Raw genomic sequence first — 71,285 nt, 5'->3', positions numbered from 1 at the left:
GTCTGCCGGTGGGAGTAATTTTTGTCTTTGGTGGAAATGTCTGTGGGATAATATCTGTCTGTACGGAAATGTCTGTGGGGGAAATATCTCTCTATGGGGAAATGTCTCTCTGTGTGGGAAATGTCCATCAGTGGGGAGCTGTTTTTTTGTGGGGAAATGTCTGTGTGTGTGGGACTGACTGAGGAAATATCTGTGGGGGAAATGTCTATCTGTGGGGGAATGTTTCTCTTTGGGGAAAATGTCTCAGGGGGAAATGTCTGTCTGTGAGGAAATGTCTGTCTATGAGGGAAATGTATGTGGGGAAATGTCTGCAGAGGAATGTCTATCAGGGAAATGTCTGTCTGTGAGGAAATGTCTGTCTATGAGGGAAATGTCTGTGGGGAAATGTCTGCAGAGGAATGTCTATCAGGGAAATGTCTGTCTATGAGGGAAATGTCTGTGGGGAAATGTCTGCAGAGGAATGTCTATCAGGGAAATGTCTGTTTGTGGGAAAATGTCTGTTGGGAATTGTCTGTCTGTGGGGAAAATGTCTGTCTCTGGGGGAAACATCCGTCTTTGGAGAAAATGTCAGTGGGGAAATGTCTGCCTATTGTGGAAACGTCTGCCTGATGTGGAAACGTCTGTGGGGAAAAGTTTGTTGGTGGGGAAATATCTATCAGTAGGGGAAATGCCTGGCAGTGGACAAACCATCTATTAGTCAGCATTCTGGGTTTAGTGGCCATAACTATTAGTTTAAAAATAAGTTTTGTTGTCTGGCCCATGGCTTAGGGTCCTGAACAGGGGCAGAGTAAATTTTGGAACCTTTGTACAGGATCTTGCAGTAGTGACTGGGTGTGAGAGTCTGAGAAATAGGAAGCCATTTAAGCAGTTCAGGGCTGCATTTTCCTATACGTGGAAGGGTGCGGCAGGCTGCTTTTCAGGAACCCTGGCTGGCCTGAGGCTCTAGATCAAAGAGGTATGCGTTGTGCATGTGGAACGTCTAAAGTGGTTCACTTGATGACGACAAGTGCAAAATGCACTTTGAGGGCAAAACAAGGAATGTTGGGGATCTGGCAGGCACAGTGATGCAAAATACCAAATGCAAAAGGTTGGTTATCCTAAAAGCAAAGGTCCCCTTGAAGACTGGCACAGGGGCAAGGTATTGGTACCATCTCGAATGCCACTACACACTCCAGGAGTGCCAGCACAGAAGCGCCACCTTCACTAAACTGGATTTAATTCGGGGGGGGGGGGGTTGGTGATGAGAGGGCAGGCTCGGGAGTGAACGGTGGGTGTGGAGTTTCTGGTATAGACGGTAAAGGATTGGTGGGTGAGTGAGGGAGCAGGGTGGGTGGGGGAGCGAGAGTAGACGAGGTGTGAAGTGTGGCTTTCGAGGGTGAAGGGCAGGTGGGTGAGTGAGGGAAGGGTGGGGAATGGAGGGTGGTTGGGCTGGTGAGCAGGGGGCAGCGAGGGAAGTGAAGCGTGGGTGGGTGGGTGAGGGTGAAGGGGTTCAGTAAGGAGTGGGGGGTCAGTCAGCACACCGGTGTGGTGATGAAGTCCTGCTCTGTCAACATTCTGCTTCTCCTCCAGACACAGGAGAGTGCCAGGCCAGGGAGGCCTACCTGTCCGAGTTCCGGGAGCTGCTGCTTTCTGCTGCGCCTCTCCGACTCGCCGGTTTCATCGCTGAGCCCATCCAGGTGACAGGCAGTGTGGGAGTGGGCAGGGGCTGGCGGAGGGGGAGCGGGTTAGATGGTGGAGGAGGGTAGGTGATTGAGGATGAGGAGAGAGGTAGGGAGGATGAACGGAGTATGGAGTGATGAGGTAGAGGGGAATGGGGTCAGAAGGTTCAGAGAGATGCAGGTGACGGAGAGGGAGGGGTGGTGGGGATAAGGGTGGGAAGGATGATTATGACAGGAATCGAGAGGGGATTACGGAGAGGGAGGGGAAGGATGATGGGGAGTGGGTCAGTGAGGGTGAGAATTGGGGTGGGGGCACCTGGGTCTACTGTGAAAGGAAGGGGAGGACACAGAACCCCCAATTTACAGAAATCCACCAGCGTTTGTGGCCATTCCGTCCACTGTGGTTGTGCTAACCATCTCACGACTCAGGCCCATCTATAAAGCCGGTGGGGCTTGCACCCCTACCTTCCTCCCACAGCTCCATACCTTCTTTCTCACACATTCCCCATCCTCGCCCCACAGGAGCAGAAACCCTCGCACAGCCAATCTTCTAGCTGCAGCAACCTGAGTTGGGATCGCTGCTGCCAGCTTGCTCCCCAGTGTAACAGGCAAAATTCAGAAAGGCCGGAGTCCGTGGGGAATGGAGGTACAGGGAACGGGTGGTAAGGTCTTCTGGCTCTCTGTGCTCACCCCATCCTTGGTCCCCACAGGGAGTGAACGGTGTGGTGCAGTATCCGCGGGGCTTCCTTAGCGAGGCCGCCAACATCGTCCGCGCCAGAGGAGGCCTCTATATCTCTGACGAGGTGGGCAGCGGCGGGCCACGTGGTCATCCCACATGATCACGAGTACACGTGTTGGGCGTCTTGGTTTCCACGTGTCCGGTCACCACAGGAGGGACGGTTTCACGTTATGCGCCGTGCATGACGTTTTGTCCCACGCGTTCTGGCGTAGGTGGGGTCTTTACCACGTGGTTGGACGTCACGTGGGTCTTTAATCCCATGTGTTCAGGCGCAGCTGGGGTGGGGTCACGATGGTTGTCACGTGACCTGGGGTCCCGCGTGATTGAGCATGGCGCAGTGTCCCACGTGATCAGGGTTACGCGGGCTGGGGTTATCCCACGTGGTCGGTGTCCGTTCCCACGCCCTCCCGCGGGATGAACTTTGACCACCCACTGACCCCCCCCTAACCTTTTGCCTCAGGTGCAGACGGGTTTCGGACGCTTGGGGAGCCACTTCTGGGGCTTCCAGAGCCTCGGGGTAACCCCCGACATCATCACCACGGCAAAGGGCATAGCCAACGGCTTCCCCATGGGGGCCGTGGTCACCACACCAGGTGAGAGGAAGGTCGCCCCGGGCTCCGCTGCATTGACCCACTGGCCTACAGACATACCCTGACCACGCTCACCCCCAGGCCCCTACCCCGCACACAGACTCTTAACTGGTCCCTCGTTGTCTGGGATGTGGGTTTACTGGAAGAATTTCCACTGTCGAGACAGTTCGCCGGTGGTTCCCAGGGCTGGGGGTTGGAATACAGGAAGAGTGCCCCGGGGTAGGAGTCGGGAGAGGGGAAGGGGGAAGGAACTTCGTCGGGGGAGAGGGGAGGGATGAATGGGTACCGCCTCTCCTCCTCTACTGCCGTTTTACAGATATCGCCGCCTGCATGGGTGAAGCCCTCAGCTTCAACACGTTCGGCGGGGGCCCGCTGGCCTGTGCGATCGGATCCGCCGTCCTCCAGGTGACCGCCGGGGAGAGGGCGGGGGCCGGGCGGAATGAGAGTGGACGGGCTGACGGGGGGGGGGGGGGGGCGCTCACGGAAACTGTACTGCCTCAATATACACGGAACGTGTGCATCCTCGGCGCTGGGTCGAGTACGCAAAGTGCGAGAGCGTGTGCCAGCGCTGTGATGGGTCTTTGTGCCCGGTCAGTGGGCTGTCGCCAGCGGGGTCCTTGTGCCCGGTCAGTGGGCTGTCGCCAGCGGGGTCCTTGTGCCCAGTCAGTGGGCTGTCGCCAGCGGGGTCCTTGTGCCCGGTCGGTGGGATGACCCTCTGCTGGCCCGTGGGCTGAGGCTCTGCGGGTCCATGACATGTGCTCGTTCCGTGGGCTGGCGCTCTGCGGGTCCGTGGGCTGACGCTCTGCAGGATCCTCGCACACGGTCCGTGGGCTGACGCTCTGCGGGTCCACAGGTGATCGACGAGGAGGGACTGATGCAGAACGCCGAGGCCCGAGGCACCGATCTGATGCTACAGCTCAGCGACCTGCGGAAGGAGTTCGAGGTGGTGGGAGACGTGCGCGGCAAGGGGCTGATGGTCGGCCTGGAGCTGGTGCGCAGTAAGGTGAGCGCGGCCAGCGCAGTCGATGTGCATGGTTGGACTGGCGGGCGGGGACAGAACCAAGTGACGATGGCGCGGGGAAGTGGGAGATGTTCCCATCCCACACCCGTCCCTAACAATACCCATTTCCGGCTGTACCCCGGCCGACAGCCCGGAAACCTTTCTCCCCGTGCGGCACACACACCCAGCTCGCAGTCTGGACCCCACGAACACACGGGGGCTGGTGCAGGTATACCGAGTGGCCGGTCAGTCTCTATGACCTCCTCTGTCCTGGGGGAGTATTAAACCTTTGAAAGCCCCCGTGACCCGTGACTTCCAGCCTCGGCGTGATGTTGACTGTTGTCTCCTCCGCCAGGAGAGTCGCGAGCCGCTGCCGCCGACGGACATGCGCCGGATCTGGGAGGACTGCAAGGAGATGGGACTGCTACTGGGCATCGGCGGCATTTTCGGACAGGTGACCGGCCCCCGACCCCTGTCCCTCCCCCGTCCGCCCGGCCACCACCCGTCAAACCTTGCCCCAGCTGACCGTTCTGTCGGACTTTTTCCATCCCCGTCCTAAACAAGAGAAAATCTGCAGATGCTGGAGATCCAAGGAACACACACAAAATGCTGGAGGAACTCAGCAGGACAGGCAGCATCTATTGACAAAAGTACAGTCGACATTTCGGCAGGACTGGAGAACGAAGCTGAGGAGTAGATTTAAAAAGGTGGGGTGAGGCGAGGGGGCAACACGAGGTGATAGGTGAAACTTGGTGGGGGGGAGAGATGAAGTGAAGAGCTGGGAAATTTATTGGTGAAAGAGATTCAGGGCTGGAGAGGAGGGAGTCTGATAGGAGAGGACAGAAGGCTCTGGGGGAAACAGAAGTGGGGAGGAGCTCCGGGGGAGGCGATGGGCAGGCCAGAAGATCAGGTCCCCGTCCTGTCTGAGTCTGCCCCTCTTGTCTGACCTTCTCACCTGCCATTTAATCCCTGACCCTCGCCCATCCGTCTTTCTGACCCGTCTGCCTCCCGCCGACCGTCTGTCTGACCGGGGTCTGCTCTCTCCCACAGACGTTCCGTCTCAAACCCCCGATGTGCATCTCCCAGGAGGATGTGGACTTCGCCGTCGCCGTTCTGAGACTAGCGTTGCAGAGACACACTCTGCGCAAATCTGGGGAGGTGTAGCCCCGCTCCCTGTACCGGGCCCCAAACCTGACCTTCACCCTTCCCCGCTTCTTTAACCACCCCCAGCCCCAGGACCACGGACTTATGAGTGGGAAGGCCTCCACTGCATCTCCTTTGTCTGAAAGAATTCTAACAAGCAATCTCTCCCCGTAACGAGACTGATTGTCCTCAACACTGGACGCAGATGTTTGAACTGAAGTCAGGCTAACTGAGGTCAAGCCTCCCCTCCTCATATTTGTGATTTACCCTCCGGGGCTCCTGTATTCTTGAAAGATCACAACGAACGCCTCGCCTCGCCTCGCCTCGCCAGTCTCTTCAGCTGCCCCTTTCAGAACCCTGGGGTGTAGTCCATTGATCCAGCTGAGTTACCGGGTCCAAACACCCCCTCTTTGACAATGGCCACTGCACTGACTTCTGCCCCCTCCCCTGAATTTCTGACACATTCCCGGTGTTTTCCACTGTCGTCCTTATTGGACCCTCCGCCATTTCCCTGTTTCTCATTACTCATTTTAAAGTGTTCCAAAGTCCAAACCTTACACCCCCTCCCCACTCTGTTCCCCTGAACCTCCCCGTCTCCGTAACCCCTCCCACTCCTATACCTCACCCTGTCTCTGTAACCCCTCCCTCTCCTACACCTCCCCGTGTTTCTGTAACCCTCTCCCACTCCTACACCTCCCCGTGTCTCTGTAACCCCGCCTCTCCCCTACACCCCTCCCCGTCTCTGTAACCCTTCCGCTCCCCTGTACCCTACCGTGTCTCTTTAACCCTCTCCCTCTCCTACATCCCTCCCTGTCTCTACAACGCCACCTCTCCCCGTCCCTGCGACCCTCCACTCCCCTATATCCCACCCCTCTCTGTAGCCCATCCCTCTCCGACACCCCTTCCCATTTCTCTAACACCCCCCCGTCTCTGTGACCTCCCCCTCCCCATCCTTGTGATCCCCTTGCTGTCCCCTCTCACCTCCTCATCTCTGTAACCCGTCTCTCCTACACCCCTCTCCATTTCCCTGCCCCTCCTCACTCTCCTACACAACACCCCTCCCCTCCCTGTGGTCCCTTCTCTCCCCCACACCCCTTCCCGTCAATGTAAACGCCTCAGCTGCTGGGACCTGCGCTGGGACCTTCCCCCGTTCTCCATCTCCACCCCGCGCTAATGCTGGGCTTTTCACCGCGACTCACTGCCGCAGAACCGCTTCACCCGTCACACATTCAACACAATAAACAGAGCAACAGTGACTGCCGATTCGCCTGGGTATGTGTTCTGGCTGTAGCGCGTCTGCTTCACAGTCAGAGTTCAACACAGACACCTCACTGTGGAGGGGCGGTACTGAGGGAGGGTCAATAGACAATAGACAATAGGTGCAGGAGTAGGCCATTCAGCCCTTCGAGCCAGCACCGCCATTCACTGTGATCATGGCTGATCATCCACTATCAGTATCCAGTTTCTGCCTTATCTCCATAACCTTTGATTCCGCTATCTTTAAGAGCTCTATCTAATCCAAAGACTTGGCCTCCACTGCCTTCTGAGGCAGAGCATTCCACAGATCCACAAACCTCTGGATGAAAAAGTTTTTCTTCAACTCCGTTCTAAATGGCCTACCCCTTATTCTTAAACTGTGGCCTCTGGTTCTGGACTCCCCCAACATCGGGAACATGCTTCCTGCCTCCAGCGTGTCCAATCCCTTAATAATCTTATATGTTTCAATCAGATCCCCTCTCATTCTTCTAAATTCCAGTATATACAACCCCAGTCACTCCAATCTTTCTACATATGACAGTCCCTCCATCCCGGGAATTAACTTCGTGAACCTACGCTGCACTCCCTCAATAGCAAGAATGTCCTTCCTCAAATTTGGAGACCAAAACTGTACACAGTACTCCAGGTGTGGCCTCACCAGGGCCCTGTACAACTGCAGAAGGACCTCTTTGCTCCTATACTCAACTCCCCTTGTTATGAAGGCCAGGATGCCATTAGCTTTCTTCACTGCCTGCTGTACCTGCATGCTTGCTTTCAGTGACTGAGGAACAAGGACACCTAGATCTCGTTGTACTTCTTCTTTTCCTAACTTGACACCATTCAGATAGTAATCTGCCTTCCTGTTCTTGCCACAAAAGTGGATAACCTCACATTTATCCACATTAAACTGCATCTGTGCATTCTCAACCTGTCCAAGTCACCCTGCATTCTCATAACATCCTCCTCACATTTGACACTGCCACCCAGCTTTGTGTCATCTGCAAATTTGCTAATGTTACTTTTAATTCCTTCATCTTGTCACATACCCCGTGACAGGAATAAAGAACCAGCAGAGATGGAAAACACTTTGGAGTCCAGTATTGCTATAAACTAATAATATTTATTAGTAACGACACAATACAGTAATATAAATGTAGATAAATCAGAAAGGTTAGCAATGATTACATAAAAGTAAGTATATCAGTCAGTGTGGAAATATATATGTTTGAAAAAAAACAAGCTTCGTTAAGTCTAGGGATAAAATACAGACTTACGATGTTGAGTAAAGTTCAGTTCAGTTCAGTTCGTGGTGTTTAGTTGAGTAGTGATGGAGAGAGAGTGAGAGAGAGTTGAGTCTTCAGGTGAGCTGATGCCGTCGATCTTCTCGTCATCCTCCGAAATCCTTTACAAGTCACCGACTGTGACTTTAACCAGGGCGACCGGTTTTCCTGTGGTGGAGCTATCACCCCGGTGAGGGTGGACACATAGACAACTCCCCACCAGTCAACCCCTTCTCCTCCTTCCACTGCAAGAGCGATGGATCGATCCGGCTGATCGATCCTCCAAAACCCACCTTCTCTGTAGGCACAACAATGCTCATTCAGTGTCCAGATCATGTGTCTGAGGTCTGTATCATCTGACCTCCCATTTACCTCACTGTACTGAGCATCAACTGTCATTCAAATAATCCCTCCTTCCTTTGTCTGTGAAGAAATGCAAGCAGGCAACCAGACCTTGAAAGTAACATCAATAATCTGCCTTTGGTCACCATAGCAACTTTCAAGCTGCTCGGTACTGTCTCCAAACCCAATTCAGTAAAAATCCAAAGTTACTTCCAGTGCCATAAAGTGACAGTCCAACTGTTAATCTTTGTCTCTCTCTCTCTTTTCAAAACAAACCATCGGTGGTGAATAACTCTCTTTCTCTCTCTTCGAAAACACAGTTAATAGGGGCACTTCAGGATCCCCTCACAACCTAAATTATTAATGTATATTGTAAATAGCTGCGGTCCCAGCACCGAGCCTTGCGGTACTCCACTGGTCACCACCTGCCATTCTGAAAGGGACCCGTTAATCCCTACTCTTTGTTTCTTGTCTGCCAACTAATTTTCTATCCATGTCGGTACCCTACCCCCAATACCATGTGCTGTAATTTTGCCCACTAATCTCCTATGTGGGACTTTATCAAAGGCTTTCTGAAAGTCCTGGTACACTACATCCACTGGCTTTCCCATGTCCATTTTCATAGTTACATCCTCAAAAAATTCCAGAAGATTAGTCAAGCACGATTTCCCCTTCGTAAATCCATGCTGACTCGGACTGATCCTGTTACTGCTATCCAGATGTATTGTAATCTCATCTTTTATAATTGACTCCAACATCTTCCCCACCACTGATGTCAGACTAACTGGTCTATAATTCCCTGTTTTCTCTCTCCCTCCTTTCTTAAAAAGTGGGATAACATTAGCTACCCTCCAATCCTCAGGAACTGATCCTGTATCTATAGAACATTGGAAAATAATTACCAATGCATCCACGATTTCTAGAGCCACCTCCTTAAGTACCCTGGGGTGCAGACCATCAGGCCCTGGGGATTTATCAGCCTTCAGTCCCATCAGTCTACCCAACACCATTTTCTGTCTAATGTGAATCTCCTTCAGTTCATCTATTACCCTAGGTCATTTGGCCACTATTACATCTAGGAGATTGTTTGTGTCTTCCCTAGTGAAGACGGATCCAGAGTACCTGTTCAACTCATCTGCCATTTCCTTGTTCCCCATAATAAGTTCACCCGTTTCTGTCTTCAAGGGCCCAACTTTGGTCTTAACTAATTTTTTCCTCTTCACATACCTAAAGAAGCTTTTACTATCCTCCTTTATATTCTTGGCTAGCTTGCCTTCGTATCTCATCTTTTCTCCCCGTATTGCCTTTTTAGTTATCCTCTATAGCTCTTTAAAAGTCTCCCAATCCTCTGGCTTCCCACTCATCCTTGCTATGTTATACTTCTTCTCTTTTATTTTCATACTGTCCTTGACTTCCCTTGTCATCCACAGTCGCCCCTTACTCCCCTTAGAATCTTTCTTCCTCTTTGGGTCAATCTATGAGGGGTGGTACTGAGGGAGGGTCAGTCTATGGGGGGCGGTACTGAGGGAGGGTCAGTCTATGGGGTGGCGTTCCTGAGGGAGGGTCACTATGAGGGGTGGTACAGAGGGAGGATCAGTCTATGGGGGGGGCGGTAGTGAGGGAGGGTCAGTCTATGGGGGGGCGGTACTGGGGGAGGGTCACACTGTGGGAGGGGTGGTACTGAGGGAGGGTACACTGAGGAGGGATGTTACTGAGGAAGGGTCACACTGTGGGAGGGGTGGTACTGAGGGAGGGTCACACTGTGGGGTGTGGTACTGAGGGAGGGTCACACTGTGGGAGGGGTGGTACTGAGGGAGAGTCAGACTGTGGGAGGGGTAATACTGAGGGAGGGTCACACTGTGGGAGGGTGGTACTGAGGGAGAGTCACACTGTGGGAGGGGTGGTACTGAGGGAGGGTCACACTGAGGGAGGGTCACACTGTGGGAGGGGTGGTACCGAGGGAGGGTCACACTGTGGGAGGGGTGGTACTGAAGGAGGGTCGGTACTGAGGGGTGGTACTGAGCGAGGGTCACACTGTGGGAGGGGTGGTACTGAGGGAGGGTCACACTGTGGGAGGGGTTGTAATGAGGGAGGGGCACACTGTGGGAGGGGTGGTACCGAGGGAGGGTCACGCTGTAGGAGGGGTGGTACTGAGGGAGGGTACACTGAGGAGGGATGTTACTGAGGAAGGGTCACACTGTGGGAGGGGTGGTACTGAGGGAGGGTCACACTGTGGAGGGTGGTACTGAGGGAGGGTCACACTGTGGGAGGGGTGGTACTGAGGGAGAGTCAGACTGTGGGAGGGGTAATACTGAGGGAGGGTCACACTGTGGGAGGGTGGTACTGAGGGAGGGTCACACTGTGGGGGGTGGTACTGAGGGAGGGTCACACTGTGGGAGGGGTGGTACTGAGAGAGGATACCACTGTGGGATTATTTTGGGAATGAACATTCAAGAACGGTGACGAGGGTGGATGAAGGTGTTGGAGACAGTTGTTTCATCTTTAGCAGAGGACTGCAGCTGTTCTCTTCTTGGAGGAATCAGAATCAGGTTTATTTTCACTGGCATGTGTCGGGAAATCTGTTAACTTTGCAACAGCAGTTCAATGCAATACATAATATAGGAGAAAAAAAGTAAAAATAAATAAGTCAGTCAATTACAGTATGTGTATATTGAATAGATTAAAGAATTGTGCAAAAACAGAAATAATAATATACATTGTAAAAGTGCGATAGTGTCCAAAACTTCAATGTCCATTTAGGAATCAAATGGAAAAGTGGAAGAATCTGTTCCTGAATCACTGAGTGTGTGCCTTAAGGCTTCTGTATCTCCTAAACACAAAATAATCTACAGATGCTGGGGTGAAAGCAACACTCACAACACGCTGGAGGAATTCAGCGAGTCAGGCAGCATCCATGGAAAATATCGGTCGACGTTTCGGGCCGGAACCCTTTGTCAGGACCCTTCGTCTGTATCTCCTACCTGATGGTAACACTGAGAAAAGGACATGCCCTGGATGCTGGAGGTCCTTAATAATGGACGCTGCCTTTCTGAGACACCGCTCCCTGAAGATAGAAACCATAGAAACCACAGCACAGAAACAGGCCTTTTGGCCCTTCTTGGCTGTGCCAAACCATTTTCTGCCTAGTCCCACTGACCTGCACACGGACCATATCCCTCCATACACCTCCCATCCATGTATCTGTCCAATTTATTCTTAAATGTTAAAAAAGAACCTGCATTTACCACCTCATCTGGCAGCTCATTCCATACTCCCACCACTCTCTGTGTGAAGAAGCCCCCCCCCTAATGTTCCCTTTAAACTTTCCCCCTCACCCTTAACCCATGTCCTCTCGTTTTTTTCTCCCCTTGCCTCAGTGGAAAAAGCCTCTTTTCATTCACTCTATCTATTCCCATCATAACTTTATATATCTCTATCAAATCTCCCCTCATTCTTCTACGCTCCAGGGAATAAAACCCTAACCTATTCAACCTTTCTCTGTAACTGAGTTTCTCAAGTCCTGGCAACATCCTTGTAAACCTTCTCTGCACTCTTTCAACCTTATTTATATCCTTCCTGTATTTTGGTGACCAAAACTGAACACAATCCTCCAGATTCGGCCTCACCAATGCTTTATACAGCCCCATCATAACATTACAGCTCTTATACTCAATACTTTGATTAATAAAGGCCAATGTACCAAAAGCTCTCTTTACAACCCTATCTACCCATGACGCCACTTTTAGGGAATTTTGTATCTGTACTCCCAGATCACTCTATTCTACTGCACTCCTCAGTGCCTTACCATTAACCCTGTGTGTTCTACCTTGGTTTGTCCTTCCAACGTGCAATACCTCACACTTGTCTGTATTAATCTCCATCTGCCATTTTTCAGCCCATTTTTTCCAGCTGGTCCAAGTCCCACTGCAAGCTCTGAAAACCTTCCTCACTGTCTACTACACCTCCAATCTTTGTATCATCAGCAAATTTGCTGATCCAATTTACCACATTATCATCCAGATCATTGATATAGATGACAAATAACAATGGACCCAGCACTGATCCCTGTGGCACACCACTAGTCACAGGCCTCCACTCAGAGAAGCAATTCTCTACCACCACTCTCCGGCTTCTTCCATCGAGCCAATGTCTAATCCAATTTACCACCTCTCCATGTATACCCAGCGACTGAATTTTCCTAACTAACCTCCCATGCAGGACCTTGTTAAAGGCCTTACTGAAGTCTATGTAGACAATATCCACTGCCTTCCGTTCATCCACTTTCCTGGTAACCTCCTCGAAAAACTCCAACAGATTGGTCAAACATGACCTACCACGCACAAAGCCATGTTGACTCTCCCTATAAGTCCCTGTCTATCCAAATGCTTGTAGGTTCTGTCTCTTAGTACTCTCTCTAATAACTTACCCACTACCGACGTTAAACTCACCGGCCTATAATTTCCCGGATTACTTTTCGATCCTTTTTTAAACAACGGAACAACATGAGCCACTCTCCAATCCTCCAGCACCTCACCAGTAGACAGATGTCCTGGGTACTTTGTAGGCTAGTACCCGAGATGGAGCAGACTAGATTTACGACCATCTGCAGCTTCTTTCGGTCCTGTGTGGTAGCCCCCACCGTACCAGACAGTGATGCAGCCTGTCAGAATGCTCTCCATAGTGCATCTATAGAAATTTTTGAGTGTTTTTGTTGACATACCAAATCTCTTCAAACTCCTAATGAAGTATAGCCGCTGTCTTGCCTTCTTTATAACTACATCGACATGTTGGGACCAGGTTAGGTCCTCAGATCTTGACACCCAGGAATTTGAAACTGCTCACTCTCTCCATTTTTGATCCCTCTATGAGGATTGGTATGTGTTCCTTCATCTTACCCTTTCTGAAGCCCACAGTCAGCTCTTTCATCATACTGACATTGAGTGCCAGGTTGTTGCTGTGACACCACTCCACTAGTTGGCATATCCACTCCTGTACGCCCTCTTGTCACCACCTGAGATTCTAACAACAATGGCTGTATCATCGGTAAATTTATAGAAGGTATTTGAGCTATGCCTAGCCACACAGTCATGGGTATATAGTATAGAGAATAGCACATTGGGCAAAGCACACACCCCTGAGATGTACCAGTCTTGATCATCAGTGAGGAAGAATGATTATCAGCAATCCACACAGACTGTGGTCTTCTGGTTAGGAAGTCGAGGATTCAATTGCAGAGGGAGGTACAGAGGCCCAGGTTCTGTAGCTCATCAATCAGGATTGTGGGAATGATGGTGTTAAATGCTGAGCTATACTCGATGAACAGCATCCTGACATAGGTGTTTGTATTGCCCAGGCCGCTTGAAGAATTATTGAGGTTGCATCCGCCGTTGACCTATTGTGGCGATAGGCAAATTGCAGTGGGTCCAGATCCTTGCTGAGGCAGGAGTTCAGTCTAGTCATGACCAACCTCTCAAAGCATTTCATCACTGTCGATGTGAGTGCGACCGGGCGATAGTCATTAAGGCAGCTCACATTATTCTTCTTTTGCAGTGGTATAATTATTGCCTTTTTGAAGCAAGTGAGAACTTCCACCTGTAGCAGTGAGAGGTTGAAAATGTCCTTGAGTTGGTTGACACAGGCTTTCAGAGCCTTACTAGGTACTTCTGCCCTGTGAGGGTTCACTCTCTTTAAAGAAAGCCTAACATCTGCCCCTGAGACAGAGATCATAGGGTCACCGGGTGCTACAGGGATCTCCACAGCTGCAGTTATCTTCTGCCTTTCAAAGCGGGCATAGAAGGCATTTTGTTCATCTGGGAGTGAATCATCGCTTTGCTTCGCTTTGTAGGAAGTAATATCCTGCAAACCCCACCTCCAACCTCGTTCGAAACTGTCTCTTCGCCCTTGAAATATCCCTCTGCAAATCATACCTGGTTTTCTGGGACAGGCCTGTGGGGTCGCCAGATTTGAATGCGGCAGGAAGGCAGTTTTGCTGCGTGTTGTTGAGTGTCTGCTTGGGCTGCAGTAGCGACAGTGGCTGACGGCTTGCCAAGGTTCCTATCTGCAACTTCTACTGGGAGCTGGGAGCTGTTGGTTAAAAAATGAAATCAAACCATTTGAAAGAGGCAACAGAAGATCAAAAGGTGTAGAATCATTGTGGATAGAGCTAAGGAACTGCAAGTGAAAAAAGATCCTGATGGGTGTTGTATACAGACCCCCAAATGGTAATAAAGGCGTGGTCTACAAATTACAACGAGAGATAGAAATTGCTTGCCAAAAGGCCAGTGTTACAATAGTCACGGGGGATGTCAATGTGTAGGTAGATTGGGAAAATCAGGTTAGTGCTGAATTGCAAGGGAGGGAATTTCTGGAATGCCTACAATATGGTTTTTAAGATCATCTCATGATTGAGCCCACGAGGGGATCAGCTTTTTTGGACTGGGTGGTGTTGAACCAGAATTGATTAGAGAGCTTAAGGTACAGGAAACCTTAGAAAAAAGTGGTCATAATATCATAAAATCTACCCTGAAATTTGAGAGGCATGAGAGAGAAGCTGGCCAAATTGATTGGAAAACAACACTGCCAGGGTTGACGGCAGAGCAGCAAATACTGGAATTTCTGTGACCAGTTCAGGTGGTGTGGAATACATACAGCACGGCCCAAAGAGGGATGACTATTCCTAAGGCAGGATGACACAACTGTGGCCGACAAGGGAAGTCAAGGCCAACATAATAGCCAAAGACAGGGCATGTAATAAAGCAAAAAGTAATGGGAAGTCAGGGGATTGGGAAGCTTTTTAAAAACCAACAGAAGACAACTAAAAATGTCTCAAAGAATGAATGGATGGAATACGAAGGTAAGTTAGCCAATAATATTAAAGAGGATACCAGAAGTTTCTTTAGATATATAAAGTGTAAGAGAGAGGCGAGGGTGGATATCAGATCGCTGGAAAATGATGGTGGCGAGGTAGCAATGGGAAACAAGAAAATGGTGGATGATCTGAATATGTATTTTACCCAGTCCTCACTGTGGAAGACACTAGAAATATGGTGGAAGTTTGAGAATGTCGGGACAGAAGTGTGTGAAGTTGCCATTACTAGGGAGACTGTTCTTGGGAAACTGAAAGGTCTGAAAGTAGATACATCACCTGGAGCTGATGATATACACACCAGGGTTCTGAAAGAGGTGGCTGAGAGACGGTGGAGGCATCTTTAAAGAACCAATTGCTTCTGATATGGTTACTGAGAAATGGGACACTGCAAACGTCGTTCCACTCTTTAAGAAGCGAGAGAGACACAAGAAATGAAATTATAGACCAGTTAGTCTAACCTCAGTGAATGGGAAGATGTTAAGGATATGGTTTTGGGTACTTGGAGGCACATGATAAAACAGGCCATAGTCAGCATGGTTTCCTCAAGTGAAAAATTTGCCTGACAAATCTGTTGGAATTATTTGGAGAAATAACAAGCAGGATAGATTTAGGAGAATCGGTAGATGTTGTGTACTTGGATTTTCAGAAGGCCTTTGACAAGGGGCCACACATGAGGCTGCTTAACAAGAGCCCATGCAATTACAGGAAAGATGCTAGCATGGATAGAACATTGGCAGGTTGGCAGAAGGCAAAGAGTGGGAATAAAGGGAGCCTTGTAAACAACAGGAATTCTGCAGATTCTGTAAATTTAAGCAACACACATCAAAGTTGCTGGTGAACGCAGCAGGCCAGGCAGCATCTCTAGGAAGAGGTACAGTCGACGTTTCAGGCCTGAAACGTCGACTGTACCTCTTCCTAGAGATGCTGCCTGGCCTGCTGCGTTCACCAGCATCTTTGATAAAGGGAGCCTTTTCTGGTTGGTTGCCGGTGACTAGAGGTGTTTCACAGAGCTCTGTGTTGGGACCGATTCTTTTTACGTTATATGTCAATGATCTGGATGATGGAACTGATGCCAAGTTTGTGGACGATACGAAGACAGATGGAGGGGCTGATAGCTTTGAGGAAGTAGAGAGGCTACGTGATTTTTGTGTTTAGGTCATTTACATTTAACAAACGGCTTTGGCTACCAGTCTTCTGTTCCTTGAAAATGTATTGTGGATTTAGTTGGAACAATGCGTTCCTGAAAGCTGTGAATACCAGTCCACAGGCGTCTGTGGGATGGATGTGAATCAGAAGGTGTGAGGTTTGTATGTAGCTTCAAAAGAAAGCATTGTCTATACTTGGTAAATATGGAATTGCCCTTCATGTTTTGCAAATAAATATGGAGCTCCACGTTGGGCCAGGAGACCTTTCCACCGAAAGCGTCTCGGTACGATGCCTGCCGCACCTTCTTTTGACCAATAAAGAAGCCGCTCTGTATCTACCAGTAACTCCCTCTCCGGTGACTTCATTCACGCAACAACATTTGGTGTCAGGAGCGGGATACCTTCGTGACCCATCGTGTGGCCAGCGACCTTAGCAGTCTAAGTGGGTGTGTATTTTCTAAAATAACACTCACACTTGGATCTGTTCGGGTCGGTGGTACACGGGCACACGAAGTATCATGAACGCGGAGAGCTGAGCTGGTAGATGTAAAAGTGGTGTGCGTGCGTGCGTGTGTGATTATCTAAGTGAGGAAACTGCGTGTTAATTTGCTGGGACGGAGCCACCAGTTGCGAGGGGTGGTGACCGACGCTTCGGGACGCCCGCGTGTACACTCGCTCAGAGAGCTGTATTTTAGCGTATACGTTTTGCGAGTGTGATGCAAAGGAATACAACAGGCATCGTGAGTTCCGGTGCTCGAGAGTGGCGGATTGCCGAGTACATACTCTGCGGTGTTAAGTGCCTACTGTTTAACGGGTAGTGGTACACGTCTTTTACATTCTGCGTAGTGTGGGAATTAATGTGGGGATATCTCAGGGAGAGGTTTTACCCAGAGAGATCTACCAGAATGGTACCTATTGAGGGCAGACAACGTCGGGTCGAGAACCCTGATGATCCGAGCCAGCCCTTGACCTTGATTACGACCATTCATAAGCCCTTCACCCCCGGGGAGGAACAGAGCATCTTGTCTGAGTTGCCCTCACTTAAAGTCGCCTGTGGGAATTCAGAATTCTGGCGTAAGCTCGAGGAGATGGTTGAAATTCACCCTAAAGATATACACGTGTTGGTGAAAGCCAAGTGCCCGAGGAATATGTGGGACAGGATGGCCCAGGGGGTGCGGGATGGTACATGGGCAACTACCGGGAGCGCCAGTAATGAAGAAAGATATCGCTCCTTTAAAGGGGAAGTGAGGCAGCGACTGAGGGCAGGTGAGAGTAACTGGGGAGCGATAATGGCAGTCATTCAAAAAGCTGACGAGACGGCCATGGATTACGCAGAACGTAAATACCGAGTGTCCGAAGAGTACTCAGGTTTGGATAATTCAGGGAGGGATGACCCAGTCTTCCTGAAAATGCTGAAGGAAGGCCTGAGCTCAGCCCACCAGGAAGTTTTGGAATTAGGCATAACGGTGGGGTCGACCTACTCTGCGATAGTTTCCTGGGCCAGTGAGATAGACAGAAGAAAGTTCAAGAGAGATCGTAAAGTGGCTATAGTGGATGCAGCTGCTGTGATGTCCCAGAGAGTTTGTTTTGTTTGTCGGCAGCCAGGGCATGAAGCAAGGAATTGCTGGAATAGACGTGGGAGGGTAAAGGAGTTGATATGCTACAGGTGCGGCCTATTGGGACATGGTTGGGGGCAGTGTCCAAAAAAAGGGGGAAAAATACTGGTGAACGTCACAGCAGACACACAATCTCTCACCCCATCGGTGCCCAGTCTGACCAATCTGACTGTTGATCAGACCAAAGAGCTGGTAAACTCGGCTCGTAGGTCAGAAAAGGATGTGGCGGCGGGCCCCACTGCCAGTGCTGGTGGGCCGCGGATGCGCACAACAGCAACGTTAGGGGGTTCGGCAATGCAGTATGTTAGTGGACGCGGGGGCATCGGTATCGATAACAGACCTACCCTTGCCAACAACCGGACAGGCCGTTTATTTTCGGGGTGTAGGAGGGAAAACAGTGAAAGCAGAAAGAAGCGAGTCGCAAATACTAGAGTTTAGGGGTAAGATGAGGGGGAACTTCTTTACTCAGAGAGTGGTAGCGGTGTGGAACAAGCTTCCAGTAGAAGTGGTTGAGGCAGGTTCAATTTTGTCATTTAAAAAAAAAAATTGGATTGTTATATGGACAGGAAAGGAATGGAGGGTTACGGGCTGAGTGTAGGTCGGTGGGACGAGGTGTGAGTAGCGTTCGGCACAGACTAGAAGGGCCGAGATGGCCTGTTTTCGTCCTGTAATTGTTATATGGTTATAAATCGGAGGATTCCAGCTTCCAGTGTATTTCTGGGTATGTCCAAATAATGAGGACACTATCCTTGGAATAGACATCTTAAGGGAAGCAGGAGCTGTTATAGATTGGGGAAAGGGAGAAATAATACGGACAAGTCAGGGGCAGCGAACGCGTACAACCAACAGAATACACAACACAACCTGGCTCGCATAGTCGCAGCTGCCCCGATCACCAGAGACTGGAGTCAGGATGGTGTCTATGGGTGACTTTGTCAGCGGTTCCCAGCAGTGTGGGCTAGACACAAGCAAAACTGTGGTCGAGTAAAGATAAACCCAGTTAAAATAGAGGAGGATCTTTATAAACCCCAGAAGCAGGACCCTATAAACGCTGACGCACTGACAGCTGTCCAGGGTGTAGTGAGGGAACAAAAACACCAGAGGATACTCAGAGAGACTGCGGCCACTACTAACTCGCCTACACAAAATAATCTGCAGATGCTGTGATCAAAGCAACACTTTCAGTACTCTGGATGAACTCAGCAGGTCGGGCAGCATCAGTCAGAAACAATGAGTCGATGTTTCGGGCCGGAACCCTTCGAACCCTTATTTGGACGTACCCAGAAATACACTGGAAGCTGTATTCCCCCGATTTCTAACCATACAACAATTACAGCACGGAAACAGGCCATCTCGGCCCTTCTAGTCCGTGCCGAACGCTTACTCTCACCTAGTCCCACCCACCTGCACTCAGCCCATAACCCATTCAGTCCTGACGAAGGGTTCCGGCCCGAAACGTCGACTCATCGTTTCTAACTGATGCTGCCCGACCTGCTGAGTTCATCCAGCCTACTAACTCGCCTAGATGGCCAGTAAAGCCCAGTGGGCCATATCCATTGACAACAGGCTATACCGCCTTTAAGAGGCCGAGATTTCATTTCACAGTGGCGGGCACTGCAACAATCCTGAATGGCTTGTCCCCAGAACGGAAAGCTTTTCCAGTCTCTCCGAGGCAGACATCGCTGCGAATAAGGCAGCAGAGGAAGAAGAGGCAATTGAAATTGCAAGTGCGCAGGAACGGCAGAAGCCAGTTTAGTGAAATTATATGAAGAGATGGAGGCAGAAGAGAAAGAGAGACGGCGGCGAAAGGGAGCAGAGGAGGGACCAGACGGGAGCCGGGCACACGAGGAGGGAAGAGTCGCGGTGGCCCCACCATGTATTAGGCAGATATTTCTGAAGTTATATCATGGGATAATTACGGGTTGCGGGAAGCCTGGGGCTTACAGGGATAGAATGACACAATACGTGAAAGACCTTTGTAAACAACTTAAAGTGTTGAAGGACCGAGCGAAACAACACAGCACATCGCTGATCAGAGAGAGCCAGAGGGAAAGGGGATAGTTCTTCCACAGCCCGGCGACCAAGTCACGGTGAGGGTGCTGCTGGAAAGGCTGGGTTTGCCCCCAGGTGGATTGGACCGCAGATGGTTCTCTTAACCAATGATACGTGTGTCTGTGTACAGACTCGGCGAGGCAGCCAGTGGAAACACTGAACTCAGGTTAAAGCATACGACTCACCTTCTTGTTGCTCCCACAGACAGAGTGGGGAACCAAGTGTACCCAGTGACCATGTAATTTCAAAGAACCTAAGAGAGGAACACCAGCCGGCTATGCCAGACCTGACCACAGCTGATGAAAACATACCCGGAGAAAACGCAAAGGCAGAAAACGCCGAGAGCGTGGCAGAAGACACTGAGAGCGTGACAGAAAACCATGAATAACCTGCCAAAGTATGATGATGATGGTAATCTGTAATAAAGGCTGGTTGCTGACGGTAGGTGATTAATTTAATAGCATAGAATAGAAAAGATATTGGAAAAGAGATGGGGAGGGATTTTTAAGTTAAAGCAGGGACAGTAAGTTCCACAACTTCGATGGCATTTCAGACTGCACACGACATCTGAAAGCAGTCACCCCGAGTCTGAGGAGCTGGGCCCTTTCAGCAGTTGGGCCAGTGATCGACCGGACGGTTGGGAAGGGGGTGCCACCGGGGAGAATTCCTTGCAGACATTTAAGTAGAGGCCACCCCAACCCCTTCCTGTACATCGATGAGAGAGCTTGTGGGTGCTCCCAGACAGAAAGAGTTTCAGCAACCAGAGAATGAAGGGGTGAAGACAAAGAAATGTGATTAAGCTGCGATCAGCCTGCAGTGAACGAGCCGACAGGCACACGGAAGAAGCCGCATTTTTAAAGCTAGCGATTAGGGAGTGCTAGGGTAGATATCGAGGCACACAGAATTGGGGGGGGGGGAATTCCGAGGCAGGGCGTTTTTGCTGCCCTATTTGAGTAGATCCTCCTAGGCTGGCCTTTCCTGGTACAAATTTATTTTTGCCCAGGAGGGCCAAGAGGAGGGACTGTTAAGAGTGATTTGGGGGCTTAGGTCATTTACATTTAGCAAACGGCTTTGGCTACCAGTCTTCTGTTCCTTGAAAATATATTGTGGATTTAATTTGGAACAATGCATTCCTAAAAGCTGTGAAATCCAATCCACAGGAGCTGCTGGCGTCTGCGGGATGGATGCAAATCAGAAGGTGTGAAATTTGTATCTAGCTTCAAAAGAGAGCATTGTCTATACTTTGTAAATATGGAATTGTCCTTTGCGTTTAGCAAATAAATATCGAGCTCCACGCTGGGCCAGCAGACCTTTCCACAGAAAGCGTCTTGGTACGATGCCTGTTGTACCTTGTTTCGTCGAATAAAGAAGCTACTTTGTATCTACCAGTAACACTCTCTCCGGCGATTTCATTCACGCAACAGCACTACAGAGGGGCAGAGGCTGATAGTTTCTTGATTATTCAGGGCATGAAGAGATTCTGGAAGGATGGGGCCGAGAAGGAAACCGGTCCAGCGATGATGAGATGGCGGAGCAGACTCTAATGGCCCGATGCTCCTATATTTTATGGTCTCATAGATCGCTCGGCCCCTGCCGGAGACTGTTACCATGGAGGATATCCGGGAGCTCTCATTTGACACTTGGCGCTGCCAGTATAAGACCCGACTAGCCGGTGACCGATGGACAGATCTGTCTGGCGTTGTGCGATCCGTCCACACCATCCTTAAAACGAAGGCGAGGGATTTGGAAGTGGTTGGGCGGGTGCGACACTGTTTCAGGAAATTCCTGAAAGCCCTGTTAGGGGTGCATAGACACAGGATAAAGAGGCCGGCTCCCGCTAGCCTGGGTGCTGGCAAGAGAATGTAGCACAATCATAAAGGTCACAGTAGAGAGCCTAATGGCAGCAGGGAGTCTTACTCCAGGTTCCCTCATTTCTCGGTCCTCAGGGAACGGAGGTGTGCAGCGAGCTTCCTGCAGGAAACCCTCGCCCGTCCTGGATTGGCATGGGAGAGTCTATATGAGTCACCTCAGCTCCGGTTCGAGCGAGGTGGCGACACCGTTGGCTCCAAACACCCAGTCGGGGATGCTGAAGGTCCACCAGCTCGAACCAGGCTGCCTACCGCACCTCACCGTGTGCTCGGATGGTGCACCGTTACACTTTAATGAAGCGTACTCCACACCCCACACCCCACACCCCAGCAGCCCGGCCCGACGCCGGTGTACTTCTTTCATAAGATAGCTGTGCTGTTGACAGAGGCAAGGAGTTATTTCAATAGCACCTCCGGGGGGAGAGATCGCTCTGGTCCTCCGAGCAGTCGAGAGCGTCAGGGCAGCTGGTTGGATCTTTCGATTCAGCTGATGTCCAGGACGTGCATCTCCCGCGTGTCTCCTTGCGGTTCTCGGAACACAGCCGGCTGAAGGCGGAGTAAACCCGCTGCCGACGCAGGCGGTGCCCGCACACTGGCATCTCAACGACTGGTTGCTGAAGGATGCCCGAATTACATTCTCGTTCCCGGTAGCAGATGGTTGCCTCTCTTATAAGACGCCTGTAACCAGTGGAGTGTCGGCTGGGTCCGTTTGTCATTTATATCAACGCTCGGCTTGATAACTGGATCAGCAAATCTGCGGATGACGCCAAGATTGGAAGGGTATTCTAGCTTGCAGCGGGATTTAGACCATCTGGAATGCAATGCAGACAAGTGCGAGGCGTTGCCCTTGGGTAGGACCGGTCAGGGGTAAGTCTTAACAGTGAATGGCTGGGCACTGAAGGGTGTGCTAGAACAAAGGGATCTGGGAATACGGATTCATAATTCACTTAAAGTGGCGGCACAGGTAGATAGGGTCGTAAAGAAAGTTTTAGGCACATTGGCCTTCATAAATCAAAGTATTGAGTAAAGGAGATGGGATGTAATGTTGAATTTCTTTAAAACATTGGTGAGGCCTAATTTGGAGTATTGTGTGCAGTTTTGGTCGCCTACCTACAGACAAGATGAAAAGAAGGTTGAAAGAGTACAGAGAAAATTTACAAGGATGCTGCGCGGGGACTGGGAGACCTGAGTTAGGAAAGGTTGAATACGTCTGGACGTTATTCTTTGGAACGCAGAAGATTGAAAGGAGATCTGATAGAAGTTTACAAAATTATGAGGCGTATAGATACTGTAAATGCAAGCAGGCTTTTTCCACTGAGGCTGGATAGAACTACAACCAGAGGTCATGGGTTAAGGGTGAAAGGTGAATAGTTTAACAGGAACACGAGTGTGGAATTCGAGTGATCCATGCGAGCTCGATTTCAATGTACGATTAGTGTGGATAGTAGGGGTATGGATGGCGATGGTCCCGGTGGTGGTGATGGGAGTAGGGTTTAAATGGTTTTGTCATGGACTAGACGGACCGAAGGGCCTGTTTCCGTGCTGTACTTTTCTATGACTAAAGCGTTTAACAGGGTGGAACGTGACAACTGCCTCTCGGGACTCTGCGCAGGTTCGGACTTGGATCGCATTTTGTTGCCCGGGTCCGTCTGTTGTGCGCTGCAGCGGAGTGCTTAATAAAGGGTAACTGGGTCGTTGACGGGGCCCCTTTGTTTCGGGAGGAGCTGCCCGATGTCGGGGCAACTGTACCCTGTCTGCATAGAGCCCTTCTTCGGAAGCAGATGGCAGGGCTGGTTTTGCACAAGCCGGAGATGAAAGCAGTCCTTTGGTCTTATGATCACCGACCCCATTGACCTGCGGAGGATGACAGACTTATCAGCGGGTCTCCTCTGCCAGGGTCAACCGGGGGAAGAGCTCTGGTCTTTTGGTGGGTCAATGGGAGATGGGCTCCCTGGTGGAAGAGCTAAGGAGCGCACCTCCTCTGTGTGGGGGTCTACCTAAGCTCCACTGCGGAGAACTGCTGGGACTCAGAGACGAAGCTCTCTGGCCGGCTGGGACGCTGGTCAGGCCTACTCTGTGCAATCTCGTACCTGGGCAGGGTGTTGGTCAACAACCAACTGTAGCCTCCATTCTTTGGTACCGATTGTCGCTTTAGTTCCCCCCACTGTATTTGTCGTCAGGACCCAGAGGAAGTTGAAGGATTTCCTCGAGGGCAACAGAAGGCATTGGGTCTCTGCTACTGTCTTGAGTCTTCCGATTGCGGACGGCGGTCAGTCACTGGTTTGTGTGGAGACCCAGCTGGCGGCCCTCCGCCGCAGGACCCTTCAGAGATACATACATGCGGAACACCGTCAGAGGCGGCACGCACAATTTCTTCGGCGGGGAAAATGCCTTCAGCAGGGTACGCAGCTCCCGGAGGCGAGCATCCGCCACGCCGCTATGCAGGAGCTGCTAGGTTTTCACCGGGAGCCGCCGCAGGTCTCCTCTGGTCAGAGTGTTCCTGCGCCCGTGTCGTTTCCCATCCCGCCACGGTTGCGCAATGGCTCCGGCCGCTCCTGGAATCCAAAACCCGAGATCTCCTTCGGGAGCTGTCCCACAGTGTGAGCCACCTCGCGAAAATGCCCGCCGTGCCGCTCTGCGAAGCGCCAAGACAGTTTTCACTTCATTACCCCCGCCTGCCGTCCAGACACGCCATGTCGGTCTGTCTTCCCATCAGGGGTTGAGAGAGACCCCAATGGAAGGCCCCCCTAAGCAGGGGTCATTCCCCTGTACACTAGGGACTTGGCAGCAGTACCGGGTAACAGATTCCCCAGTAACTTCACTGATATCCCAGCCACCTGTCTTCTGTGGAAGAGGCGGTGAGCAGGAAACCGCGTGAGATTTTATTTGTGACCATTTCTGCCACCTCATCACCCGTGTGCCCTGCTAACTCAGAACTTGTCTTCTCGTTCCTATTTTGTCCCACTTCCTGCTGAATTGTCCCGCACTCTTCCCATCTCCCGTCCTTAATATCTAGTGATCGTATTCGGTGACCGAGTTGCCATGGCTCCCGGGAGCGGAACGGTTCAGCTGTTGCGAGGTGAGACAGCCCCACACAATCTGGGAAACGCAGGCAGCCCGGCCCAGGTAACATCACACGGGAGCGGCCATCATCGGGAAGTGTTCAGCAGGCTGGTCGGCCCATTGAACTGCTTCACGGTCAGTGCGACAGTGGCTGATGTTTAATACCACTTTCCCTGAACTCTCTGCTCTGAGCGTCACGCCGGGCAGCGGGTTCCGAGATTCAGCCGCGTGTGTGAAAAGTTCCAACACACCGCAATTTTGAATTCCCCTACCCCCTCTTGTAACCACGCCCTCTCCTTTCAGCTTCATTAACCACCCCCCCCCACCCCCACCCCTCATTATCTCATCTCGATCTCAGGGTCACCGCTTTCCCAAAATTACAAGACTTGTTTTTCACACTAAGGCATCCTTGTAAGACCATTGATCTGTGCCTGGAAAGTCTTCACTCTCCAGGGCACAGGCCTGGACAAGGTTGTATGGAAGACCAGCAGTTGCCCATGCTGCAAGTCTCCCCTCTCCACGACACCAATGTTGTCCAAGGGAAGGGCAGTAGGACCCATACAGCTTGGCACCGGTGTCATCGCAGAGCCTCGCTCAAGGACACAACATGTTGCCTCGGCTGAGGCTTGAACTCACAACCTCCAGGTCGCTAGTCCAATGCCTTAACTGCTGGCCATGTGCCCACAAGACCTTTCACACAAGACCTCTTTTTTCCTTCTGTACTTTGAAACGGTCGAGGAAACCACATTCCAAGCCTGAGCCCCGCTCCTCCCCAGCCAGGCGGCCCTTCCTTTGCCAGAATCTCACTTTAGGCGAAACCACAACGAATGTTGCATGTTTTATTCTCCAGGCTGCATATTAACCCCCGCCCCCGAGACCGGGAGCTGCTCCATCTCTCCCAGGACCTGCACTCCACAAGGCCGCAGCCAACTCTCCGTCACCACCTACAGGGAATGGAGATATGGGAGGACTGTCACTGAATGCTACCCTGCCACTGAAACTGCCCTAGTACAGAGCCTGAGGCACACACCTGGCACAGATGTGTGTGCCTCAGCTGTCTGGCTGTCAGACATACGAAGGAAGTGCATATTTCAAAGTGACTTAGCCACTCCATACCGGATCAGGGCGCTGGACCATGGACTTGGCAAACGGACCACCGTGGGGCATCAGGGGGATAGATGTTTCCCAGAGGGCCAGCAGTAGCCACTGAGGTCTGGATTCTGTCAATGCCCAGTCACAGTGGAAGCCTGCCACTGAGCATCCCTCTCTCCCTCCCAGCACACGCAGATTCTTTTTACTACCGTCCTCACCTCCGCCCCGCAGACTGCACGTACACTGGCCGGTTCGCACACTGATTGAGTCTCTCCCCTGTTCAGGGCCGGCTCCTTTATTTATCACTGAGGCTGCCCGTTGTTGGAATTCTGGGAGCAGCTGTGAGGGGCGGGGAACCCAGCAAGGAGGGGACTGTGGGCAGCCGGGGTGTACAGTGTCCAGTGATCCAGTGCAAGAGAGCTCGGGACCTCGCTCCATCAGCGCTGTGGGCGGCAGGCAGCGCCACGACTCCCAATCGCAGCGCTGGCAGTCTCTGCACGCACAGTGGAAGCTCCAACACCCGGCTGGCCCTGCCGCTCACCCCACACTGGGGCCCGGTTGCATTATCGGTTCCTCCGCTTCCCGCCGGAGGCCCGGCTGCCAGTTGCCCTCTGATCTGGCACCACTGCTGCGTGCCCCGTTGCTCGCAGGTGCTCGAACAGCTTGTTTCGGGATGAAAACGGGCAGTTACAGATCACACAGTTCAGCGGGTCCTGCAGGTACACCAAACACACCAAGGGTTAAATCTTGCACCCCACCTAGGGACAGTTCCTAACACACCCCCAGCACACCAGGGGTTAAATCCCACACCCCACCTAGGGACAGTTCCTAACACACCCTCAGCACATCAGGGGTTAAATCCTGCACCCCACAGAGAGAATTCCACCTCCTATCCCCAAAGCCTAGTGAACAGACAGGGCCCCACACCTCCCCGCCATTCGGTGTGACCATACTCCCAGTTTCCCACAACCCTCAACTGCACCCCTCTGCCCGTCTCTTAAATACCCTCCTGATGTCCACAGCCCATTGGAGAGGGCAACTGCAGAGCACCGCATTGGAGAGAAGTTCCTATATACATCAACTAGACATGGTAGCCCTTTGTTCTTTGTTTAACACACTCCCCATACCCTAAGCCAGCCTGCAGCTGGTGCACAGGAACACAGAGACCTCTCTCCAATCTCATCCACCTGCTCCTGAGACCTGACCTCACTTCCCCACCCCAAGCTCCACATGCAGGGTTTTCTGTCCCACTACAGGGTCACAAGGTCCTCATCACAACACACCTTCTCCTCCAGGTCTCTAGCTCAGAACTCAGGGTCAAGAATTGATCTTGGCGCACTCCAAGAGATGTCTCCTCCCAAATCGAAGCCCTATTATTGTGACAATCCATGCTAAGTTCACTTCCCTGCAGAACACACACTGTTACTGGGACAACTTGTCAAATAGAGTCAGAACAGCACAGAGAGAGGCCCTTCGGCCAAACTATTAATCTGCCTAGTCCCACTGACCCGCTCCTGGACCACACTCTCTGTAACGTCCTACTCACAGACCCATTTCCATTTCTCTTACTCTGAAATTGAACCCACATCCATCACTTCTTATGCCTTGTGCAAATCTAAATACAGGACCACTACAGGGTCCCCTCTATCTACTCTGAGCCAGTGTCCGGGAACTCGGGGCAGATGTGTTAGCGAGGATTTTCCTTCCAAGTAACTACTTTGATGGTTTGATTGTATTAATCTCTCTGAGCGATCATTTTGTCCTGTCCTGGGCTGGCAGAGGGACCCCAGATGTGCTGATCACTTTGTCCCAGACGGGACGCCAGTGAGCTTTAACATCACGCCTATGTTACACACCCTCACAGCCCATGTGTGTCTGTGCTACGCTGACACCTCTCTCCCTCAGACCATAAACACAGGAGCAGACTGAAGCCATTCAGCCCATCAAGTCAGCTCTACCATTCCATCATGACTGATCCCAGATCCCAGTCAACCCCATAAACCTGCTTTCTCGCCATATCCTTTGATATCTCGGGATTACTGCCTGTGCCATGCGACAGTGAGAGTAGGAATGCGATGAGGTGGAGGATAAATGCGTGGCTGAGGGATTGGAGCAGGAGGCAGGGATTCAAGTTTTTGGATCATTGGGACCTCTTTTGGCGCAGGCGTGACCTGTACAAAAAGGATGGGTTACACTTGAATCCTAGGGGGACCAATATCCTGGCAGGGAGATTAGCGAGGGCTACTGAGGTGACTTTAAACTAGAATGGTTGGGGGGTGGGAATCAAATTAAAGAGGCTAGGTGTGAGGAGGTTAGTTCACAACAGGGGGATGGGAACCAGTGCAGAGAGACAGAGGGGTGTAAAGTGAGGGTAGAAACAAAAAGTAGTAAGGAGAAAAGTAAAAGTGGCAGGCTGACAAATCCAGGGCAAGCATCAAAAAGGGCCACTTTTCAAAATAAATGTATAAGGGCTAAGAGAGTTGTAAAAGAGCGCCTGAAGGCTTTGTGTGTCAATGCAAGGAGCATTCGTAACAAGGTGGATGAATTGAAAGTGCAGATTGTTATTAATGATTATGATATAGTTGGGATCACAGAGACATGGCTCCAGGGTGACCAAGGATGGGAGCTCAACGTTCAGGGATATTCAATATTCAGGAGGGATAGACATGAAAGAAAAGGAGGTGGGGTGGCATTGCTGGTTAGAGAGGAGGTTAATGCAATAGTAAGGAAGGACATAAGCTGGGAAGATGTGGAATCGATATGGGTAGAGCTGCATAACACTAAGGGGCAGAAAACGCTGGTGGGAGTTGTGTACAGGCCACCTAACAGTAGTAGTGAGGTTGGAGATGGTATTAAACAGGAAATTAGAAATGTGTGCAATAAAGGAACAGCAGTTATAATGGGTGACTTCAATCTACATGTAGATTGGGTGAACCAAATTGGTAAAGGTGCTGAGGAAGAGGTTTCTTGGAATGTATGCGGGATGGTTTTTTGAACCAACATGTCAAGGAACCAACTAGAGAGCAGGCTATTCTAGACTGGGTTTTGAGCAATGAGGAAGGGTTAATTAGCAATCTTGTCGTGAGAGGCCCCTTGGGTAAGAGTGACCATAATATGGTGGAATTCTTCATTAAGATGGAGAGTGACATAGTTAATTCAGAAACAAAGGTTCTGAACTTAAAGAGGGGCAACTTTGAAGGTATGAGACGTGAATTAGCTAAGATAGACTGGCAAATGACACAAAGGATTGACGGTGGATATGCAATGGCAAGCATTTAAGGATTGCATGGATGAACTACAACAATTGTTCATCCCAGTTTGGCAAAATCAAGGAAGGTAGTGCACCCATGGCTCACAAGAGAAATTAGGGATAGTATCAATTCCAAAGAAGCAGCATACAAATTAGCCAGAAAAAGTGGCTCACCTGAGGACTGGGAGAAATTCAGAGTTCAGCAGAGGAGGACAAAGGGCTTAATTGGGAAGGGGAAAAAAGATTATGAGAGAAAACTGGCAGGGAACATAAAAACTGATTGTAAAAGCTTTTATAGATATGTGAAAAGAAAATGATTGGTTAAGACAAATGTAGGTCCCCTACAGACAGAAACAGGTGAATTGATTATGGGGAGCAAGGACATGGCAGATTAATTGAATAATTACTTTGGTTCTGTCTTCACTAAGGAGGACATAAATAATCTTCCAGAAATAGTAAGGGACAGAGGGTCCAGTGAGATGGAGGAACTGAGCGAAATACATGTTAGTAGGGAAGTGGTGTTAGGTAAATTGAAGGGATTAAAGGCAGATAAATCCCCAGGGCCAGATGGTCTGCATCCCAGAGTGCTTAAGGAAGTAGCCCAAGAAATAGTGGATGCATTAGTGATAATTTTTCAAAACTCGTTAGATTCTGGACTAGTTCCTGAGGATTGGAGGGTGGCTAATGTAACTCCACTTTTTAAAAAAGGAGGGAGAGAGAAACCGGGGAATTATAGACCGGTTAGCCTAACGTCGGTGGTGGGGAAACTGCTGGAGTCAGTTATCAAGGATGTGATAACAGCACATTTGGAAAGCGGTGAAATGATCGGACAAAGCCAGCATGGATTTGTGAAAGGAAAATCATGTCTGACGAATCTCATAGAATTTTTTGAGGATGTAACTAGTAGAGTGGATAGGGGAGAACCAGTGGATGTGGTATGTTTGGATTTTCAAAAGGCTTTTGACAAGGTCCCACACAGGAGATTAGTGTGCAAACTTAAAGCACACGGTATTGGGGGTAAGGTATTGGTGTGGGTGGAGAATTGGTTAGCAGACAGGAAGCAAAGAGTGGGAATAAACAGGACCTTTTCAGAATGGCAGGCGGTGACTAGTGGGGTACCGCAAGGCTCAGTGTTGGGACCCCAGTTGTTTACAATATATATTAATGACTTGGATGAGGGAATTAAATGCAGCATCTCCAAGTTTGCAGATGACACGAAGCTGGGTGGCAGTGTTAGCTGTGAGGAGGATGCTCAGAGGATGCAGGGTGACTTGGATAGGTTGGGTGAGTGGGCAAATTCATGGCAGATGCAATTCAATGTGGATAAATGTGAAGTTATCCACTTTGGTGGCAAAAATAGGAAAACAGATTATTATCTGAATGGTGGCCGATTAGGAAAAGGGGAGGTGCAACGAGACCTGGGTGTCATTATACACCAGTCATTGAAAGTGGGCATGCAGGTACAGCAGGCGGTGAAAAAGGGGAATGGTATGCTGGCATTTATAGCGAGAGAATTCGAATACAGGAGCAGGGAGGTACTACTGCAGTTGTACAAGGCCTTGGTGAGACCACACCTGGAGTATTGTGTGCAGTTTTGGTCCCCTAATCTGAGGAAAGACATCCTTGCCATAGAGGGAGTACAAAGAAGGTTCACCAGATTGATTCTTGGGATGGCAGGACTTTCATATGAAGAAAAACTGGATGAACTAGGCTTGTACTCGTTGGAATTTAGAAGATTGAGGGGGGATCTGATTGAAACGTATAAAATCCTAAAGGGATTGGACAGGCTAGATGCAGGAAGATTGTTCCTGATGTTGAGGAAGTCCAGAACGAGGGGTCATAGTTTGAGGATAAAGGGGAAGCCTTTTAGGACCGAGATTAGGAAAAACTTCTTCAGAGAGTGGTGAATCTGTGGAATTCTCTGCCACAGGAAACAGTTGAGGCCAGTTCATTGGCTATATTTAAGAGGGAGTTAGATATGGCCTTTGTGGCTACGGGGATCAGGGGGTATGGAGGGAAGGCTGGTGCAGGGTTCTGAGTTGGATGATCAGCCATGATTATAATAAATGGCGGTGCAGGCTCGAAGGGCCGAATGGCCTACTCCTGCACCTATTTTCTATGTTTTCTATAACCTGACTGATCAGAAAACAATCAACTTCCACCTTAAATACACCCACAGACTTGGCCTCCACCACAGTCTGAGGCAGAGCATTCCATAGATTTACTACTCTCTAGGTAAAAAAAAATTCCTCCTTACCTCTGTTCTAAAGGGTCACCCCTCAATTTTAAGACTGTGCCCTCTAGTTCTAGATACACCCACCATAGGAAACATTCATCCTATCTGGTCCTTTCAACATTCGGTAGATTTCAATGAGATCCCTCCCCCCCCCACATTGTTCTAAATTCCAGTGAGTACAGACCCAAAGCTACCAAACGCTCCTCATAATTTAACCCTTTTATTCCTGGAATCATCTTCCTCTGGACCCTCTCCAATGACAATGCATCCTTCCAGAGATACAGGGCCCAAAACTGTTGACAGTACTCCAAGTGCGGCCTGACTAGTGTCTTATAAAGGTTCAGCATTATCTCTTTGCTTTCATAGTCTATTCCCCTTGAAATAAATGCCAACATTGCATTTGCTTTCTTTACTACAGACTCAACCTGTAAATCAACTTTCTGGGGATCTTGCACGAGGACTCCCAAGTCCCTCTGAATCTCTGATGTTTGAACCTTCTCCGCATTTCGATAATGGTCAGCACTATTGTTCCTTTTACCAAAACGCAGTACCATACATTTCCCAACACTGTATTCCACTTGCCACATTTTTTGTCCACTCTTCCAATCTAAGTCCTGCTGCAATCGCATTGCTTCCTCAGCAATACCTACCCCTCCACCTATCTTCATATCACCCACAAACTTTGCCACAAAGACAGCAATTCCATTATCTAAATCACTGACAAACAACGTGAGAAGTAGTGGTCCCAATACTGATCTACCATGCTGACTTTGACTTATTTAATCATTAGTCTCCAAGTACCTTGAAACCACATCCTTAATAATAGACTCCAACACTTCCCCACCGCTGGGGGTTTGTAACTGGTCTCTCGTTTCCTTTCATTTGCCTTCCTCTCTTAAGAGTGCAGTGACATTTGCAATCTTCAGCAACCTCTCTCAGGACATCTGGCCCAGGTGACTTATCCACCTCAAGACCTTTCAGTTTGCCTAACACCTTTTCCTTTTTTAATAGCAATGGCACTCACTCCTGCTCCCTGACACACATGATCCTCTGGCACACAGTTAGTGTCTTCTACAGTGAAGACAGATGCAAAGTATTTATTAAGTTCATCTGCCATTTCTTTGTCCACCATTACTACCTCACCAGCATCATTTTCCAGTGGTCCAATATCAACTCTCACCTCCCTTTTACTCTGTGTATGCCCGTGGTTCCTTTAAAATCCCCTCTCCCCAATATTCCGCCTCTGAATTTCTTACAGCCCTGTGCCCAGCAGCTAATCAGTGAACCCTTTCCTGTGGCAGAGACACCACTTCCGTGACAGAAACCAGCACAGACAGGTGGCACCGACACTCTCACTCTGACAATCGGGGCTCCCTTGTCTGACCCACATTTCAGCACCACGTTTCCCCACAGCCTCTGTCCTGTGTGCTGGGACTCCTCCCCCCCACTCACCGATTCCTGCCGCCTCCCCGAATGTTCCTGTTGGCAGTTTAGAGGACAGATGTATCCTCCCCAACACTCACCGGTTCCTGTCGCCTCCCCGAATGCTTCTGTTGTTTTCCTTTTTTTTCTTTGGTTTTAGGGACCCTGGAAATTGGGAGAGAGTCAACTGGCAGCCCACTTATCCCGGGAACCCAGCACCACAGCAGCCCGCTCACCCCAGAACTCCCACGTGCACCCCGGGATTCCCCTCCCCCCCCCCCCCAAGAGTCCACTCCTCCCCACCCCCCATGTGATCTGCCTGTCCTGGACCACCACACTCCCACCCCCCTCATGGTCTGCCCGTCCCGGACCCCCCCTGTGTCTGCCCATCCCAGACCACACCACTCTCCTCCCCTCCCCCCGTGTCTGCCCGTCCCAGACCATCCCACTCTCCCCCCCCCCACCCCTGTGGTCTGCCCATCCCGGGCCACCCCACTCCCCTCCCCCGTGGTCTGCCCGTCCCGGACCACGCTGCACACTGCTTGCCCCAGACCCTCACCTACCTGCCCACCCCACCAAACACTGTGCCCCAACCCAGTCCTCCCACCAGCTCAGATCATCCCTGCCACAACCCAAACCCTGCCCTTCTCCACAACTCCCTTCACCCCCGACTCTCCAGTGAGAGGCCACTCTGAGCCCACTGCCCCTCCTGCCCAGAACCCACCCCCCGCTGCAGGGGGAGATGTGAGAGCTGAGGACTGAGCTGATGTACCTGGGGGCCGGCTCTGGTGCTGCAGGGCTCGGTGTCCGGACCCTCTCCTGCTGACCAGTGTCCTCAGCCTCTTTGGACACCACGCCCTCTGCCCCCTCCCGCTTGGCCGTGTGTGAGATGCCAGGTGTGGGCCGCTGGTCTTCGCCGCCATCCTGGCACCTCTCGTGCTCTTCACCGCTGTCAGCCTCCGACTCGGACCGGCTGCCTGAGGCACTGGGGGTCCCGAAGTCAGTGGAATCCACAGTTTCACTCAACACCTGGAGAGGAGACAATGTCTGCTCACAGAGCTGTGGATACAGGAACACCTCAGTGTCAATGAACCACCCCCGCAGCACCCCCCCGCTGGCTGTCACCAACTTGGATGCAGGTGATTGGCTTGCGGAAGTTTTCAGTGTACCCCAGTACTCCCATTTACCAGAGAAAGCAGCTATCCAGGGTGATGGTCAGCGCGGATCTGTTGGGCTGAAAGGCCTGCGCTTGACCTGACTCCAGCAGCAGCAAGCCGCACAAGGGGAAGGACAGATGTCGCTCAGAGAGGCCAGGGATGAGCTATCCTTAAAGCTTCTTCCTGTACGTAAAGCCTCAAACACATTCTACAGTTGTTACGCTAGTTTTATGAGTTCCCTTGCTAGTTACCCAAGGATGAGTTAGTGAGGGGTGTCCAGGGAGAGGCAGCACCTCCCGTGAGGGGGCTTGCCATGTCCATGCTGGGGCAGCTGCACTGGACACTCAGCTCTCTCCTGTGGCCCCAAGCAGCCGCCTGCATCCGCACATTTGACAGGCCAGGGTGGCTGGCAGCCTCATATCCTGGTGAGAGGAACGTGCCTGTCCTCGCCGAGCAGGCAAGTCAGCTCTGGTGGACTGGGTGGGTGAGACCCATCGGCCCAGAAGCCGGAACTGCAACACTCCGGGGAGAGTGATGGCCGTCAACAGCAACCAGAGACTTGTGGACTCTGTCCTTATGTGTCCACTGCCCAGTATGTATACAGACCCCAGCCCTTGTGTACACTGTCCAGCATGTACACGGGCCCCACCCCTTACATCTACACTGCCCAGCATGTACACGGGCCCCACCCTTTACGTCTACACTGCCCAGCATGTATACGGGCCCCACCCCTTACGTCTACACTGCCCAGCATGTACACGGGCCCCACCCCTTACGTCTACACTGTCCTGCATGTATACGGGCCCCACCCCTTACGTCTACACTGCCCTGCATGTATACGGGCCCCAGCCCTTGTGTACACTGCCCAGCATGTATACGGGCCCCACCCCTTACGTATACACTGCCCTCGACCCAGTAGGCACGCGAACCCCACCCTGTGCACCGACAGCAACAGCTCTCCACGTGCACACAGACACCCCACCCCCAAGCTGCAGACCCTGACATTCATCCCTCACCTTCTGCTGCTTTTTCCTCTTGTGCTTCTTGGAAGGTCTAAAGAAAAGGCGAGACATGAGGTGAGTGGTGGAGTTGGGGGGGGGGCTCAGCCCCACTACCTACGGAGCCCCCCCCCCCCCACTCCTGCATACCACAGGGACAGGCCCTTCGGTCTACCAGACTAGTTAAACTTTAACTAAACTAAACCAAACCGTTCTGTCAAGAAAGCACCCATATCCCTTGCACATTTATAAAGCCTCTACCATCACCCCGGGCCAGGGCAGTGCATTCCAGGCACCTCAACTCTCCTTTAAAATGACTCTGTCATCTTAAATGCACATGTCTGCTATGAGACATTTCAACCCTGGGAAACAGAGACTGGCTGCCCACTCTGTCATTGCCTCTCACGATTTTATAATCCTCCACGAAATCTCCCCTCAGGCTCCGCCGGTCCAGACAAAACAACCCCAGTCTATCCAGCCTCTCATGATAGCAAATGCCCTCTAATCCAGGCAGCATGCTGGTAAAACTCTCCACACCCTTTCCAAAGCCTCAGCAGGGCGACCAGAAATGTACACAATGCTCCAGATGTGGCCAAACCAGAGTTTTATAAAGTTGCAACATAACCTCTTGACTTTTGAACTCAATGCCTTGACTAATAAAAGCGAGTATTCCATATGCTTACTTAACCACCTTATCCACCTGTGCAGCCACTTTCAAGGAGCTATGAACTTGGACCCCAAGATCACTCCGCTCAGCAACACTGTTAGGGATCTTGCCAATGACTGCACTGTACTGTCTCCTTGCATTTGCCCTACTGAGGTGTAACACCTCACATTTATCTGGGTTAAACTCCATCTGCCATTTCTCAGCAGACATCTGTAAATAACCTCTATCCTGTTGTATTTTTTTGTCAACCTTCTTCACTATCCACTGTGACGGGATCCTGAATTATCCCTTATGAACTGTGCTTTTAAAAAGAGAGGGAGAGCTGTACAGCACAAACACCTTGTTATTAAGAGAGAGAGAGGCAAAGATTGTTCACAGTTTGTTTGGGATTTCTGCAAGGACACTGCCAGCTTCTGAGTTCCTACAGAGAGAGAAGGGAGGAGCTACTTGATGGACAGCTGGCGTTCAGCATGCTGAGATAAATAGAAGATCAGCTGGTTGTTAGACACATATGATTTTGGACACTGGACGAGCTTTGTTGTACCCACAGAAAGGTGGGTTTTTAGAGGATCGATCTGGAGAATCGATCAGTGGCTCTCGCAGTATGGAAAAGGTGTGACCAGTGGGAAGTTATTGGTGTGTCCAACCCTCGCCTGGGTTGATAACTCCACCACAGAAAATGGTCCCCTTGTTGTGGTCACATTCGGTGACTTCTAAAGGATTTCGGAGGACAACGGGAAGAATCGACGGCATCAGCTTACTCGATCAACCACAACACTTCTGGACTCCAAAGTGTTTTCCATCTCTGCTGGTTCTTTAACCCGTCACGGGGTACGTGACACCACAATACCACTAATCACATGCAAATTTACAAATCCAATATCAGAGAGGTGGAGAGGGTCAGCAACTTTAAATTTCATGGTGTTATTATTTTGGAGGACCTGTCTAAAACTTTTGTCAAATTTCTGTAGATGTGTGGGGTGAGAAGTATATTGACTGGCTGCATCACAGCCTGGTATGGGAACACCAATGCCCTTGAACAGAAAATCCTACAAAAAGTGATGACTACAGCTCAGTCCATCATGGGTAAAGCCCTCTTCCCCACCCCCCCCACCATTGAGCACATCTGCAACATCCATCGTCAGGGACCCCGACTGCCCAGGATGTGCTCTCTTCTCACTGCTGCCATCAGGAAGGAGGAACAGCAGCCTCAGGACCAACACCACCAGGTTCAGGAACAGTTATTACCCCTCAATGATCAGTCTTTTGAACCAAAGGAGATAACTTCACTTAATTTCATTTGCCTCATCACTGAAATGTTCCCACAACCTCTGGGCTCACTTTCAAGGACTCTTATTCTCAATATTTATTGCTTATTTATTATTATGATTTCTTTCTTTTTGTATTCGCATAGTTTGTTCCCTTTTGGCTGAACATCCATTTGGTGTCGTCTTTCATTGATTCTCATGGTTATTATTCTATGGGTTTATTAAGTTTGTCTGCAAGAAAAGAAATCTCAGGGTTATGGTGACACACACACAGATAATACTCTAAATCTAATTACCTTAAGAGTAGGTAATGGAGGCAGCTGAATGGCTTAACAGTTCTTCTCTGTCTTATGGTCTCATCTCAAAGTTCAAAGTCCAATTATTATCGAAGTATGTATAACCATATAACAATTACAGCACGGAAACAGGCCATCTTGGCCCTTATAGTCCGTGCCAAACTCTTACTCTCACATATACCATATAGAGCATTCACATTTGTCTAACAGGCAGCCACAGAACATAACAAGTTGTGGTTGCTGTTCTCTCACTGAATCTTACATAACACGAGCTTCTGTATAGCTCCTATTGTTGTTTGACAATCTATATATTGATTTAAGAAAGCCTCCTGGATGTGTGTAACAAATTCTGTCCAATCTAAACCTCTTGCACTAATTAGGTCCTGATCAAAGGTCTCAGCCAGAAACGTTGACTGCTTATTCCTAGACATAGAGAAGTACAGCACAGAAACAGGCCACTCTGCCCATCTAGTCACTGCGGAAACTATTTAAACTGCCTACTTCTATTGATCTGCACTGGACCATAGCCCTCCATACCCCTACCATACGTGTACCTATCCAAACTTCTCTAAAACATTGAAATTGACCTCACATGCACCACTTGTGCTGCAGCTCGTTCCACACTCACAACCCTCTGAGTGAAGAAGTTTTCCCTCATGTCATAGAAACATAGAAAACCTACAGCACAATACAGGCCCTTCAGCCCACAAAGCTGTGCTGAACACATCCCTACCTTAGAACTACCTAGGCTTTACCCATAGCCCTCTATTTTTCTAAACTCCATGTAGCCATCCAGGAGTCTCTTAAAAGACCCTATCGTTTCTGCCTCTACCGCCACTGCCGGCAGCCCATTCCAAGCACTCACCACTCTCTGCATAAAAAACTTACCCCTGACATCTCCTCTGTACCTACTTCCTAGCACCTTAAAGCTAGCCTTTTCGTGCTAGCCATTTCAGCCCTGGGCAAAAGCCTCTGACTATCCACACCATCAATGCCTCTCATTATCTTGTACACCTCTACCAGGTCACCTCTCATCCTCCGTCGCTCCAAGGAGAAAAGGCCAAGTTCACTCAATCTATTCTCAGAAAGAATGCTCCCCAATCCAGGCAACATCCTTGTAAATCTCCTCTGCACCTTTTCTATGGTTTCCATGTTCTTCCTGTAGTGAGGCGACCAGAACTGAGCACAGTACTCCAAGTGGGGTCTGACCAGGGTCCTATATAGCTGCAACATTACCTCTCAGCTCCTAAATTCAATCCCACAATTGATGAAGGCCAATGCACCGTATGCTTTCTTAACCACAGAGTTAACCTGCGTAGCAGCTTTGAGTGTCCTATGGACTTGGACCCCAAGATCCCTCTGATCCTCCACACTGCCAAGAGTCTTACCATTAATGCTATATTCTGCCATCAAATTTGACCTACCAAAATGAACCATCTCACACTTATCTGGGTTGAACCCCACCTGCCACTTCTCAGCCCAGCCTTGAATCCTATCAATGTCCCATTGTAACCTCTGACAGTCCTCCACACTATCCACAACACCCCCAACCTTTGTGTAATCAGCAAATTTACTAACCCAGCCCTCCACTTCCCCATCCAGGTCATTTGTAAAAATCACGAAGAGAAGGGTCCCAGAACAGATCCCTGAGGCACACCACTGGTCACTGACATCCATGCAGAATATGACCCGTCTACAACCACTCTTTGCCTTCTGAGGGCAAGCCAATTCAGAATCCATAAAGCAATGTCTCCTTGGATCCCATGCCTCCTTACTTTCTCAATAAAGCTTGCATGGGGTACCTTATCAAATGCCTTGCTGAAATCCATGTACACTACATCTACTGCTCTTCCTTCATCAATGTGTTTAGTCACATCCTCAAAAAATTCAATCAGGCTCGTAAGGCACGACCTGCCCTTGACAAAGCCATGCTGACTATTCCTAATCATATTATGCCTTTCCAAATTTTCATAAATCCTGCCTCTTAGGATCTTCTCCATCAACTTACCAACCACTGAAGTAAGACTCACTGGTCTATAATTTCCTGGGCTATCCCTACTCCCTTTCTTGAATAAAGGAACAACATCCGCAACCCTTCAATCCTCCAAAACCTCTCCTGTCCACATTGCTGATGCAAAGGTCATTGCCAGAGACTCATCAATCTCCTCCCTCGCTTCCCACAGTAGCCTGGGGTATATCCCGTCTGGTCCTGGTGACTATCCAACTTGATGCTTTCCAAAAGCTCCATCACATCCTCTTCCTTAATATCTACATGCTCAAGCTTTTCAGTCCACTGAAAGTCATCCCTACGAATGCCAAGTTCCTTTTCTGTAGTGAATACTGAAGCAAAGTATTCATTAAGTACCTCCGCTATTTCCTCCGGTTCCATACACACTTTTCCACTGTCACACTTGATTGGTCCTGTTATCTCACATCTTATCCTCTTGCTCTTCACATACTTGTAGAATGCCTTAGGTTTTCCTTAACTGCCCGCCAAGGCCTTCCCATGGCCCCTTCTGGCTCTCCAAATTTCATTCTTAAGCTCCTTCCTGCTTGCCTTATAATCTTCTAGATTCCTATCATTACCTAGATCCCCTTAAACTTTTCACCTTTCACCCTCAACCTATGAGCAACACACACAAAATGCTGGTGGAAGGGTCTCGGCCCGAAACGTCAACTGTATCTCTTCCTATAGATGCTGCCTGGCCTGCTGTGTTCACCAGCATTTTGTGCGTGAGTTGCCATTTTTCTGGCTGATGTAGCTCCTTCTGCAAGCCATGACAGCCTTCCTCGTTGTCATCTACACCCCCAGTCTTGGTTTCCTTTGCAAATTTGCAGATCCAGTTAATCACATTTGTTGTCTAGATCATTGATATAGATGACAACCAACGAAGGACTCAGCATTGAATCCTGTGGCACACTACTAGTCACAGGCCTCCAGTCAGAGACAACCATCTACTACCACTCTCTGGCTTCTCCCACAAAGCCAATGTCCAATTCAATTTACTACCTCACCCTGAATGCCGAGCGACTGAACCTTCTTGACCAGCCTCCCATGTGGTCCCTTGTCAAATGCCTTAGTAAAGTTCATGTAAAGTCCTGTTCGTTCCCCTAACAAATCCCCCATCACCACAGCATGCCTCTTCTCCCCCCTTCCTTTCTGAGTCACAGTGGCAGGCTCAGTACCAGAGACCAAATCACTGTGAGTTTTCTCCAGTAGGTCTTCCCCCAACAGTATCCAAAGTGTTGTACCTGTTGTTGAGGGGGATGGCCACAGGGGTACTCTGCACTGGCTCCTTAACCCCTTTCCCCTTCCTGACTGTCACCCAGTTTCCTGTGCCCTGCACCTTGGGTGTAATTGACTCTCTATATGTCCTATCTATCACCCCTGCAGCTTCCCAAATAATCCGGAGTTCATCCAGTTCCAGCTCCGACTACTTAATGCGGATTGTTAGAAGCTGCAGCTGGATGCACTTCTCACAATTGTAGTCCGCAGGGACATTGGAGATCTTCCTGCCTTCCCACTTCCTGCAAGAGGAGCATTCAACTACCCTGCTGGCAATCTCTGCTGTCCTAGCTGAACCGATATAAAGAAGGAAAGGAAAAAGAACTTAACCTAGAGTTTATCTTTTCTTTGGTTTCTCTGACTGAACATAAGAAACCTCTCTTATGTTCCTCAAGATCACCACTGACTGTCCACTCAGACGATTGCTGCTGCGCTTACCCCGCCTTCCTTTAATTTGCTCATGCAAATCAATTCCAAACGCAGGTCTCTGGTCAAAGCTCTATTATGCTGCCCTGACCCACCGCTTCCTTTTTCTACTTGGGTAGTGGACCCGAGTGAAATCCCCTCCTCTCAAACTTCCAATGTCCAGATTGGTCACTGGCCGGAGCCCACTCCTCCAGCGTTTTGTATAGGTCAGCACAAAGCAGGCGCTAGTCAAAATGGAAGTAGTTGAGGTCACCCACAAGACGACATTTTGCACCTTTCCCTAACCTGTCTGCACATCTGTCCCTTAGTGTGTTGGTAGCTGCTAAGGGTTCTGTAGTGTAATCCTGAGAGAATGATTACATCTTTCATATTTTTGATTCTCTCCGAATAGAATGAGTGAGCGAGCCTCAGTTGTGTCCCTCGAGTGCAGCTGTGATATTGACTCTGAGTAGCATAACTTCCCCACCGCCACATGCCTTTCACCACCTTCTCTTTCATCAGAACGCAAGAACACTAAGCATCCTGTTCCTTTCCCCTTTCTGTACTGGCCACAGCTGCCTAGGTCCATGTTCCTCCATCCACCCCCCCCACCCATAAACTCCCATTATTAAAATATACAGACTGCAACCCCTCATTCTTACCTTCTCTACACCCTTGCTCCTGTTTGTCATTCTTTACACAATCTCCGGCCGTGTCCAACTCGTCCACATAGCGAGCCAGTCCCATCTGCCCGAGTTTGGCCTATTGATCAGTAAACCTCTTGGATCCATGAACATCAAGATGGCTTTAAATGTTGCTAATGAGCCTGTCTCACCCACCAACTCTGGCAGCTCATCCCTTTGAAGAAGCAACCCCTGACGTCCCTTTTAAATCTCTTGTCTGAACTTAAGCCTAAGCTCTCTTGCTTTTAGTACAACTCTGGGGAAAAAAAGACTGCTTTCACCTTGTCCATGTCCCTTGTGACCTTTTCTACCTCTATCAGGACACCCCCTCAACTTCCTATGTCCCAGGTAATTAAGTGCTGGTCTAAGACCAAGTGGAGGCTTTGAGCTGGTGATCAGGCTCCCATTTCTCTGCAAAATGAGTTTAAACCCTCCGGAGTGGCACCAGCCAACCTCCTGGACAGCAGCCTCATCCTCCGTCCACCTCCCCCGCCCCCCCCGCCATGCTGCCACACTCCAGAAGCCGTACCTCGGCTGCCCTGGGGGCGACTCCTGGCTGTCCTGAGCTGCTTGGAGCTGCAGTTCCTCGGCCTGTAGCTGCTGCCTCAGCATGGCCACCATCTCCCTGTGCTTCTTGGACTTTTCATGGTTCCTCATGCTGCAAGATCACCAGATCACAGTCAGCGGCTCCCTGAGCCCAAACCCATCCTCCAGTACAGTCCTTCCGCACCACCCTCCAACCCCCTTGGCAGCATGCAGTGTACATGCAGCAAGGCCCCGCGCAGTGTTGTGGAGCAGACAAAAGGATGGCCTTATGTTCGACAGGGTTTGGAAACCATTTACCAGGATGTTGGCAGGACTGGGGCTGGAGTTACAAGGAGAGACTGGACTGGCTGGGACTGTTTTCACGGGGGCGAAGGAGGCTGTGGGTGACCTTTCAGTGGTTTATAAAATACTGAAGTTAAGGTGGATGGTCACAGTGCTGAACCAGCTTTCCAGTCAAACGAACTGCACCGGCCAGCCAGCCACTGATCTGACCCCAGTCCAATCACAGGACAATTTACAATGACCTGTTAACCCACAGTGAAACCGGAGCACCCAGGGAATTCTGCACACGGGAAGGACGGACAAACTGGCGTACGTAGGACGCCGGAAATGAACTACGACGCTATGAGCTGTGATAACATGGTGCCAACCACTACGATTCTGTGGCGCCACACAGGGAAAGATTTAACAGGGACCTGAGCAGTAACTATTCCACACGGAGGCTGCAGGGTGTACGGAATGAACTGCCAAAGGAATTAGAACGCTTGAAAGAGGGCCGGGGGCGGCAGAGGGGACGGGGCCCCTCGCAGAGGGCCGGGGGCGGCAGAGGGGACGGGGCCCCTCGCAGAGGGCCGGGGGCGGCAGAGGGGACGGGGCCCCTCGCAGAGGGCCGGGGGCGGCAGAGGGGACGGGGCCCCTCGCAGAGGGCCGGGGCTTGGACAGGTGGTGCCGAAGACTGTCTGGTAGGAACACCTGACCACCTGTTACAAGCACGACCCTGGGGAACTGGAGGAGAGTGTTGCTCTGGGCTTTGTTCAGACAGGCTCCTCTGGCAATGCCAGGAGGCAGTGAAAGGGGACCCTAGCTGCTCCCCTAGTTCAGTTCGGAGGTGGGGGTGGGACCCTGGCAGTTCCTAGTGAAGAAGGAATGGGAGAGGGAAAAGGATTGCTGGTTGGGAGAAGTGTTAGGGTGTCCCCAGCTTATTCCCCCACCATGGGTGAAGACACACTCACGCCTTTGCAGTCTGGAAGATTCGTTCACAAGCAGGGCAGAATAGACCCTCGTCATCGGCGTCGTCTGTCCCTGGCCCTCCATCGCTGTCTGAAACAAGCCACAGTGTCACCACAGGAGGGCTGGTGGAGAGATCAGCGCAGTCAGCGGGCAGAGAGGTGGGGAGATCAGGGGGTGGTTTGGTAGGCACAGTGACCGTACACAGTCACTGCAGCCAGTAAGGTGCAGCCCCAGGGTGGACGGAGCAGGTGAGGAACCCTGTCCTCTGCGGTGAGCGATTCGGTCCACTGTCACCATGCTGACCCCCGCACAAGCAGGGGCGCAGGGTCGGAGCCTTGCAGCCCAGTCCTCCTCCTCCAGGGCCACAGGCGGAGTATGGGGAGGAGTATAAATAGCCGCTCTTTCCCCCCAACCCACCCGCGCTGGTTTCCCGAGGGTGGGAGAGAACTGACCCCTCCCCACCATCCCCACACATATAGGAAATCCCCAGCGCAAGGGGAGGGTCGGGAAAGGGAGAGCACAGACAGTTCCCTACCTTGCTCGCAGCCCTCCTGCTCGTTGTCGGATCGGTCACCGAACTCCCTCTGGTACTGCTCCTCCATCTGTTGCAGCTCTCTCTCCAGATCCGACAGCGTCACCCAGTGCTGTTCCTCGTACTGCTCGGCCAGCCTGCAGGCACACACACAGCGTCAGGGTTGGTGGGGCGGGGGGGGGGGGGTCACACCGACTGTGTCCACTCTCACACACAAGACGCTCAGACCACCCTCACCCCACAGACAACCCCAGGCAGAGCAATGCCCCCCTCCCCTCCCCCATTCAGTCAAGCCCCACTCAGGAGGTCAGATCTCATAGACTGGGGTGATACACTGACACAGACTGGACAGAAAGCAAAGGCCGGGATGTAGCAGAGACTGGACTCCAGCCCCAAGTTCAAGTTCATTGACATTCAACTGTACACACATATACCACCAAACGAAACGTCGTTCCTCCACACCAAGGTGCACATCACTGTACATCACACACACACAAAGTAATGTTACCACAAATAAAATATATTATAGGACACTGACAGTTAGCTTAAGGTCCATGTACAAGTTAAAATATAAACAGAATTACATTACTGACATGATGAGACCTGGGTGGTGTCAGGGAGCTCACTAACCTTATGGCCTGGGGGAAGAAACATCCTCACGCTAACAGCCCTTGTTCTAATGCTACACACAGGCCGAAGGGCCCGAGCACCTTTAGCCATGCTGACGGAAACAGGGCAGGTGGGAGAGAACACAGCAGGAGGGATAGGACACAGGAAAGTGCAAGGTCATTGCTTGGCACAAACACAGGAGAGTGTACGGTGGTGCTGAAAAGTTTGCGAACCCTGAATAATTTCATCTATTTCTGCATAAATATGACCTAAATTTTTTTTTTTAGGGCACCTCGATTTTTGTGGATATCTGCGAAGAAAAAGAATTTCAGGATATACATTTCTCTGACATTAAATGTAACTATTGAAATGTGATCAGATATTCAAGCAAGCCCTAAAACTAAATAAGGAGAACACAATTAAATAAATAACGCAAAACATACTTGTTCTTTTACTTATTGAGAAAATGATCCAATATTACACGTATTTGTTGGAACAAGTGTGTGAACCTCTGGAGTAACACCTTTTACAAAAGCTATTCACAGCCAGTGTTCCAATCAATGAGATGAGATTGGAGGTGTGGGTTGTAGAGGCACCCTGCCCTATAGAAAAGACAAAGTCAGGTTACTGGCAGAGCTTGCTCTTCTCAAGAAAGATCTGTTTATGTGCACCATGCCTTAATTAAAAACCTTAGGACCTTAGAAGTAATGTAGAGATACATGAAGCTGGAAAAGGTGACGTAAACATTTCTAAAGACCTGAGTATTCATCAGTCCACAGTAGAGAAATTTTCTACAAATGGAGGAAATTCAGTAGCTGCTACTCTCCCTAGGATTGGGCATCCTGCAAAGACCACACCAAGAGCACAATTTGTAATGATGAAGGAGGTGAAAAAGAACCGAAGGGTAACGGCAAAAGACCTGCAGAAATCTGTCGTACACCCTATCTTCCTTACATGCGTCTTCGGACTATGCGGATTCACAGTTATGCGAGGAACCCATTTCTACCAATGTCTCGTTATGTGTGTCCAAAATTCACAGTTACGCGAGGAGCACTGCTTCCCGCCAATACAAGTCACGTGCACACGCTTCACAATCTTGCTGTTGGGACGAGAAGCGCCACTTTCCCGCCAATACAAGTCAGGTGCGCGCGCCTCACAATTTCACTCCCGCCACTCTCGCATTGGTTTTGGCATGATGTGGATGCGCGATCTTAAACTTTTGTTGGTTTTACCTACGGTGCAGTGATTTTGTGCTTGAAATATTTAACTATGCCTCCTAAGCATCCGATGTCATGTCCTGGGCCATCACCGAGTGGCAGAGAACTGCTTTAACACTTGAAAAAAGGTTGGAAATTATAAACAGCGCGGCATCAGCTGAAGGTAACACAGTTCTGGGACGCCACTGCCGGGAACAGAATCTTGCCTTAAAGTTCTTTTGTTGCTTGACGATGCGCCAGCCCATCCTAAACATTTGGACAGCATTCATCCTAAGTTAACAGTGCGTTTCCTGCCGCCTAACACAACATCGCTGATTCAACCACTCGACCGGTGGGATCCACATTCAAGGCTTACGTATTTTCTTTTTACGGCGAACTATCTCTCAGATGCTGCAAGCAACAGACGATTTTGAAAATCCCGGGAGTTTACCAATGGTGAGGGAATGGTGGAAGTCAGAACACTTGGCACAAATGGCGATGGACATGGGCCCACGTTTAGAACAGAGTCAGCATTTCAGTCGTTCCCTGCCATCAACCCTTCTTTCCTACAAGCAAATTTATGCTGAAAAACAAAATGCTGCCAAGCAAACAACCCTCACCACTTTATTCAAATCACTGTAATCTTCTGTTCCCAGCAGTTCTAAGAGTTCTGTGAGTCTTCCTTCAACACTTGCTGTGCTTGACATGATCCTGACGACCACAACCACCACTCATCTCCTGGAGTGAACTCACCTGCCACTGTTGGTGAGTACTGTACACCAGAGGATGCTAACTTTCTATGATTTATTACATTGAATATTACCTTAAATTGATTAAATATAATACAAATGTTGCTCATAGTACTGCTTTTGTGTCGTTTTGGTATGGAAATGTGAATAAATTACAGATATATTTAGGAAGCCCTTTGGAACGCATCCCTATTTTCTCCATTTAAATAATTATTCACATTATGCGTTAACTTTGAGGAACCTATCCCTCGCATATAATGAGGATAGGGTGTACTTGCTAAAGTCCCTGGTCATGTATCCACTACAAGAAAAACACTGAACTAGAATGGTGTTCATGGAAGGACACCGCAAAGGAAACCACTGCTCTCCAAAAAAAAAGACATTGCTGCACATCTCAATTTTGTAAAAGACCACCTGGATATTCTACAACACTTCTGGGACAATGTTCTGTGGACAGATAAGACAAAAGTTGAACTTTTTAAAGCAGAAATGCACATTGCTATGTTTGGAGGAAAAAGGCACTGCACACCAACACCAAAACCTCATCCCAACTGTGAAGCACGGTGGAAGGAGCATCATGATTTGGGGCTGCTTTGCTGCCTCAGGGCCTGGACAGCTTGCAATCGTTGGGGGAACAACGAATTCAAATTTGTATCAAGACATTTTACAGGAGAATGTCAGGGTAGCGGTCCATCATCTGAAGCTTAATAGAAGTTGGATGATGCAACAAGACAATGATCTGAAACACAAGGGTAAATCAACAATAGTTTAAAAAGAAGAAAATTCACGTTTTGGAATGACCAAGTCAAAATACTGACCTTAATCCTATAGAAATATCGCAGAGGAACTGAAGCAAGCAGTTCATGCAAGGAAACCCACCAGCATCCCAGAGTTGAAGCAGTTTTGTAAGGAGGAATGGCCTAAAATCCCTCCAAGCCGATGTCTAGGACTGATAACTGTTACTGGAAACGTCTGGCTGAAGTTATTGCTGTACAAGGGGATCACACCAGCTACTGACAGCAAAGGTGCAAAAACTTTTTCCAACAAATACGAGTAATATTGGATCATTTTCTCAATAAATAAATGAACAAGTATAACGTTTTTGTGTTATTTATTTAATGGGGTTCTCTATCTAGTTTTAGGACTTAAGTGAAGATCTGATTCCATTTTAGGTCATTTATGCAGAAACAGAGAAAGTTCTGCAGGGTTCACAAACTTTCTAGCACCACTGAACAGTGGGTGATCAGGTAGCAGTGACTCCAGAGTGTGTCGGGAGACAACAGCACACACGTGGACCATGTCTGCCAGGGAGCTGTGTTACAGCCATTACAGGACTGTACTGAATTTACAAACTGTGTCCACCCATTCCGAATGTGTAGTAAACACTCACAGTTACAGAATTTGTTCTAGTGGGGAGGGCTGGGGAATCTATAGTGGTGGGCAGGGAGTTGGGTTGGGTTGGGTTAGGATGGGAAAGGGGTTGCGAGGGGTAGAGGGATCAGCAGATGGGAGGAGAGGGGCAAAGCTGGCCGGGAGGAGGGGGGGTGATTGAAATAGAGAAGCCCAGGACGTCTCCTACCTGGCTTGCTGACAGGGGGACGGGGCGTCTCCTACCTGGCCTGCTGTAACACCTGCTCCCGTTGCAGTTCCTGCGCCCGCCGCTCCCTCTGTGCATTCAGCTCCTGCAGCCGCTGCCGGTGAGCCTGGACCCGGGGGTCCCGCCGCCGGACGAAGGCCGCTAGCTGCTGGACCAGCTGGCTGAGCTCCTTGCGTGCCTTGTCCCGCAGCCGCCGGTTCTCCCGCTCCATGGCTCGCTTCTCGCCCCGGTTCACTGCCTGCCGCGTGTCAAACCGCTCCCGCCAGGCCATCATCCGCTGCGTGTAGAAACTCTGCCAGTGCGCATAGAACGGGTGGACTACCTGGGGGCGAGGGACATGGCGTCATTGGGGCGAGGGGACTCATCACCCCACACAGGTAAACAGGGACACATCGCAGGCCAGCCAGTCCCAGCACCATCCCCGCCCTCCACCGCCCCAGACTCCTCTCCCCCTACACCCCCTCCCTGAGTCAGCCGAGGCCCTCACCGTCTGATAGTCACTCTGGGAGTGTCCAAATGATGGGAACAAGAGCCCTTGTGGGTTTGGGGCTCCCTCCACCTCCTCCTCCGCGATGGTGTCAAACACATGACGATAGACAGCGTAGAAACCCTGCAAACCGGGCACAGAGTCAGACACAAACCCCTCACCCACACACCGCCATTCCACCCACACTACAAACCCCACACCCACAAACCCCCCCCACGCATCGCCATTCCACCTACACTATAAACTGCCATTCCACCCACACCACAAACCCCACCCACACACCGCCATTCCACCCACACTATAAACCCCCCCACCCACACACCGCCATTCCACCCACACCACAAACCTCTCACCCACACACCACCATTCCACCCACACTACAAACCCCACACCCACACCACAAACCCCACACCCACAAACCCCCCCACACACCGCCATTCCACCCACACTACAAATCCCACACACACCACAAACCCCTCACCGACACACCACCATTCCGCCCACACTATAAACCCCCCCACCCACACACCACCATTCCACCTACACCACTGTCCCCCTGCAGCTTCACTCCCTTATAACCATCCCCACTCCCACCACCCCACCCCCGACTCATCCCACATCCCCTGCAGTAGCCACACCCCGCCCCCCCGTGTCTGCGGCGAGGGTGGGTCTTTTCCACCTCCTACCCCCTGGTCGTCAGTGTAACCCGAGTAACAGGCACTGGTGAAGAACTGCAGCAGGTCCAAGCTGTCATCCTCGAACTCGCCATGCAGTCCGCCCTTCAGGATTGCCTCGCGATGGTTGTCGTACCTACACCAGGACACAGAATTAGTGACCCCTCCACTGGGCCCAGAGTGATAGGATTACAGGGAATGGGAACAAATCCCATTCCTCTTATTCCAGCCTGGCCCACACTGACCGGGTTACAGGAATCTCTGCCAGTCTCGCCCACACTGACCGGGTTACAGGGTCTCCTCTGCCAGTCTCGCCCACACTGACCGGGCTACAGGAATCTCTGCCAGTCCGGCCCACACTGACCGGGTTACAGTGTCTCCTCTGCCAGTCTCACCCACACTGACCGGGTTACAGGAATCTCTGCCAGTCCGGCCCACACTGACCGGGTTACAGTGTCTCCTCTGCCAGTCTCGCCCACACTGACCGGGTTACAGGAATCTCTGCCAGTCCAGCCCACACTGACTGGGTTACAGGAATCTCTGCCAGTCCAGCCCACACTGACCGGGTTACAGGAATCTGTGCCAGTCCAGCCCACACTGACTGGGTTACAGGAATCTGTGCCAGTCCAGCCCACACTGACCGGGTTACAGGAATCTCTGCCAATCCGGCCCACACTGACCGGGTTACAGGAATCTGTGCCAGTGCGGCCCACACTGACCGGGTTACAGGAATCTGTGCCAGTCTCGCCCACACTGACCGGGTTACAGGAATCTGTGCCAGTCCGGCCCACACTGACCGGTTTACAGGAATCTGTGCCAGTCCGGCCCACACTGACCGGGTTACAGGAATCTCTGCCAGTCTCGCCCACACTGACCGGGTTACAGGGTCTCCTCTGCCAGTTCAGCCCACACTGACCGGGTTACAGGAATCTCTGCCAGTCCGGCCCACACTGACCGGGTTACAGGGTCTCCTCTGCCAGTCCGGCCCACACTGACCGGGTTACAGGAATCTGTGCCAGTCTGGCCCACACTGACCGGGTTACAGGAATCTCTGCCAGTCTCGCCCACACTGACCGGGTTACAGGGTCTCCTCTGCCAGTCCGGCCCACACTGACCGGGTTACAGGAATCTCTGCCAGTCTCGCCCACACTGACCGGGTTACAGGGTCTCCTCTGCCAGTCCGGCCCACACTGACCGGGTTACAGGAATCTGTGCCAGTCCGGCCCACACTGACCGGGTTACAGGAATCTCTGCCAGTCTCGCCCACACTGACCGGGTTACAGGGTCTCCTCTGCCAGTCCGGCCCACACTGACCGGGTTACAGGAATCTGTGCCAGTCTGGCCCACACTGACCGCGTTACAGGAATCTCTGCCAGTCTCGCCCACACTGACCGGGTTACAGGGTCTCCTCTGCCAGTCCGGCCCACACTGACCGGGTTACAGGAATCTCTGCCAGTCCGGCCTACACTGACCGGGTTACAGGAATCTCTGCCAGTCTCGCCCACACTGACCGGGTTACAGGGTCTCCTCTGCCAGTCCGGCCCACACTGACTGGGTTACAGGAATCTCTGCCAGTCTGGCCCACACTGACCGGGTTACAGGAATCTGTGCCAGTCCGGCCCATACTGACCGGGTTACAGGAATCTGCGCCAGTCCGGCCCACACTGACCGGGTTACAGGATCCCGTTTAACAGATGGAATCCAATCGCAATGCCCATCTTTCCATCTGGTCTCCACGCAGCCATATTCCGAGACAAGTGCAAGTTCAGTTTATTGTCATTCAACCATACACATGTACACGGTCAAATGAAACAATATTCCACAGACCAAGGGGCACAACACAGTACGTATAACTCACACTAAGTAATATTATACTAACAAATTCACAAATAATCAGGTTCATTTACGACGCAAGTTAAAAATTAAACAGTAAACACTGTTGGCACTTCATACGTGATGAGACCTGGGTGGTGGCAGGGAGATCAGTAGTCTTGTGGCCTGCAGGAAAAAGCTGTTTCCTATCCTAATAGGCCATTGTCCTAAGAGTTCAATAGTTTGATAGTTCATTTAACATCAGAGAAGGTAAACAATTTACAACCTGAAATTCTTGCTCTTTAGACAGCGTACCCCAAAGAATGAGTGAGAGTAAAAATGATAGAACGTCAAAGCTCCCCAACTGCCCTCCCATGCACGAGCAGCAGCCCTGCTCCTCCCCATACGAGAAAAGCCTCAGCACCCTCCCCTCACCAAGCGAGCAATAGCAAAGTCCCCAAGAGAAACCATGATCTGCAGTACAACAAAAACTCATCGTTCACCCGACACGCCAACATGCCACAGCCTCCCTCGCTCTAATAGAGGGGCAGAGAGGAGTCACTCAGAGGGGAGACTACCAAAACAAACAAAAAACAACTCGCTGATTACAGCGTTAAAGCCATGTCAATTTATCCCCTCAAATTCTCCACTCAAGAATCAGCAGCAAACTCTTCGTTCACCATGGAGAGAAAGAGCTGCAGAACCTCCTGCCTGACGGGTGGTGTCAGAGATTATTGGACGGACGGGAGGGAATCACTGACAACACTAGGGGCCCTGTGTACAGTGTTCCTGATAACTTTTTTCACTGTCTACAGCACCAACAACATAAACACAAGAGATTGTGTAGAAGATGGAATTCTAAACATACTGCCTGATCTGCTGGGTTCCTCCAGCATTTTATGTACGTGGCACCAACATCTGGGTAAACTCACTCATTGTTTCTCCTGCATTGACACCCAACTGGTAAGTACACATTACAAACACAGGTCCCAGCAGACACATCACTGGTTACACACTCCCATGGTGAACATCCATCCACTCCAGCCTCTGAGTAATGTGTATCCAGCCCTTCCCAAAGTGAAAAACCCACTGCCCTCTCTTCTGTGGGAAAGCCAATTCCGCATCCGGATGACCAGGTCACCACAGATCTCAAACATCTGGATGACCAAGTCACCACAGATCTCAAACATCTGGATGACCAAGTCACCACAGATCTCAAACATCTGGATGACCAAGTCACCACAGATCTCAAACATCTGGATGAACCACGGCAGTTTAGCAGTTATCATGATGCTATTCACTGTGGAAGACAGGAGCAGTGTGCCAGAGGTCAGTGAGTGTCAGGAGGAGTAAGAGCCATTGCTGTTGCAAAGGAAAATGTGCGAGGCAAACTCAAAGGACTTAAGGTGAATAAGTCACCTGGACCAGATGGACTACATCCCAGAGTCCTGAGAGAGGTTGCTGAAGAGATAACGGATGCATTGGTCATGATTGTTCAAAAATCACTTCATTCTGGCATGGTCCCAGAGGACTTGAAGATTGCAAATGTCACTCCACTTTTTAAGAAGGGAGGAAGACAAAAAGAAATGAAATTTTGGCCAGTTAGCCTAACCTCAGTGGTTGGGAAAGTGTTGGAGTCTATTATTAAGGATGAGGATTCGAGATACTTGGAGACTAATGATAAAATAAGTCAAAGTCAGCATGGTTTCTGTAAATGGAAATCTTGCCTGATAAGTCTAGAAAGCCTTCAGCACAATACAGGCCTTTCGGCCCACAAAGTTGTGCAGAACATGTCCTTACTATTGAAATTTCCTAGGGTTACCCATAGCCCTCTACTTTTCTAAGCTCCATGTACCTATCCAGGAGTCTCTTAAAAGACCCTATCATATTTGCCTCCACCACTGTTGCCGGTAGCCCATTCCACGCACTCACCACTCTCTGTGTAAAAAAAGTTACCTGACATCTCCTTTGCACCTACTTCCAAGCACCTTAAAACTGTGCCCTCTTGCGTCAGCCATTTCAGCCCTGGGAAAAAGCTTCTGACAACCCACACGATCAATGCCTCTCATTTGTTTGAGTTTTTCGAGGAAGTAACAAGCAGGGTGGACAAAGGAGAGGCTGTGGATGCCATTTACTTGGATTTTCAGAAGGCGTTTGATAAAGTGCCACACATGAGGCTGCTTAGCAAGATGAAATCGTACGGCATAATGGAAAGATACTGGCATGGATAGCAAAATGGCTGACAGACAGGAGACAGCGAGTGATTTGGTTAATAGAATTGATGGCCTTGTGGCAAAGTTTGCGGATGATATGAAGAATAGTGGAAGGGTAGGCAGTGCTGAGGAAGCAATGCGAATACAGCAGGCCTTGGACAAATGGGAAGAATGGGCAAAAAAGTGGCAAATGGAATGCAGCTTTGGGAAATGTATGATAACGCATTTTGGTAAAAGGAACAATAGTGTGGACTATTATCTAAATACGGAGAAGGTTCAAACATTGAAACTCAGAAGTGCCAAGGGACTCAGGAGTCCTCATGCAAAATTCCCAGAAGGTTAACTTACAGGTTGAGTCTGTGTTAAAGAAAGCAAATGCTATGTTGGCAGTTATTTCAAGGGGAATAGAATATAAAAGCAAGGAGATAATGCTGAGGCTTTATAAGACACTAGTCAGACCGCACTTGCAATATTGTCAACAGTTTTGGGCCCCACATCTCAGAAAGGATGTGTTGTCATTGGAGAGAGTCCAGAGGAGGTTCACGAGGATGATTCCCGGAATGAAGGGGTTAACATATGAGGAGCATTTGGCAGCTTTATGCCTGTACTCACTGGAGTTTAGAAGAATACTGGGGGCATATCATTGAAACCCACTGAATGTTGAAAGGACTAGATAGGGTGGGGGTATCCAGCCTCAAACCTGAGGGGTGAACTTTTAGAACAGAGGTAAGGAGGATTTTTTTTTTAGCCTGAGAGGCGTAAATCTGTGGAATACTCTGCCACAGACTGTAGTGGAGGCCAAGACCGTGGGTATATTTAAGGCGGAAGTTGATCGTTTCCTGACCAGTCAAGGTATCGAATCATATGGTGAGAGGGCAGGTGTATGGGGTTGAGTGGGATCCAGGAACAGTCATGATAGAATGGCAATGTAGACTCGATGGGCTGAATGGCCTAATTCTGCTTTTATGTTTTTTTGGTCTTAACAGGTCAGAGTTCAGAATTCAATCCTGGCATCCTCCGTAGGGAGTCCGTATGTCCTCCTCCTGGAATGAGTGGGCTTTCCCCCAAGTATTCCAGTTTACTTGAACAGTCAGGATATCATCACCAGCATGTGTCGTGAAATTTAACTTAGCAGCAGCAGCTCAATGCAATACATAATATAGGAGAGAAAAAAAGTAAAAATAAGTAAATCAATTAAAGCAGCGGTCCCCAACCACCGGGCTGCGAGGAAACGATATGATTTGGCGATATGAGTCAGCTCCACCTTTCCTGCCCACTGTTGAGCTTATATGCACGCAAGGCCATTATGCATGTGAGGTCATTACCCGCGCGTCGGTCATGTCGGCGCGGGAAGAAGATCAACTCCTCAAGCTTGCAAATGACGACTGGCTGAAAAGTATGTTTGACGTAACATCTCCGCCAGCATTCCGGATCAAAGTCAAGGCTGAATATCCTGAGGAAGCCACGAAAGCACTGAAAACGTTGCTTCCATTTCCAACATATCTCTGCAATGAATGCAACAAAAACTAAACTGCGGAATAGACTGGACATAAGGAACCCCCTTCGAGTATCGCTGTCTCCCATCTCCCCTGGTGGAATCCTCTTGTTGCAGGGAAACGAGCCCAGGGCTCCCACTGATTCAGCGATATTGGTGTGTTGCAATGATTTTATATGTTCATACGGGGAAAATATGTGCTGTGTGTTTAATATCCAAACATTACTTAAAATGTTACGATGTTACTGACTTATAAGTGACTTATACTGTAATTGACTTATCACTATATTCATGTGAGGAAAATATGCGGTGCGTTTAATATTAAATTCCTTAGATAATCCCTTTAAGAAACGAAATTGAGTGTATTAGCCACTTATCACCTATATTCTGGTTGTGATTAACAACCCCCACCCTCCCCGGAGAGAATCGCCAAAAACGATTTGTAGAACAAAATCGGCATGTACGCACATACTCACACAGGTGCCCGTGCAAGGCTTCATGGTCATTGTAGTCTTCTTGGTGTAAACACAACGTATCTGACTGCTACTCTTGTCCGTCGGCAACCCTACCCTCCCCCCCACCACCGCCAGGTCGGCCGGTCCGCAAGAATGTTGTCAATAATAAATCGGTCCGCGGTGCAAAAAAAGTTGGGGACCCCTGAATTAAAGTATATGCATATTGAATAGATTAAAAAATTGTGCAAAAACAAAAATAATATATTTAAAAAGTGAGGTAGCATTCAAGGGTTCAATGTCCATCTAGGAATCGGATGGCAGAGGGGAAGAAGCTGTTCCTGAATCACTGAGTGTGTGCCTTCAGGCTTCTGTACCTCCTACCTGATGGTAACAGTGAGAAAAGGGCATGCCCTGGGTGCTGGAGGTCCTCAATAATGGACGCTGCCTTTCTGAGACACCGCTCCTTGAAGGTGTCCTGGGTACTTTGTAGGCTAGTACCCAAGATGGAGCTGACTAGATTTACAACCTTCTTTCGGTCCTGTGCAGTAGCACCCACATTCCAGACAGTGACGTAGCCTGTCAGAATGCTCTCCACGGTACATCTATAGAAGTTTTGAGTGTACTTGTTGACATACCAAATCTCTTCAAATTCCTAATAAAGTATAGCTGCTGTCTTGCTTTCTTTATAACTACATCAATACGTTGGGTCCAGGTTAGATCCTCAGAGATCTTGACACTGTCACTCTCTCCACTTCTGATCCCTCTATTAGGATTGGTATGAGTTCCTTCATCTTACCCTTCCTGAAGTCCACAATCAGCTCTTTCATCTTACTGACGCTGAGTGCCAGGTTGTTGCTGTGACACCACCCCACTAGTTGGCATATCTCACTCCTGTACGCCCTCTTGACCCCATCTAAGATTCTACTAGCAATGGTTGTATCGTCAGCAAATTTATAGATGGTATTTGAGCTATGCCTAGCCACACAGTCATGGGATACAGAGAGTAGAGCAGTGGGCTAAGCACACACCGCTGAGGTGCGCTAGTGTTGATCGTCACTGAGGAGGTATTATCACCAATCCGCACAGGAGTTACTAGCATGGGTGGGGCATTGGCTGATTGGCAGAAAGCAGAGTGGGAATAAAGGGATCCTATTCTGGCTGGCTGCCGGTTACCAGTGGATTTCCATAGGGGTCGGTGTTGGGACTGCTGCTTTTTACGATGTATGTCAATGATTGGTACTATGGGATTAATGGATTTGTGGCTAAATTTGCCAGTGATACAAAGATAGGTGGAGGAGCAGGTAGTGCTGAGGAAACAGAGAGCCTGCAGAGAGACTTTGATAGTTTAGGGGAATGGGCAAAGAAGTGGCAAATGAAATACAATGTTGGGAAGTGTATGGTCATGCACTTTGGTAGAAGAAATAAATGGGCAGACTATTATTTAGATGGGGAGAGAATTCAAAAATGCAGAGATGCAAAGGGACTTGTGAGTCCTTGTGCAGGATATTCTAAAGGTTAACCACCAGGTTAAGTTGGTGGTGAAGAAGGCGAATGTTATGTTGGCATTCATTTTTTGAGGTAGAGAATATAGAATGAGTGCAGTGGATAAGGGGAACAGGTGGATGTCGTATACTTGGATTTTCAGAAGGCGTTTGATAAGGTGCTGCACAAGAGACTTATAAATAAGATATGGATGCATGGAGTCGGAGGAAGTGTATTGGCATGGATAGTGGATTGGTTAACCAATAGAAGGCAGAGAGTTGGTATAAATGGGTGTTTCTCCGGTTGCCAGTCAGTGGTGAGTGGGGTGCTGCAGGGGTCGGTGCTGGGCCCGCAGCTGTTTACCATTTACACTGATGATTTGGAAGAGGGGACTGGGTGTAGTGTAGCAAAATTTGCTGATGATACTAAACTGAGTGGAAAAGCAAATTGTACAGCGGATGTGGAGAGTCTGCAGAGGGATATAGATAGGTTAAGTGAGTGGGCCAAGGTCTGGCAGATGGAATACAATGTTGGTAGATGCGAGATCATCCACTTTGGAAGGAGTAATAGAAGAGCAGATTATTATTTAAATGGTGAAAGATTGCAGCATGCTGTTGTGCAGAGGGACTTGGGATGCTTGTGCATGAATCACAAAAAGTTGGCTTGCAGGTGAAACTGGTTATTAAGAAGGTAAACGGAATGTTGACCGTCATTGCTAGAGGGATTGAATTCAAGAGCAGGGAGGTTATGCTGCAACTGTACAGGGTACTGGTGAGGCCGCACCTGGAGTGCTGCATGCAGTTCTGGTCTCCATACTTGAGGAAGGATATACTGGCTTTGGAGGCAGTGCAGAGGAGGTTCACCAGGTTGATTCCAGGGATGAGAGGTTAACCTATGAGGAGAGATTGAGTCGCCTGGGACTATACTCTCTGGAGTTCAGAAGAATGAGAGGGGAGGGATAGACAAGATAGAAGTAGTAAAGTAGGTGAGACCAGAACTAGGGGACATTGCCTCAAGATTCAGGGGAGAAGATTTAGGACGGAGATGAGGAGAAACTGTTTTTCCCAGAGAGTGGTGAGTTAGGAAAGACATCCTTGCCATAGAGGGAGTACAAAGAAGGTTCACCAGATTGATTCCTGGGATGGCAGGACTTTCATATGAAGAAAGACTGGATGAACTGGGCTTGTACTCGTTGGAATTTAGAAGATTGAGGGGGGATCTGATTGAAACGTATAAAATCCTAACGGGATTGGACAGGCTACATGCAGGAAGATTGTTCCCGATGTTGGGGGAAGTCCAGAACGAGGGGTCACAGTTTGAGGATAAAGGGGAAGCCTTTTAGGACCGAGATTAGGAAAAACTTCTTCACACAGAGAGTGGTGAATCTGTGGAATTCTCTGCCACAGGAAACAGTTGAGGCCAGTTCATTGGCTATATTTAAGAGGGAGTTAGATATGGCCCTTGTGGCTACGGGGATCAGGGGGTATGGAGGGAAGGCAGGGGGAGGGTTCTGAGTTGGATGATCAGCCATGATCATAATAAATGGCGGTGCAGGCTCGAAGGGCCGAATGGCCTACTCCTGCACCTATTTTCTATGTTTCTATCTGTGGAATTCTCTGCCCAGGGAAGCAGTTGAGGCTTAATAGAACATAGAATATTACAGCACAGTACAGGCCCTTCGGCCCACAATGTTGTGCCAACCCTCAAACCCTGCCTCCCATATAACCCACCACCTTAAATTCCGCCGTATACCTGTCCAGTACTCTCTTAAATTTCACGAGTGTGTCTGCCTCCACCACTGACTCAGGCAGTGCATTCCACGCACCAACCACTCTCTGAGTAAAAAACCCTCCTCTAATATCCCCCTTGAACTTCCCACCCCTTACCTTAAAGCCATGTCCTCTTGTATTGAGCAGTGGTGCCCTGGGGAAAAGGCGCTGGCTATCCACTCTATCTATTCCTCTTATTATCTTGTACACCTCTATCATGTCTCCTCTCATCCTCCTTCTCTCCAAAGAGTAAAGCCCTAGCTCCCTTAATCTCTGATCATAATCTATACTCTCTAAACCAGGCAGCATCCTGGTAAATCTCCTCTGTACCCTTTCCAATGCTTCCACATCCTTCCTATAGTGAGACGACCAGAACAGGACACAGTACTCCAAGTGTGGCCTAACCAGAGTTTTATAGAGCTGCACCATTACATCGCGACTCTTAAACTCTATCCCTTGACTTATGAAAGCTAACACCCCATAAGCTTTCTTAACTACCCTATCTACCTGTGAGGCAACTTTCAGGGATCTGTGGACATGTACCCCCAGATCTCTCTGCTCCTCCACACTACCAAGTATCCTGCTATTTACTTTGTACTCTGCCTTGGAGTTTGTCCTTCCAAAGCTTCCTTACCAAATATATTTAAGAAACTGTTAGTTAGGTTTTTACATAGTAAGAGAATTAAGGGTTATGGAGAAAAGGCAGGTAGATGGAGTTGAGTTTACAGACAAATCAGCCATGATCTTATTGAATGGTGGGGCAGGCTCGATGGGTCGGATGGCCTACTCCTGCTCCTATTTCTTATGTTCTTATAAGAGCAGGGATGTGATGTTGAGGCCCTATGAGGCACTCGTGAGACCACACGGAGTATTGTGTGCAGTTTTGGGCTCTTTATTTTAGAAAGGATATACAGACATTGGAGGGGGCTCAGAGAAGATTCACAAGGATGATTCCAGGACAAAAGGGTTATCATATGAGGAACGTCTGGCAGCACTTGGACTGTATCCTCTGGAGTTCAGGAGAATGAGGCGGGAATCTCATAGAAACATTCAAAATGTTAAAAGACCTCAACAGATTAGTTATGGCAAAGTTATTTCCCATGGCAGAGGAGTTCAGGACAAGAGGGCACAACTTCAAGATTGAAGGACGTCCATTTAGAACAGAGATGCGGAGAAAGCATTTTAGTCAGAGGATGGTAAATCTGTGGAATTTTTTGCCACGAGTGGCTGTGGAGGCCAAGTCATTGGGTGTATTTAAGGCAGAGATAGATAGGTCCTTGATTAGCCAGGGCATCAAAGGGTATGGGGAGAAGGCAGGGGAGTGGGGATGACTGGAAGAATTAGATCAGCGCATGACTGAATGGCGGAGCAGACTCAATGAGACAAAGGCTTACTTCTGCTCCTATATCTTATGGTCTGCCAGTTAGGAAGTCAAGGATCCAGTTGTAGAGGGAGGTTCGGAGGCCCAGGTTCTGCAACCTATCAATGAGGAATGTGGGAATGATGGTGTTGAATGCTGAGCTATAGTCGATGAACAGCATCCTGACACAGGTGTTTGTATTGTCCAGGAGGTCTAAAGTTGTGGTGGTAGGGGATTTTAATTTTCCATATATCGATTGGGACTCCCATACTGTTAGGGGTCTAGACGGTTTAGAGTTTGTAAAATGTGTTCAGGAAAGTTTTCTAAATCAGTATATAGAGGGACCAACTGGAGCGGATGCAATATTGGATCTCCTGCTAGGAAACGAGTTAGGACGAGTGACGGAAGTGTGTGTAGAGGAGCACTTTGGTTCCAGTGATCATAACACCATTAGTTTCAACTTGATCATGGATAAGGATAGATCTGGTTCTCGGGTTGAGGTTCTGAACTGGAAGAAGGCCAAATTTGAAGAAATGAGAAAGGATCTAAAAAGCGTGGATTGGGACAGGTTGTTCTCTGGCAAGGATGTGATCGGTAGGTGGGAAGCCTTCAAAGGAGAAATTTTGAGAGTGCAGAGTTTCTATGTTCCTGTCAGGATTAAAGGCAAAGTGAATAGGAATAAGGAACCTTGGTTCTCAAGGGATATTGCAACTCTGATAAAGAAGAAGAGGGTGTTGTATGACATGTATAGGAAACAGGGAGTAAATAAGGTGCTTGAGGAGTATAAGAAGTGCAAGAAAATACTTAAGAAAGAAATCAGGAGGGCTAAAAGACATGAGGTTGCCTTGGCAGTCAAAGTTAAGGATAATCCAAAGAGCTTTTACAGGTATATTAAGAGCAAAAGGATTGTAAGGGATAAAATTGGTCCTCTTGAAGATCAGGGTGTTCGGCTATGTGCGGAAATGGGGGAGATCTTAAATAGGTTTTTTGCGTCTGTGTTTACTAAGGAAACTGGCATGAAATCTATGGAGTTAAGGGAAACAAGTTGTGAGATCATGGAAAATGTACAGATTGAAAAGTAGGAGGTGCTTGCTGTTTTGAGGAAAATTAAAATGGATAAATCCCCGGGACCTGACAGGGTGTTCCCTCGGACCTCGAAGGAGACTAGTGTTGAAATTGCAGGTGCCCTGGCAGAAATATTTAAAATGTCGCTGTCTACAGGTGAGGTGCCGGAGGATTGGAGAGTGGCTCATGTTGTTCCATTGTTTAAAAAAGGATCGAAAGGTAACCCGGGAAATTATAGACTGGTAAGTTTAACATCGGTAGTAGGTAAGCTATTGGAGGGAGTACTAAGAAACAGAATCTACAAGCATTTGGATAGACAGGGACTTATTAGGGAGAGTCAACATGGCTTTGTGCGTGGTAGGTCATGTTTGACCAATCTATTGGAGTTTTTCGACGAGGTTACCAGGAAAGTGGATGAAGGGAAGGCAGTGGATATTGTCTACATGGACTTTGACAAGGTCCCGCATGGGAGGTTAGTTAGGAAAATTCAGTCGCTAGGTATACATGGAGAGGTGGTAAATTGGATTAGACATTGGCTCAATGGAAGAAGCCAAAGAGTGGTAGTAGAGAATTGCTTCTCCATGTGGAGGCCTGTGACTAGTGGTGTGCCACAGGGATCAGTGCTGGGTCCATTGTTATTTGTCATCTATATCAATGATCTGGATGATAATGTGGTAAAATGGATCAGCAAATTTGCTGATGATACAAAGATTGGAGGTGTAGTAGACAGTGAGGAAGGTTTTCAGAGCCTGCAGAGGGACTTGGACCAGCTGGAAAAAATGGGCTGAAAAATGGCAGATGGAGTTTAATACAGACAAGTGTGAGGTATTGCACATTGGAAGGACAAACCAAGGTAGAACATTGGTAGGGTTAATGGTAAGGCACTGAGGAGTGCAGTGGAACAGAGCGATCTGGGAATACAGATACAAAATTCCCAAAAAGTGGCGTCACAGGTAGATAGGGTCGTAAAGAGAGCTTTTGGTACATTGGCCTTTATTAATCAAAGTATTGAGTATAAGAGCTGGAATGTTATGATGAGGCTGTATAAGGCATTGGTGAGGCCGAATCTGGAGGATTGTGTTCAGTTTTGGTCACCAAATTACAGTAAGGATATAAATAAGGTTGAAAGAGTGCAGAGAAGGTTTACAAAGATGTTGCCGGGACTTGAGAAACTCAGTTACAGAGAAAGGTTGAATAGGTTAGGACTTTATTCCCTGGAGCGTAGAAGAATGAGGGGAGATTTAATAGAGGTATATAAAATTATGATGGGTATAGATAGAGTGCATGCAAGCAGGCTTTTTCCACTGAGGCAAGGGGAGAAAAAAACCAGAGGACATGGGTTAAGGGTGAGGGGGGAAAAGTTTAAAGGGAACATTGGGGGGGCTTCTTCACACAGAGAGTGGTGGGAGCATGGAATGAGCTGCCAGACGACGTGGTAAATGCGGATTCTTTTTTAACATTTAAGAATAAATTGGACAGATACATGGATGGGAGGTGTATGGAGGGATATGGTCCGTGTGCAGGTCAGTGGGACTAGGCAGAAAATGGTTCGGCACAGCCAAGAAGGGCCAAAGGGCCTGTTTCTGTGCTGTAGTTTTTCTATTGTTTCTATGGTCTAAGGCTGTGCAAAGAATCATTGAGATTGCATCTGCCGTTGACTTATTGTGGCAATAGGCAGGTTGCAGTGGGTCCAGTTCCCTGCTAAGGCATGAGTTCAGTCTAGTAATGACCAAACTCTCAAAGCATTTCATCACTGTAAGACTCTTGGCAGTGTGGAGGATCAGAGGGATCTTGGGGTCTGAGTCCATAGGACACTCCAAGCTGACTGTGTGGTTAAGGCATACGGTGCATTGGCCTTCATTAACCATGGGATTGAGTTTAAGAGCCAAGAGGTAATGTTACAGCTATATTGGACCCTAGTCAGACCCCACTTGGAGTTTTGGTCGCCTCATTACAGAAAAGATGTGGAAACTATAGGAAGGGTGCAGAGAAGATTTACAAGGATGTTGCCTGGATTGGGGAGCATACCTGATGAGAATAGGTTGAGTGAACTTGGCCTTTTCTCCTTGGAGTGACGGAGGATGAGAGGTGACCTGATAGAGGTGTATAAGATGATGAGAGGCATTGATCATGTGGATAGTTAGAGGCTTTTTCCCAGGGTTGAAATGGCTGGCACGAGAGGGCTCCGAGCCTACTTCTTTGGCAAGGATTCCCCTCCCCCTACTGATGACCCCTTCTCCCGTCTTCAACCCTCCTCCTCTTCCTGGACACCCCGCCCGGGCCTTCTACCTGCACTCGATCTTTTCATCTCCAACTGTTGCCAAGACATCAACCAGCTCAACTTCACCACTCCTCTCTCCTGTTCCAACCTCACTCCCTCTGAACGCACTGCCCTCCACTCACTCCACACTAATCCCGACCTCACCATCAAACCTGCTGACAAAGGTGGTGCCGTAGTAGTCTGGCAGACGGACCTCTACCTCACTGAGGCCAAACGGCAGCTCTCTGACACCTCCTCTTTCTTACCCCTGAAACAGGACCCCACCAAAAATATCAAACCATTGTCTCCCATACCATCACTGCCCTTATCAATTCTGGAGACCTTCCATCCTCAGCCGCTAAACTCATAATTCCCACACCCCGTACCGCTCGATTTTACCTCTTCCCCAAGATCCACAAGCCTGACTGTCCCGGTAGACCCATAGTTTCTGCCTGTTCCTGCCCCACCAAACTTGTATCTGCCTATCTGGACTCCATTTTGTCACCCATCGCTCAGTCCCTCCCCACCTACATCCAGGATACATCCCATGCCCTCCACCTCTTCAATAACTTCCAATTCCCTGGTCCCAACCGCTTCATTTTTACTATGGATGTCCAATCCTTATACACCTCCATTCCCCATCAAGACGGCCTCAAAGCCCTCCGCTACTTTCTGGACAATAGACCTCACCAGTTCCCCACCACCACCACCCTCCTCCGGTTGACGGAACTGGTTCTCACACTTAATAACTTCTCTTTTGGCTCTTCCCACTTTCTTCAGACTAAGGGTGTAGCTATGGGCACTCGCATGGGTCCTAGCTATGCCTGCCTCTTCGTTGGTTATGTGGAACAGTCTATGCTCCAAACCTATACTGGTACTGCTCCCCAACTTTTCCTTCGCTACATTGACGACTACATTGGTGCTGCTTCATGCACCCATGCTGAGCTCGCCAATTTCATCGACTTTGCTTCTAACTTCCACCCAGCCCTCAAACTCACTTGGTCCATCTCGGACACTTCTCTCCCCTTTCTCGATCTCCATCTCTGGAGACAGACTGTCCACTGACATCTTCTATAAGCCCACTGACTCTCATAACTATCTCGACTATACCTCTTCCCACCCTGCCACATGCAAAAATGCCATTCCCTATTCCCAGTTCCTCTGTCTCCGCCACATCTGCTCCCAAGATGAGGCTTTCCGTTCCAGGACATCTCAAATGTCCTCTTTCTTTAAGGATCGTGGTTGCCCTTCTGCTGTCATCAATGATGCCCTCACCCACATCTCCTCCATTTCCTGCACTTCAGCCCTCACCCCATCCTCCCACCACCACAACAGGGACAGAGTTCCCTTTGTCCTCACCTACCACCCCACCAGCCTCCGGATCCAGCACATTATCCTCCGCAACTTCCACCACCTTCAACAGGACCCCACCACTAAGCACATCTTTCCCTCTCCATCTTCCGCAGGAATTGGTCCCTCCACAACTCCCTTATCCACATGTCCATCCCCATGGATCTCCCACCCGGCACTTATCCCTGTAAGCGTAAGTACGACACCTGTCCCTACACCTCCTCTCTTGCCACCATTCAGGGCCCCAAACAGTCCTTCCAGGTGAGGCAACACTTCACTTGTGTGTCTGTTGGGGTCACCTATTGCATCCGGTGCAGCCTCCTCTACATCGGTGAAACCCGACGCAGATTGGGGGACCACTTCGTCGAGCACCTCCGCTCCGTCCGCCACAACAGACAGGATCTCCCGGTTGCCACCCACTTCAACTCTGCTTCCCATTCCCATTCGGATATGTCCATACATGGCCTCCTCTACTGCCATGATGAGGCTAAACTCAGGTTGGAGGAGCAACACCTCATATACCGTCTAGGTAGTCTTCAACCCCTTGGCATGAACATTGAATTCTCCACCTTCTGGTAATTCCCTCCCCCCATCCCAGTTTCACTCTGCCCCCTCCCCCAGCTGCCTACCACCTCCCTCATGGTTCCGCCTCCTTCTACTACCCATTGTGTTTTCCCCTATTCCTCCTTCACCTTTCCTGCCTATCACCTCCCTGCTTCCCCTTACTGGTTTTTCACTTGGAATCTACCAGCCTTCTCCTTCCCACCCTCCCCCCACTTTCTTTATAGGGCCTCTGCCCCCTCCCTCTTCAGTCCTGACGAAGGGTCTCTGCTCGAAACGTTGACTTATCGTTTCCACGGATGCTGCCTGACCTGCTGAGTTCCTCCAGCGTGTTGTGAGTGTTGCTTTGACTCCAGCATCTGCAGAATATTTTGTATTTACAGTTTTAAGATACTTGGAAGTAGGTACAGAGGAGATGTCAGAGGCAAGTTTGCTTGTCTGTTTTTTTTTTACAGATAGTGGTGAGTGTGTGCAATGGGCTGCCAGCGACAGTGGGGAGGTGGATATACAACGCCGTGCCGAACATGTATTTACTTTTGAAATTACCTAGGGAGCTTAGAAAAATAGAGGGCTATGGGTAATGCGAGGTAATTTCTAAAGTAAGTACATGTTTAGCATGGCATTGTGCTCTAGGTTTTCTATGTTTCCATGTGAGTGCTATGGGTGATAGTCAAAGGTGAACTAGGTAGTTTAATTGGTTATTGTAAGTTAGCAGCACTGTGGCACTTCCTTTGCTTGCATCTTCGGAAGCAGCTCTATTTCTAACTTTGATATCTCTTTTTTCCCTTTTCAGGGCTCTTTCGAAGACCCCCACCTGGAGTTACACGCTGACTTCGGTTCTCTGCGGGAATGGGACCCGCTCTCATGGCCTCACGACCGGCTGCTTTTCGAAATGCAAAGGACACGGCCTGGAAGACTAGCGTGCCTTCAGGGGGCGGGATTTTTGTGGCTCTGGATGCGGGTAGACTCAAAGCCAATGCCACTGCCTGATGCGTCGTGGGAGGCGGAAGATCGAAAGCAGCGAGCCGGCTGCTGGCTGTGTGCCCAGAGACCTGAGTTCTTTGAGTACAGAGCTCAGAAAAAGCGACACAACAGACTTTTAACATCGTAAATCAGCGAGTTGTTTGTTATGTCTCCCTTCTCGTTGTGAAATGGAGACACCTTATTTTCCCCTTTTTAGGGAGAGAGGGAGCCTGAGGTATGTCGAATTACCAGGTGAACAAGTAGTTGTCTGGGGTACTGAAAGTCTGTGTCTTTATTGATGTATTGCTGCACACTTGAGTGCTCGATGCTGGGGGGGGGGGGGGGGAGGAGGCGGGAGGTGGGAGGTGTGCCTTTGCTTTTTTGCTGGCAGTGAAGGGGGGATCATTGCTTTGCTGGTGCTTATGCATGGGAGGGGAGAGTTGGGGGTCTAACATTTAACTGTCATTCATTTTTTGGTGCACTCCTCTGTTTTTGTGGATGTTTGCAAAGAGAAAGAATTTTAGGATGCATATTGTATACATTTTTCTGACATTATTGAAGTCGTCTCGCGATTAGGTTAGGGTTGATATTGAGGTTACTGGAGCAGTGTAACTCAAAGGGACAAATCTGCTCCTATAGCTAAATATCAGTAAACCTCCAAGGTTCTTGTCAAGTGCCTACTGACATCCACAGCTCTTCCTTCAATCACCCTCAACATCTCTTCAAAAACTAATTTGAGTTACTAAATAATTTGTGTCAAACCCTTACTGACTCTCCCTAATTAGGCCACGACTTTCCAAATACTCATAAATCCCTAAGAATCCTTTCCACCTGCCTCACTATCACCGACATAAGACTCAACAGTCGAAAGTTTTCAAGATTGCCCCCGTTTCTTACTGAAACAACAGCGGCATTTTTTGTCTTTATTTAACTTAGGAGGTGGAGAGAGGGAGCAGTGAGACAGGGGCGTGTCTGGGCACAGTGCACTTCAGCCATACTGACCAAGGAGCTGGGGGCTGGCAGCCACATTCTCGGTGGGCACAGTGCAGATGCCAGTATGGAGGCAGGCAGTGACAAGTGAACCACAGCCCTTCCTCCTGTTGTGGACTATTGTGACAGATTTGCTGGCATTGGAGAGGAAGCTCACAAGAATGATTCCAGGAATGAAATGGTTCAAGTGTGAGGAATGCTTGATGGGCTCTGACTTTCACTCGCTGGAGCTGAGAAGAATGACAGGAGATCTCATTGAAACCCATCGAGTATCAAAAGGCCCAGATAGAGCGGATGATCCCTTCAGAGGAGAAGTCTAGGGCCGGAGGGCACAGCATCATAATGAGGGACGCGCATTTAAAGCGGAGATGGAAAGGAATTTCTTTAGCCAGGGGGGTGGTGAATCTGTGGAATTCATCACCACAGACGGCTGTGGAGGCCAAGTCATCGGTTACATTTACAGTGGTGGTTATTAGGTACTCGATTAGTCAGGACTTCAAATGTTACAGAGAAAAGGCAGAAGAATGGGTTGTGAGTGACAATAAATCAGAGGGATGGACCAAATGGCCTAATTCTGCTCCTACGTGTTACGGTCTAGTGAGTGGTGCCCCACCTCTGACTGTGTCATCGGCAGCTCCTCTCAAACCAGGTGGACAGGCTGAAGTGGAGTGGCGGAGGAAATGGGCCGGGAGGCATGACTGCAGTCACAAAGTGCTGCTGCTGACCCTGAGGGACACAAGGTACACTCACCACGCTCTCTCCTGGGGATCACTCAGTACATCGTACGCTGCCTGGATCAGTTTGAACTGTTCAGCTGCTTCCTCGGGGTTTTCCAAGTTCTTATCTGTGCACAGGAAGATCCCAGGAGTGAATGGCGCAGCTGGCCAACGCCCATCCGAGCCGCTCCCCCTGCCCACTGCGTCCCTAACCCCAGCACCAGGTTCGGGAATTCCCCCCCCCCCAGAACAGTTACTCTGAGGAACAATGTCGGGGAAGTGGATGAGAAGCACAAGTGCAGAGAAAAATAAAAGGTTGTTTTTACAGGATTTAAAGATCTTAGAAAGTGAGGTCCTGCTTCAGCTGAAAGGTAATAAATCTCCAGGGCCAGACAATACATGTCCAAGGGTACTTAAAAAGGTCAGTGATTACATATACAAACCTCTAACATGTATTTTTCAAAAGTCATTGAAGACTGGTGAAATCCCTGAGGACTGGAAATGGGCTAACGTTGTCCCAGTATATCAGAAGGGTGACCGCACTGACCCTGATAACTATGGACCAGTAACCTTAACGTGCATCACAGGCCAGATACTGAAAACAGTAATAAAGATTGAGATGGGAAAGCAGGGATAAGAACAGGCATCTTAGCAGAAAGCCAGCGTGGGTTCAGGAAGGGGAAATCACGTTTTACTAATGTTGGAGTTCTATGAAGAGGCAACGAAAATTTAAGATAACAGTCGAGCAGTTGATATCATACACATAGACTTTCAGAAAGCTTTTGACAAGGTACCCCGCAAGAGGTTAATAATCAAATTGCAGGGGCAGGGATTTTGGGGTACAGTGTATGAATGGGTACAGAATTGGCTCAAAAACAGAAAACAATGAGTTATGGTGAGAGGATCACGTTCACACCTAAAAGATATTAAAAATGGGGTTCCGCAGGGATCAGTTTTGGGGCCACTGCTGTTTTTAATTTACTTAATGATTGGATAAACATAACAAATACGCTAGTAAAGTTTGCCGACGACACAAAATTAGGGGGCTGGGCTGATACCGATTCTGCTGCCCGAATGTTACAGTTAGATCTAAACAAAATCCAGATGTGGCAGATAAATGGCAGATGAAATTTGGTGTAAGTGAATGTAAAGTATTACACATGCGGAATAGAAACTTTAGATATAAATATACAGTGGGGGGCTTGAGTTAGAAAGGGCACCGTATGAGGAGGGTTGGGGCATCCTGGTAGACTCGTCAATATCAACAGCTAGGCAACGCACAGAAGCCATTAGGAATGCTGGGCTGTATAATGCGCGCAGTGGAGTTCAAATCTAGAGACGTTCTCCTTGAGCTGTACAATACTTAAACACTGTGTACAATTCTGGTCTCCATATCGTGTGAGGGATGTGAAGGCACTGGGGAGTCTAGAGAAGAGCAACGAGACTCATTCCAGGTCTGCAGGGTATGAGCTATGAGGAAAGATAGTAAGAATTAAACCTTTTTAGCCCAAGTAGACGTAGAATGAGAGGAGACATGATAGAAGTGTTCAAATCAATAAGGATACAAGTGAGGTGGACGCCAGCTGCTACTTCAGAATTAATCCACCATCAAGGACACGGGGCCATTGGTGGAGACCGGTTAAGGGAGATTTCAGACCAACATCAGGAAGCATTTCTTTACACAGCGAGTTGTGGACACACGGAACAAACTACCTAGTTGTGTAGTAGAGTAGAAGCGGGCTGGACACGAAGGAGAGAGAGATGGAGATGGGATTCGGTCAGCAGCCATGGGGAAAGTGAGATCAGAACCATCTCCCGACCCGTACACTCTCTCTCTCTCTCTCACTAACGCCGTTCGCACCAGACCAGCGTCCGAACAGAGCCTGACCACCGGTACAACCAGCACCCGCACCCCCGCCCCAGTCAGCCCCGGTCCCTCTCACTGACCCGGGTGCCACCGCAGCGCCAGGCGCCGGTACGCCTTCCGCAGCTCGTCGTCGCCGGCACCCCGGGACAGACCCAGCACCTCGTAGTGGCAACGCATGGCGCCGGCACCCCACTTCCGGCCGGCCGCTGACGTCCCCCGGGGCGGGCTCTCAGTAACCTTGTCCAATAACGTCCAAGCGGGCGTGACTTGTTCGATGCCACACAATGACGTCGCCCGGGGCGTGGCTCCCCAGTCCCGCCCACTGACGTCGCCGAGGGGCGTGGTTTCTCCGATAGTGTTACGCGATCCATCGTGCGGGAAGGTTGTTGCCGCTCGGAGGACGATAGTGGGAAATGGAGTGCACTAAATGGTTATTTTGGATCAGTTTTCACCATAGGCGACAGTGAAAGCATCCCAATAAACAAGAGGTAATCAAGGTGTTGGGGGAAGGTGGAATTTAAACAATCTCTGTGTCATGGTCCGGTCCGTGAAATCCGCATTCCGGTTCACGGTCCGGTCCGTGGATTCCGGACTCCGGGTCTTCTGGCTGTCCCTTGTTTCAGTTGGGCTTAATCACGGGCACCTGATGCTCGTCTTGAGACTAGGAATATAAGTGGCCCTGGTTTCGAGTGTGGGGACTGAACCTGAAACAGGAGTGACAGGGTTTGGGGTAGTAATACCAGCAGAAGAACATCTAATAAGTTAGGGGTGTTTACAGTGGAGATGTTGGCGGTGTTGGTTGTGTTGCAATGGGTGCAAAAAGCCAGACAAGCCAAAGCATTGATATGTTCAGATTCATCCTCAGTTCTAGCAAGTTTAAGGTCTTTTCACACAAACAGTCAGCAAGATGTACTTTATGAAGTCCTTCAGTTAGTTACAAGAATTGCAAATCAGGGAGGTCAGGTAAAATTTCTATGGGTTCCAGCACATGTAGGGGTGAAGGGGAATGAGAGGGTGGATGAGTTGGCAAAGAGGGCATTAAAGAAAGAAAATGTGGAAATGCACATTAGTGTGTAATCTGGGAAAAAGTCAACCGAATGTGGCAAGAAAGATGGGACAGGGAGGGGAAAGGGAGGCATTTATATCAAATACAAAAGAGTGTTGCCAGTACTAGGGTAGGTAATGGAAACAGAAGAGAGGAAACAGTGTGGACTAGGTTAAGGCTGGGGCACTGTGTGTTAAACAAAACATTGAAAATGATAGGGAAACACCAGACAGGATTGTGTGAGGAATGTCAGGAAGAGGAGTCAGTAGAACGTGTAGTTCTGAGTTGCAGGAAGTATGGGATACAGAGAGAGATGATGAGAATTAAATTAAGGGAGTTGGGGGTGCAGGAATTCACATTAAAAGGGTTGCTGGGCATGGGTGAGAGAGCACAAGTCTGGGTATTTTTAGCGTTTTTAAGGGGTACAGGGGTTTTTTATAGGATTTGACGGATAATCAGGAATAGGGTACTAGGATGGTCAAAGATGGGAGGGTGAAGTGTAGGTGTGTGTGTGTGTGCACGCGCACGCGCGATTGGGTGAAGGGATTTAGAATATATGTCTAGTGCACATTCCGGAGCAGAGGGTGGCGGTAATGCACCATTAAGCTGGATGCTAACCGCCATAGAACAAGATACAGACAGACAGTGTGGGGGCTGGTTCGTCTCGTCAGTATCCCCTTGGAGCAACCTGCTGGGGAAGGCTAGAGCAGCCATTTGTGATCTCTAGGCCTGGTTGGAGGACCACTGCTTCATGGGGCCTTGTTGTCTCTAGTCGGACCAGTCATCGTGGTATGGATTCAGCCGTTTCTGGGGCCAGCAGAGTGGCCATCTGCCACTCCAAGCTAGATATAGATTCGGCTGTTTCCGTAGCCAGCCAAGGT

General features: G+C 49.6%; 2 protein-coding genes across 12 annotated transcripts in view; one reads left to right on the top strand and one right to left on the bottom strand.

The window, feature by feature from the left end:
• The window catches only part of agxt2 (alanine--glyoxylate aminotransferase 2), a 63,572-nt gene extending 57,186 nt beyond the window's left edge, over positions 1-6,386 (top strand). For 8 of the 10 annotated variants that reach the window (XM_072257483.1, XM_072257479.1, XM_072257484.1 and 5 more), the window contains 7 exons: positions 1,570-1,676; positions 2,369-2,461; positions 2,858-2,990; positions 3,304-3,392; positions 3,841-3,990; positions 4,343-4,441; positions 5,038-6,386. In XM_072257483.1, the coding sequence (XP_072113584.1) occupies positions 1,570-1,676; positions 2,369-2,461; positions 2,858-2,990; positions 3,304-3,392; positions 3,841-3,990; positions 4,343-4,441; positions 5,038-5,151 (785 nt within the window). In that variant the 3' untranslated portion in view covers positions 5,152-6,386. Of the gene's footprint in view, positions 1-1,569; positions 1,677-2,368; positions 2,462-2,857; positions 2,991-3,303; positions 3,393-3,840; positions 3,991-4,342; positions 4,442-5,037 lie in introns of those variants that run through there. The other 2 variants (XM_072257486.1, XM_072257487.1) reach the window with 2 other exon arrangements.
• Positions 6,387-25,455: 19,069 nt separating this feature from the next.
• dnajc21 (DnaJ heat shock protein family (Hsp40) member C21) lies at positions 25,456-69,577 on the bottom strand. Of its 2 annotated transcripts, none has more exons than XM_072257475.1 (12): positions 69,440-69,577; positions 67,527-67,620; positions 49,014-49,137; positions 48,328-48,450; positions 47,858-48,162; positions 43,693-43,826; positions 43,160-43,247; positions 41,911-42,039; positions 34,795-34,831; positions 33,394-33,650; positions 32,723-32,786; positions 25,456-26,426 (listed from the first exon to the last, which is right to left on the bottom strand). In XM_072257475.1, the coding sequence occupies exons 1-12, from the start codon at positions 69,534-69,536 to the stop codon at positions 26,277-26,279; spliced, it is 1,602 nt and encodes a 533-aa protein (XP_072113576.1). In that variant the 5' UTR covers positions 69,537-69,577; the 3' UTR covers positions 25,456-26,276. The 2 variants fall into 2 exon arrangements, with proteins under 2 accessions (XP_072113576.1, XP_072113577.1); XM_072257476.1 differs by lacking the exon at positions 69,440-69,577 and adding an exon at positions 69,206-69,394.
• Between the last annotated feature and the right edge of the window lie 1,708 nt (positions 69,578-71,285).

This window comes from Mobula birostris, chromosome 5 (genome assembly GCF_030028105.1).
Source record: "Mobula birostris isolate sMobBir1 chromosome 5, sMobBir1.hap1, whole genome shotgun sequence".
Classification (NCBI taxonomy): Eukaryota; Metazoa; Chordata; class Chondrichthyes; order Myliobatiformes; family Myliobatidae; genus Mobula; species Mobula birostris.
The sequence above is the reverse complement of the archived record's forward strand: the minus strand, read 5'-3'. Positions and strand labels throughout refer to the sequence as shown.

Excerpts from the sequence above, each read along its gene's own strand:
- dnajc21 (XM_072257475.1), bottom strand. The coding sequence starts at position 69,536 with ATGCGTTGCCACTACGAGGTGCTGGGTCTGTCCCGGGGTGCCGGCGAC. Across the intron at positions 43,248-43,692 it reads GCAGGAGGGCTGCGAGCAAG|ACAGCGATGGAGGGCCAGGG; the intron begins GTAGGGAACTGT and ends GGCTTGTTTCAG. Across the intron at positions 32,787-33,393 it reads GCACCAGAGCCGGCCCCCAG|GGTCCCTAAAACCAAAGAAA; the intron begins GTACATCAGCTC and ends CCCAATTTCCAG.